Source organism: Pan troglodytes, chromosome 21 (assembly GCF_028858775.2).
Source record: "Pan troglodytes isolate AG18354 chromosome 21, NHGRI_mPanTro3-v2.0_pri, whole genome shotgun sequence".
NCBI classification, from domain to species: Eukaryota; Metazoa; Chordata; class Mammalia; order Primates; family Hominidae; genus Pan; species Pan troglodytes.
Window position 1 is genome coordinate 37,647,589 of NC_072419.2, and position 60,948 is coordinate 37,708,536.

At 45.0% G+C, this 60,948-nt stretch overlaps 3 protein-coding genes across 8 annotated transcripts; 2 read left to right on the top strand and 1 right to left on the bottom strand.

Annotated features, from left to right (window-relative positions):
* The first annotated feature begins 10,474 nt into the window (after positions 1–10,474).
* Positions 10,475–19,967, top strand: DEFB123 (defensin beta 123). The gene is made up of 2 exons (NM_001129768.1): positions 10,475–10,532; positions 19,822–19,967. The coding sequence occupies exons 1-2, from the start codon at positions 10,475–10,477 to the stop codon at positions 19,965–19,967; spliced, it is 204 nt and encodes a 67-aa protein (NP_001123240.1).
* A 15,230-nt stretch (positions 19,968–35,197) lies between these two features.
* DEFB124 (defensin beta 124) lies at positions 35,198–50,852 on the bottom strand. Of its 5 annotated transcripts, none has more exons than XM_016937629.2 (3): positions 50,794–50,852; positions 39,667–39,749; positions 35,198–35,401 (listed from the first exon to the last, which is right to left on the bottom strand). In XM_016937629.2, the coding sequence occupies exons 2-3, from the start codon at positions 39,722–39,724 to the stop codon at positions 35,244–35,246; spliced, it is 216 nt and encodes a 71-aa protein (XP_016793118.1). In that variant the 5' UTR covers positions 39,725–39,749; positions 50,794–50,852; the 3' UTR covers positions 35,198–35,243. The 5 variants fall into 5 exon arrangements, with proteins under 5 accessions (XP_016793118.1, XP_016793116.1, XP_016793115.2 ...); XM_016937627.2 differs by lacking the exon at positions 50,794–50,852 and adding an exon at positions 43,341–43,422; XM_016937626.2 differs by lacking the exon at positions 50,794–50,852 and adding an exon at positions 42,833–42,938.
* Positions 41,955–55,850, top strand: REM1 (RRAD and GEM like GTPase 1). Of its 2 annotated transcripts, XM_009437009.3 has the most exons (5): positions 41,955–42,077; positions 43,121–43,499; positions 44,542–44,624; positions 48,980–49,181; positions 50,852–51,587. In XM_009437009.3, exons 2-5 carry the CDS (start codon positions 43,160–43,162, stop codon positions 51,121–51,123), a joined length of 897 nt encoding a protein of 298 aa, XP_009435284.1. In that variant the 5' UTR covers positions 41,955–42,077; positions 43,121–43,159; the 3' UTR covers positions 51,124–51,587. The 2 variants fall into 2 exon arrangements, with proteins under 2 accessions (XP_009435284.1, XP_054530362.1); XM_054674387.1 differs by lacking the exons at positions 41,955–42,077; positions 50,852–51,587 and adding an exon at positions 53,727–55,850 and having other exon boundaries at positions 43,022–43,499.
* The last annotated feature ends 5,098 nt before the right edge of the window (positions 55,851–60,948 follow it).

The following is a 60,948-nucleotide window of genomic DNA, read 5'->3' on the forward strand; positions in this document are numbered from 1 at the left end:
AAGTGTGCCACTGCAAAGCTTATTAGAAACTCAATGAATGATTTTGTTCTGTTTGGTTTTGGTATCTAATTTTCATAATAGATACTTTAATGGCAACATTTGTGGTTCCTTTTTTTGTTTGTTTGTTTGTTTGTTTTGTTTTGTTTTGCTTTGCTTTTTGAGACAGTCTCGCTCTGTCACCCAGGCTGGAGTGCAGTGGTGCTCACTGCAACCTCCTTCTCCTGGGTTCAAGTGATTCTCCTGCCTCAGCCTCTTGAGTAGCTGAAATTATAGGTGTCTGCCATTATGCCCAGCTAATTTTTGTATATTTAGTAGAGACAGGGTTTTGCCATGGTGGCCAGACTGGTCTCAAACTCCTCACCTCAAGTAATCTGCTGGCCTCGGCCTCCCAAAATGCTGGAATTACAGGCATGAGCCACTGCACCTGGCTGATATTTGTTAATTTTTAAGAGTGAGAGACTAAAATGCTGATTAAGCACACGAACGGGGCTTACCAATTGTGACATTGACAGTAAGGTGATTTGACTGGGCCATTTAGTGGAGAAATGCCAATGTCAGTTTTTTTAGGATCTTTTCTGCTTCTCTGCTAATCTCCTGCTGGGAATTTTGAGAGCTAAGTGGAGAATGAAGCCTGGGGGCTAAATAGTTTCTCAGCAACCAATATACATGCTTCAGCTAATCCTCCCATTTTCTGCTTACTAAGTTTATCTTCAGTGATGCTTGGAATCCCCAGGTTCAGAGAGCCTCTGTTTCACCCTTGCTATAGAAAGCCGTTAAGTCTTTTTTTTTCAGGATTGGGGTAGTATAGTATGATAGGTATAGAGTGATGGCTGCCTGCAGGAAAAGGAGAAGGAATAGAGTATCTAAGGATTTGATTCTTAAACACTATTTCAACCAAACCTCCTTATTTTAACTCTTCCACATTTCTCCCTATTTCTAGATGTTTATGGTGCCACTAGATTCTGAGCTCTTATTTATTTTGGGGTTTAAATTGGGCCGGTCCTTTGTTTTCCCCACTTCCAGTTTTAATTCAGTTTTCTTTAGACTGCTTACTCATTTCCAGCTGATCCAGCTGCCTTCTATCTTCTAAATTGTTGTGTCCTCTATTTCATTCTCCTCATATTTATTGGTTTATGACTTTTTAAAAAATGTTGCTATAATTGCTGTCACTTAAGTGGGGTTTGGGAGCGAATAACTAAAAATATTTGTATTCAATCCACTATTTTTACCCAAAAGTCAATGGTGTGCTTTTATAAATTGTATTTTATTTTAATTTGTGATGTTTAAAAATGCTATTGGCCGGGCACGGTGGCTCACGCCTGTAATCCCAGCACTTTGGGAGGCCGAGGCGGGTGGATCACCTTAGGTCAGGAGTTCGAGACCATCCTGGCCAACATAGTGAAACCTCATCTCTACTAAAAATACAAAAATTAGCCAGGTGAGGTGGTGGTGGGCACCTGTAATCCCAGCTATTCAGGAGGCTGAGGCAGGAGAATCACTTGAACCTGGGAGGCAGAGGTTGCAGTGAGCCAAGATCACACCACTGCACTCAAGCCTAGGCGACAGAGCGGGACTCTGTCTCGAAATAAATTAAATTAAATTAAATTTAAATTTAAATTTAAAATGCTATTAATATTATTTTTTATTTTTAACCAGAAAGTGTTAATTTGGCAAATTATATTAACTGATTTTCTAATTTTAAATCCAACTTGCATTCCTAAGATAAACCCAACTTAGTCACAAAGTATTGACATTTTTACATATTTCTGGACTTGCTGTGCCAGTGTTCCATCTAAGATTTCCACATCTATGTTTCTAAGTGAGATTGGCTTTCCTAATTCTGTACTCTTCAGGTTTTACAGTCAAGTTATGCTGGTCTCATAAAATGAATGGGGAAATACTCCTTTTCTTTTCTTTTTTTTAAAGCATTATTTATACAAATGCATTTTATTGTTTTAAACAGAACAAAAGAAGAGGCAGAAAATATTTGCATACAACAAATCCTAGCTTATAAACGTAGTTTTTTAGTGGTGATGTCTCTAATCACCATTCAGGGATTTTTTTTTTTTTTTTTAATTTGCTTCACTGTGTCTTGAGCACTGATATTGGAGAAAAGCACATCCGGCAAAAAGTGTATGCCAGTGTCTCAAACCACTGGAAGAACTGGGAGAGCAAACATGATTTTTCTTAGGGGAAATACTCCTTTTCATCTTCTCTGGAAAAATTTGTGTGAAGTGAAATTTTTGTTATTATTATTTATTATTTGTCCCACAAATGTTTGGTAGAACTTGTGGGTAAACTATCTGGGACTGGGACTTTCACTCTTGACCAAGATGGAGTGACAGGGACTATATTGATCTTCCCACCTGAAACAACTAAACAATCAGGCAGAAAATATAAATCGATACTTTCTAAAACATTAGACATTGAGGAATGGAGGACAGTGTTTCTTGAGATATGATAAATAAACAATGTGGGCTCTGTGATTGCCCCACCTTATTGCCTTGAAAGAAATTTCAGACTATAAGACAGGAAGACAGGAGGCAGGAAAAGTCATGTTTTTGTGTTTCTTTTTTTCTCCTTTCTTGATCTCATATTTGAATTGTTTTTCTCATTCCACTTTTCCCTTCTGCTATTTTAAAAGTTACGCCTTCTATTTATATAGCTAATGGTATGTTTTTCAAAATCTTTTTGACCATGACACAATATCTTTTACATAGTGATCAAGATATATATATTATGGTATATGTAATGACATAGAAATCATAATATATGATATACATATATTGAATTATTATCATTGAATTCAATTATTGATTGATTGAACCAAAAGTTCTATGAGACATGAGTTGCTTTTACAGAAAGCAATGTCTTCTTGTCTATTTTATCCTACTCTAACCTGTTTATCACTTTCTAAAATGATTTCTTGACTGTGATGGAGAGACTCTAGGAGTCTTTCCCCTTATCCCTGCCTCCTGTTACTCATGCATTTGAGATCTCCTTCCCTTGAGTGTAGGTAGGATCTGTGACTTGCTGTTAACCAACAGAATACAGGTGGCAAAGGTGATGGAATGTAATGTCTGGATTACATTGCATAAGATTATAATCTATCTTGCTAGAAGTCCCTCTCCCTTGCTGACTTTGATGAAGCAAGTGACCACGTTAGGGAGGCACACATGACAAGAAACTAAGGACACTCCCACAAACATCTGGCAAAAAACTGAGACCCTGGGTCTTACAACCTATAATGACTTGCAGGCTGCCAACAACCACATGAGCATAGAAACATATCCTTCCCCGGCCGGGCGCAGTGGCTCATGCCTGTCATCCTAGCACTTTGGGAGGCCAAGGCGGGCGGATCATGAGGTCAGGAGATCGAGACCATCCTGGCTAACACAATGAAACCCAGTCTCTACTAAAAATACAAAAAATCAGCCAGGCATGGTGGCGGGGGCCTGTAGTCCAGCTACTCGGGAGGCTGAGGCAGGAGAATGGCGTGAACCTGGGAGGCGGAGCTTTCAGTGAGCGGAGATCTTGCCACTGCACTCCAGCCTGGGCGAAGAGTGAGACTCCATCTCAAAAAAAAGGAAAGAAAAAAAAAAAAAAAGAAACATATCCTTCCCCAGTTGAGCCTCAGATGAGAGGAAAATAAGAGCTGGTTCTAAAATCAAAAGCTGTTGTTCATCCTGAATTGAATTTTCTTAATTTGGGTGGAACAGAGTCGTTTTTAAGTCTTGTTCTGATCTAGTTCTATTGCATTGTTGATAACTGTTGACTTTGTGTAGTGTAGAAGCAACAAGCATGTCCTTTTAGTACAAGTACAGTGAAGGGTAGAACAAACTTTCATTGATGCAAAAATTTAAATAGTCACATTACTTCTGTATCCAGTGTCTTAAAGTTTTAGGATTAGTTTTAGTTTTGTGTTTGCTTACATGAGCTTAGCATAAAGAATATTTTAAACATCTCATTTTGTCTTCAACATTTTTTCTATTAAGAGGTAAAATGTAGGCCTTGTTTGACTCTTGACAATCCAGTGTATGTTTGATCTTAGATCTCATGACCTGAGTGCATCTCTTCTCCAGGAAGGAAACTGCACCAATGTCTGTCTGTTCCTGTTAAATAGCAATTTTTAGGGCTGGGAGTGGTGGCTCATGCCTGTAATCCCAGCACTTTGGGAGGCCGAGGCAGGAGGATCACCTGAGGTCGGGAGTTCGAGACCAGCCTGACCAATATGGAGAAACTCTGTCTCTACTAAAAATACAAAATTAGCTGGGTGTGGTGGCACATGCCTGTAATCCCAGCTACTCAGGAGACTGAGGCAGGAGAATCGCTTGAACCTGGGAGGTGGAGGTTGCAGTGAGCCGAGATGGCACCATTGCATTCCAGCCTGGGCAACAAGAACGAAACTCCTGTCTAAATAAATAAATAAATAAATAAATAAATAAATAGCAACTTTTAGTCTCAGCTTGTTTTGTTTTGATGTCAATAAATAGTAACAGCATTCAAAAAAAAAAAAAGAGAGAAGGCACGGTGACTCACGCCTGTAACCCTAGCACTTTGCAAGGCTGAGGCAGGCAGATCACCTGAGGAGGTCAGAAGTTCGACACCAGCCTGGCCAACATGGCGAAACCCCGTCTCTACTGAAAATACAAAAATTAGCTAGGCATCGTGGCGCATGCCTATAATCACAGCTACTCGGGCTGAGGCAGGAGAATCACTTGAACCCAGGAGGCAGAGGTTTCAGTGAGCCGAGATGGCACCACTGCACTCCAGACTGGGCAACAGAGTGACACTCCGTCTCAAAAAAAAAGGATTTGGGTATCATCTAGGTATGCGAATTTTGTCTGCAAGCCCATGTGAGGGTTTAATTATATTTACAAGTGCTTCCCCCATCTCTATTCAGTGTTAAGACTCAAGACAGGCCATTTTCTCTATGATTCTCTCAATGGGGCATGTATTCTTATTTCTAATTCACCTTCACACTGATGTCATAGCCCTTTGAAGTCCAAGATTTACACAGAGGGTTCTCCTCTAAAGGTTCCCCAATTTAGCTTTCTTTTCTGCTTGTTGCATCACTTAATGTTATAAAAACCAAGTAGTGTATGAGTTAAGTTGCTATAATTTTTAAAAAATCAAAATACAATGACTTAAATAAGAAGAAAGTATATTTTCTTCTTGCATGATGGTTCAGAGGTAAGTAGCCCAGGGATAATGAGGCAGCTTATCATTCTCCACAGATAACTTTCATCCCTTTTTTTAATAAGTGGCTACTCCAGTTTTCTTGATTCCCCAAAACAATGGGAAAGGAAAAAGAAATGTAGGGCAAGCAGGTACCTTTTGTAAGAATATGACCAGGAAGCCATACACATCACTCCAGTTCACATCCCGCTGTTAGAACTGACTTGCATGGCCACACCTACTGGATCTTACCCAGCCATATGGTTCTAAATACCTCTATACCCTGAAAACTCCAAAATTTATATTGATAGCCTGAAGCTCCTCTCCAAGTTGTTCTGACTCTTAACATATCTAACATGATACCTCCATTTGAATGTCTAACATGTCTGAGGTGGTTTTAAAACATAACTGAAAATGGCCGGATGTGGTGGCTCACGCCTGTAATACCAGCACTTTGGGAGGCCGAGGCAGAAGGATCACCTGAGGTCAGGAGTTCGAGACCAGCCCGGCAAACATGGTGAAACCCCGTCTCTACTAAAAATACAAAAATTGCTGGGCATAGTGATGCATGCCTGTAATCCCAGCTACTGGGGAAGCTGAGGCAGGAGAATTGCTTGAATCTGGGAGGCAGAGGTTGCAGTGAGCCGAGATTATGCCACTGTACTCCAGCCTGAGAGACAGAGGGAGAGTCTATTTTTAAAAAAAAAAAAGCCATAATTGACAATTATTTGATATGCCTCCATCAAGGGAAGAAATTTCCCTCTCCTTGAATCCAGGCATGCTTGTGACTACTTTGACCAATCGAGTTCAGCAGAAGTGATGCTTTCAAGGCTTGATCTAAAAGGGTCATACAATCTCCTGTTTGTTTGCTGTAACCCTCACTCTTGGACCCTGAGATCCCATGTAAGAAGTCCTGCTACTCTGCATGAAGCCCAAGCCACATGGAAGGATCATGTGGGTGCTTTGGTTGACAGCCCCAGATAAACCCAGCCTTCAGGTGCCACACATGAGTGAAAAAGCTTCCAGATCCCACCACCCTAAACATTCAAGTCTTCTCAGGTGAACTCTCAGGTATTGTCATAAGATAATGCTTTCTGTACTATTTCTACATGTCAGATTTATTAAATGATTATTATGATGTTATAGTTTATTAATCATAAACAATTCATGTATTGTCCTAAGCCTTTTACATACATTATTCCCTGTGATAATTCAGTGAAATAGGTAACTTTAAGATCTCTTTTTACTGATGAAAACTTTAAGTCCACAGAGGTTAAGCAATTTATACAATGTCAGAAAGTTCACAAATGGAAGAACAAGCACTTAACCCAAGTCTGTCTTGACTTCAAAGTTTATTCTTCAGAACCAGCATCTAATAGGGGCTCTGTAAAGTCAATATGGAGTGACAATTTGTGACATCAGAATTAGTGGTTAGGAAAAACTCTCCCAGGAGTTTCCTATTTGAGCTAAAACATGAGTGGGAGGAAGGAACCAGTCACAAGAAAATCAGGAAGAATATTGCACGTAAAGGAAATAGCAAGCACAAATGTCCTGAAGTAGGAACACGATTCGTGCATTTAAAGGAAAGAAGGAGAGCCAGTGTGGCTGAAGAGTAGTGGGAGAGGAGCAATTGCTATGAGATTAGGTCAGAGAAGTATGCAGCAACCAGATCGTGTAGACCAGCAGAAAGAGTAGGAATGTATCCTAGTGCAAAGATAGCCATCAGATAAATCAACATCTAATTCATATTTTTAAAAGGTAAGTCTTTAAAAATTCATATTTTTAAAAGGTAAGTCTTTAAAAATTCATATTTTTAAAAGGTAAGTCTTTAAAAATTCATATTTTTAAAAGGTGCGGTGGCTTATGCCTGTGGCTCACACGGGGGCTCCCAGCACTTCGGGAGGCCAAGGCAGGAGGATCACTTGAGGCCTAGGGTTTGAGACCAGCCTGGCCAACATGGCCAAACCCTGTCTCTACTAAAAATACAAAAAAAATTAGCTGGCATGGTGGTGTGTGCCTGTAGTCCCAGCTACTCAGGAGGCTGAGGCACGAGAATTGCTTGAACCTGGGAAGCAGAGGTTGCAGTGAGCCAAGATCGCACCACTGCACTCCAGCCTGGGCAACAGAGCGAGACTCTGTCTCAAAAAATAATAATAATAATTAAATAAATAATAAAAAATAAAAGGTAAGTCTAGCAGCTCAGTAGAGAATGCAAAATCTAAAAGCAAGATGGGAACCCTACCTGAATATCTTGAGCTAAGAGTGAAGGCGATTTGGCTCCCCAAAGGAAAATTAAGGGGCTGTCACTAGAAGAAAAGGAAATCACTGCTGAGCATGCAAAGGTCCATTACAAAGCCTTAGAAGTGAAGTTTCTGGATTGCAGGGCCTGCATGTTTTAAGGATTTGATATTGACAAACAACTTCCAAAAAGTCTGGATTTGGATTTGGATTTCCATGATCAAGCTATCGTTCTTTCCCTGCATCCTAGAAAAGTCTAGGATCATCAATAAAATAATACTCTTGGCTAGTGTGGTGGCTCACACCTGTAATCCCAACACTTTGAGAGGCTTAGGCAGGCGGATCACTTGACATCAGGAGTTCGAGACCAGCATGGCCAACGTGGTGAAACCCTGTCTCTACTAAAAACACGAAAATTACTTTTTTTCTTTTTTTTTTTTTTTGAGATGGAGTTTCGTTCTGTCTCCCAGGCTGGAGTGCAGTGGTGCGATCTTGGCTCACTGTAACCTCCACCTCCCGAGTTCAAGCAATTCTCCTGCCTCGGCCTCCTGAGTAGCTGGGATTACAGGCACATGCCACCAGGCCTGGCTAATTTTTTTTTTTTTTAGTAGAGATGGAGTTTCACCATATCTGCCAGGCTGGTCTCAAACTCCTGACCTCAAGTGATCTGACTGCCTCGGCCTCCCAAAGTGCTGGGATTAAAGGCATGAGCCACTACACCTGGCCTAAAAATACAAAAATTAGCCGGGCATGGTGGTGTGCGTGCCTGTAGTCCCAGCTACTCAGGAGGCTGAGGGACAAGAATTGCTTGAACCCGGGAGGCAAAGGTTGCAGTAAACCAGGATCGCACCACTGCACTCTAGCCTGGGCAACAGAGCAAGATTCCAACTCTCTCTATATATATATATATATATTTTTTTTTTCTTGGCAATTTGATTGGAGAAATGATACCTCACTGTCATCTGAATTTGTTTGTCCTTGATTCCTGGTGAGGTTGAGAAGTAGGCCCTTCTGACTCACCATGAACAGGCCATGATGTCTGAGGTGTGCCTGGTGTCTGATGTCTGAGGTGTGCCTGGAGGTGCACATATAAGTCTCCCTCTGCTCCCTTGACATCTCCCTTATCCCCTGCCCATTGTGGATACACAGCTACTCCAGAGTCCTCAGGAGGACTACAAAGGCTTCAAAACAAGAGCAAAATTGCTACACTGACTATGCAAGGAGCAGGCCCAGAGATGGACAATGATTTTGCAAGACCCACACAGTGTACTTGGGAGTTGGGGTCAAGAGAAAAGACCTGTGATATAAGTGGTTCAGAGACTTGGGGGCTGATAAGGGCAGCCTAGAGAATCCTTATCTGAAAACCCAATTACCTTGCCCTGTTTTGGTGTTGAAAACCTGGATTGCTGCATTCTTTTACTTTCTGTGTCTTTTATATAGAGAACCATATAATATGATGGATATATTGATCCCTACTGCACATCTGCCCCAAATCCTTAATTGAAGAGATTGAGACCCAGAAAGAAAAAAAAAGTAATTCTTCCAAGGTCACATAGAAAGCTAGTAGCAGTGTCAGGACTAGTTACCCAATATTTTCAACTCTGCTGTCACTCTCAATACAAAAATCTTCCATATATCCTGGCATTTCAGGCAGAGGGAAAATCTCTTCTTTTAGGGAGAAAAGAATCCAACAGATACATTATTTCTCCAGGCCTGGGCAACAGAGCAAGACCCTGTATCCAAAACAACAACAAAAACAAAAAGATAAAAAATAGTTTTTAAAATTAAGAAAAAAAAAGAAATGAAATGAGCCTCCTTACCAAAAATGAACAGCACAGGAAAGGTGGACTTCTAGGCTTTCCACTGAGTCCCTTCCTAGCCAGTGTCTCTTCTTCTCTTCATTGTAAGGGTTTTAGAAAGAATTATTTACACTTGCTGACCTCACTGTTTCACTTACCTTTCAGTTTTCAACCCCACTGACTGTTTTCTGCCCCTACAGAAATGGCTTTCACTGTTGTTGTTGTTGTTTTTCCCTTGTAATCCCTCTGTATGCTATTATACCCTTGACATCTGTTTCAAGCAGGGTCCAGTCAGAGAAACAGTAACTACAGGATGCAGCTACCACCCGAGGGCTGAGGGAACTAAAGGAAAGAGATGCCTTTTCTTTTCTTTTCTGAGACAGAGTCTTGCTCTGTCGCCCAGTCGGGAGTGCAGTGGCGCGATCTCGGCTCACCACAGCCTCCCCAGGTTCAAGCGATTATCTTGCCTCAGCCTCCCAAGTAGCTGGGATTATAGGCATGCACCACCACACCTGGCTAATTTTTGTATTTTTAGTAGAGATGGGGTTTCACCATGTTGGCCAGGCTGGTCTCGAACTCCTGACCTCAAGTGATCCACCCACCTTGGCCTCCCAAACTGCTGGGATTACAGGCGTGAGCCACCGTGCCCGGCCAAGAATGAGTTTTCAAAACCCGAGTTCAGAAGAAGGATTCTGAGTGGTTGGTTCTCAGATCTCTGAGGAAGGGGAAGGATGACCCTAGGGGGAGGGCCACCGCATGTTAGAACCCAGCAGGGGGCTGTGACAGACAGGCTGGTGCTCGGAGCTTCATCTCTTTCTGCCGTTTTCCTCTCAGTTTTTGCTCTGGTTATGTCATATTTCTCATTTTCAACACCAACATGAGCCTTTGTACAGATATTCCTCCAGCTGGAACCCCATTTCAGCTCATCTACCTGTTGCTTTGTATTTATTCTTCAAAACTCTGCCGTCTTCCCTGACCTTCTGGAGCCGGTGTTTGTGGCGCCTCCTGCTGGTCACTGGGTTCAGGCAGTTTGGAGCTGGGTGGAAGGACAGGTAGTATATTAAGTCTTGGGCCCTGGACCTTGTTGGCTGACCTGTCCCTGCTAACCTAAATGACAAAGGGAGGTGTGTCCAGTCAGAGTGTGAGGGCTGTACCCGTGGGCAGCTGAGGGAGTGCGAGCCACAGGCCAGGCACTCTCCTTCTCCCATTAGCTCAGCCGTGGCATCGGACTTGCAGCTTCACTTTGGGCTGCCTTAGCCATGAAGCTCCTTTTGCTGACTTTGACTGTGCTGCTGCTCTTATCCCAGCTGACTCCAGGTAACCTGAACCTCCTTAAGGAAGGGGCAGGGCTTAGAGACTAAGGCCTGGTCAGGGAATCCCAAGGGCTAGAAGGATGGGCTGCAGGTTGTCATCTAGCACCACGTATAGGAGGCAGGAGGCGCCTCACCAGCAGCAGGTGCCAGCTGATAGATGACAACTACAACATCCAGAGCTGCTCTCTCAGCGGCTCCATCCCTCCTCTTCCTGCCCAGCTCCAGGGAGCATGTGGGGGTGGCCTAGTGTGTGAGGAGGAGTGGGAGGGGTGAGCAAGAGAAGCAGGAAAGAGGAGAGGCAGGTATGGCCCTTTTGCAAAATAGTCCCCAGAATGAACGAAGCTTTGTGAAGATCACAGCTACCTTAATGGGAGAGAAAGCTCATTTGTACTTAGCTGTCTCTGTGCCAGACTCTGCGCTGGAAGCTAGGACCACGGAGATAAATGACATGGTGCCAGGGGAACTAACTGGAGGAGACAGTTAAATAGCATTTATAACCCAGGGTGACACGGCTGTGGCAGTGGGAAACCAGGGGGCTGGGTACACATGGTCCAGCCCAGGCTGAGGGAAAGGAGAGTCCTCCTGGAGGGATATCCTGAGTCCTAAAAAGTGAGTCGAAAATAGAAAAGGAAGGAGAGGGGAAAGCAGAAGGGTGTCCCAGGCAGAGAGGTCAGCCTATGCAAAGGTTGGATGCGGGAGAGAGCATGGGAGTGTCGGGGACCTGCATAACATGGAGGGGTGGGTTAGGAGAGAGGTGGGGGTAAAGCTGAGGAAGCATTCAAGCTCCAGGTCTCAGTGGGCCTCAAATGCCAGGTGAGGGACCCATGGGAAGGTTTAAACAGAGAAAGACCCTGGTCAGACCTACCACCCACCAATTCCAGCATGAGCCACCTATCCCTTCCTGCTCATCTGGCAGAAGTTTCCACCCACCCTAAGGCTGTCGGCTAACCTTTCTACAGAGTCAGAAACGTGTGAATTTCCTAAACAAGCTGACCTCCGTCCTTGTGTCTTCCTGAGGCCCTAAAACACCACTGACCTGGAGTAGGGAGGAAAGCCCAGACCCCAGGTTAAAACCTGCCCCATCATTTTCTGACTCTGTGAGCCCCAACAAGAAGCTCAGCTGCTCAGAGTATCAATTTCCTCATTTCTCAAACTGCAATAACATCAAGTGTGTAATAATATCAGGTTGAGGGAACAACATTGAACACACTGAAATTTTGGTCTGCAAAAGAAATATGGCTTCTCTATTTTCTCTAACTCACCAAACTTTCCCAGGAACTTCCATCCTGACTGTGGGAGTTAGTGGTGGGAGGAGCAGGACTACAGAGATAAATGACATGGCACCAGGGGAGCAAACTAGGGGAGACAGTTAAATAGCACTTACAACCCAGGGTGACAAGGCACATAGGGGCTGGGCCTGAACTCAGCAGTTAATTATTCGTCTTTTCTGTTTTAAAATGATTTCTAAGCTAATTCAATCTCTTTTGAATAAGTGTTGAGTCTTTCAGCATGTCTCTTTCTTCCATCACCCTTTCTCTTTCCTGGGATAGTATCTGGTTACAGGGAAAAGTAACTTGATATGTCATCAAATAATTAATTGCTTCATTCAGTAAATACAGTTGAATGGATTTCTTGTTGCAAGCACTGTGATGGGTGCTAGAGGTAGAACTGGGAACAAAACAAGATAAGCAAAACCTCTGTCCTCTTGGAGCTTACCTTCTACTGGAGGACCCAAAGAATTTGAAAAATAAATGAAACATATGGTATGTCAGATAATGAGTACAGTGAGCAGAATAGGCAGGAAAGGAAATAGTGAACACCAGGGGAAGGGGAAGGTCATTTGCTTTTTTTTTTTTTTTTGGAGACAGGGTCTTGCTCTGTCACCCAGGCTGGAGTGCTGGAGTGTAGAGGCATGATCTTAGCTCGCTGCAACCTCCACCTCCCGGATTCAAGCAGTTTTCATGCCTCAGCCTCCTAAGTAACTGGGATTACAGGCGCCTGCAACCACGCCTGGCAAATTTTTGTATTTTTAGTAGAGATACGGTTTGGCCATGTTGCCCAGGCTGGTCTTGAATCCCTGACCTCAAGCAATCTGCTTGCCTCAGCCTCCCAAAGTGCTGGGATTACAGGCTTGAGCCACCATGCCCGGTCTTTGCCATTTTTAAGGGGTTGTTCATGGAATGTCTCACTGCGACCTGAGGGAACAACCGGTGTGAGCATGTGGATATGGAGGGAAGGAAATTCAAGCTGGGGAAAACAGCAAGTGCAAGGGTCCTGGGATAGGAACATAAGGAGGTGGGGTCAGGTCCTGTGCTGGACCCTTACTGACTTCTGGGATCACGACCCTCATTGGATGTGGTCAGTAGCGTCCTGCTAGCACTTACTACTGGATTTCATGACTGATGAAATCTCTCAGCCCTTTTGGGGTCCCCGCTGACTCGACCCTTCATCTCAGCCAGATCTTCCATCTGGTCCCCAAGTTAAGGCTGTTCACACCCTCCCTTACTGCCTTCTGCACTAGGGGTGTACTCTTGGCAGGTCCCTCACTGGTTTTCCTATCTCAGCCAGAGACAAGGGAACCTGGGGACCTTCTGGGTCTATTTTATTCAACAGAGAGCTGACAGTGATGCTCAGCCACTTCCCTTAGCCATTTCTAATCCCCCTTCAGGTAGCACCATGCAGTGCTATATCCATGCTAAAGATAAGAATTTCTCTGAAGAGCTACCAGTTTCCCTGAGCTATGCTCTAAGAGGCAGAGAGTAAGTGTCTTCTGCGTTGGCAATTTCTTTCAACCAATCTGGGTATTCATAGCAAGAGACTCTCTTGCCCCTACCTTTCTCACATTAATTATCTCTACTTCCTGAGTGTTCAGGTCAACCAGTAGACTGCTAGCAGGAGACACACGAAAGGCCTTTGTCCCTAGCTTGTTGGTGGGTCCACCATCAGGCTGGCAGAATGAGGCATGGGTTCTAGCAGGGCTCTCAGGCCCACTGCTGCTGCTGCGGGAGCTGGATTTAAACTTCCAGCTTCCCCGGAAATTATGGGCAGAGTATTTCCCCTCTACTTCCTGTTGGGTATGGTAGTGGTGACAGAGGTTAAATGGAAGCTACTTTAGCCGGACCCTCAGCCTTAGCCTCCTATAGCTTATGATGAAGTGGTATTGTCTGAACCCCCCAGGTTCATCTAATAATGTATAAAGGAGCTCTTTGAAATTTGGAAATCCCTGAACTTCCTTAACAAATGTTGGTCCTTAAAATGGTCTTTCCATGCACAACCCTTATCTCATTTAAGCTGAGCAATGAGTTTGCTGTTCTGTTGTTCACCATTCCCCCAAAACCCAGAAACTCTGCCCAATTCTGCTTTTTGACAACCAATGGATTTTATGATTAAAGAGGATTGAAATATGCATCACTTTAATATTTTCAAAATATTGTCATACTCACCGTTAGGTTAATTGTGGGAATTCAGGAGACATATGTAAAGCCCAGAAACCCAGCAGAGATGAGATTTAGGTGGGACACCTGCCCTTCCATTATACATCCTCACAGCACCCTGAGTTCGTTCTTTATCATTTTCATCATACTCTAGTTAATCAAATATCTGGGTATCTATTTTTTAATGGCTCTTTCTCCCCTCATTAGACTGGAAGTTCTCTGAGGGTAGGTGTCTCACTCATTTATAGTTTTATCTCCAGTGTATAGGCCTCTCAGTCTATACATGTGAGTATTTCCCTGGTGTAGACATCTGGAAAGGAATTGCTAGTTAAAGACTGTGTATAGTTTTAAAATGTGTAAGTTATTGCTCAGTAGGCTCCACAGATGCTAAAAAAGTGTATGAGTGTCATTCCTTTCACTCACCAATAGTTCCTCTTGACACTCTTAAAAATTGAGATTTTGTTGTTAAATGGTGGCTTTTTCCTTATCTTTTTGTAAACTAAAACACAGAATCACAGATGCTGCACACCACATAATACAAGTGTGCAGCTTAATGGAAGTTATAAGTGCACATCTTTGTAACCACCACTCAGGTCAATGGACAGAGCATTGACAGTCACTCCGAAAACGTCTCCACCTATTCCATCCATCACAATTGTCTTCATCCCCCAAATTAAGCACTCTCCTGACTTTTATAGCAATCAGTTCTTTGCATTCCTTTACAGTCTCATTGCTAGGGGTGCATCCCTAGACACCCTATTTATACTGTTAAAATCTGATATCTCTTTAGATTCCTTGAATTTTTTAATTTACTGGTTCCATCTTCATCCCTTTCTTATCTTTACAAGTTATCTGTTGAAAAAACATAAGTCATTTGATCTATAACTTTCCACAATATAAATTTTGCTGATTGCATACTCAAGGTAAAATTCAATGTGTTCCTCTGACCTCTGCATTTCCTGCAAATCAGCACCTGTATCCAGAGGTTTGATCAGGCTCAAGTTCTCCCATTTTGGCAGAACTTTCAGTGGTGATATGTTCTTTCATTAGGAGGCACATAATATCTGGTTGTCTGTCTTTTAGGACAATAGGAATCAATGATGCTCAAAGCCTAGATCCATTAATTTTTTGGCCATTTCAAAATGATAATATTCTGTTAAGTGATATTCTTTATTTAGCTGGAACAGTCATATGAAAAAGATACTCCTCATTGTCTACTATTTGATTTCTTAGCAGTACAGTGCATATAGGAAAGACAGAATACAGGCTTGATGATTTTTCTTTATTTATGAATCTGCAAGATAATGATCTATTGTCCTATCTCCCCAAATTGTGATCAAATAATTTTTTTTGTTCTTTAGTTTGGATGGAGTCTAACTCTGTCGCCCAATCTGGAGTGCAGTGGCGTGATCTTGACTCACTGCAACCTCCGCCTCCCAGGTTCAAACAATTCTCCTGCCTCAGCCTCCCAAGTAGCTGGGATTACAGGTGCACGCCACCACGCCTGCCTAATTTTTGTAATTTTAGTAAAGACGGGGGTTTCACCATATTGGTCAGGCTGGTCTTAAACTCCTGACCTCAGGTGATCCACCCACCTCGGCCTCCCAAAGTGCTGGGATTACAGGCATGGGCCACCGCACCCGGCCGACGAAATAATTTTTATATCATTAAAAATGCATGGATTTAACTATATTTAATGAATTTGCATTCATTACGATCTTTATGCTTACGGAAACTGAAATTGTCCCATCCGTGGCTAGGTGGAGCTTCTTTAATATGACCCTTGAGCCTTATTTTACATATCCCTGGTAACCTTTGATAGCTTACTTGTGATCAAGTCCATCTTATAAAGACCACAAGGACACACTAGCAGTCTGACGGTCAGATCTATTAACTTACCACAGCAAAGGAAACTGCACACCAAAGGACCTGTGGGTGGTTGGGGGCGCAGGAGGAGTCACCAAACGAAGAAACAAATAGGGTACTGTAGGATGACAGAAAAGGGCAGATTCAAGTATAATGTAAATGAAGCAGGGTCTGATAGACTTCAAAGCAAGGCAGGGCCACAGGGCAAAGTGTAAAGGAATTAACATCAGGCCTAGGCTGAGAAACGGATTCAGGATCCTGTTTCCATGGAAAGTACAAAATGAGGAGAGTTGTGGAATTTTGTTTTCCAAAACCCCTTATCTGACACCAGCACCTGGCTTTGAAATGAAGGCTGCTTTTCTGTACTGAAAGGCTCAGTTCCTGGGGGAAGAATATAACCTTTCCTTCTTGCTGATATGATTTCAAATACAAAGTTTCCGATAGTTGTGATTAGAGAAAAGAGGGTTTCTCAGCACTTTGTTCTTTTGTTAATTAACAAACGCAGTTTCACAGGCTCACACTGGCTATCTGGAGTGACGAGATATTCTAGGCCGGTCTTGTGCAGTTCCTGCACCAGGTCTTGAATTAGTTCTAAGTTTTACAGCAGACAGCTTCACCCCAGTCTCACCTCAAATAAAAACATGCCAATTCGCACATTGTGTAAGAACCTTAAAACAGTATACCGTACTTCCATTTCACCTCTCCCAGCCTTTATGCTATTGTCATACATTTCTCTTCTGTGTATGCTATGAACTCCGCAGTACAATGCTGTTATTTTACTTTAAACAATTATCTTTTAAAGAAATGTCTCGGGAGGCAGAGTCTGCAGTGAGCCGAGATCACGCCACTGTGCTCCAGCCTGGGCGACAGAGTGAGACTCCATCTCAAAAAAAAAAACAAAACAAAACAAAAACAAAAATAGGCCCGGCGCGGTGGCTCACACCTGTAATCCCAGCACTTTGGGAGGCCGAGGCGGGTGGATCACCTGAGGTCAGGAGTTTGAGACCAGCCTGACCAACATGGAGAAACCCCGTCTCTACTAAAAATACAAAATTAGCCAGGCGTGGTGGCGCATGCCTGTAATTCCAGCTACTCGGGAGGCTGAGACAGGAGAATCGCTTGAACCCGGGTGGTGGAAGTTGCGGTGAGCTGAGATTGCGCCATTGCACTCCAGCCTGGGCAACAGAGCAAGACTCCATCTCAAAAAATAATAATAATAAAAATAAAAATAAATGTTTAATTGAGAACAAAAGTTGTTTACATTTACCCATAGTTATCAGTTCTGATTCTCTTTACTCCTTTATGTAGACATCCAGATTTCCCTCTGGTACCATTTTCTTCTGCCTGAATAACTTCCTTTAGCATTTCTTGTAGTGAAAGCTTTCAGTGATCAATGTTCTCCGTTTTCAAATACATGAAAAAGTCTTTATTTCTCCACTTTTAGAATATTTTTCCTCTGTAAAGAATTCTGGGCTTTTTTCCTTTTATTACTTTAAAGATCTCTCTCTACCATCTTCTAGTGCGCAGTTTCTGACAATAAGTCTTCTGGGTTGGTTTTTTTTTTTTTTTTTTCCTTTCTTTGAGACGGTTTCACTGTCACTTAGGGTAGAGTGCAGCGGCGTGACCACAGCTCACTGCAGCCTCGACCTCCCAGGCTCAAGCGATCCTCCCACCTCAGCCTCCCTAGTAGCTGGGACTACAGGTGCACACCAACACACCCGGCTAATTTTTTTTTTTTTTTTTTTTTTTTTTGAGACGGAGTCCCGCTCTGTCGCCCAGGCTGGAGTGCAGTGGCGCTATCTCGGCTCACTGCAAGCTCTGCCTCCCAGGTTCACGCCATTGTCCTGCCTCAGCCTACCAAGTAGCTGGGATTACAGGCACCTGCCACCATGCCCGGCTAATTTTTTGTGTTTTTAGTAGAGATGGGGTTTCACTGTGTTAGCCAGGATGGTCTCGATCTCCTGACCTCATGATCCGCCCGCCTTGGCCTCCCAAAGTGCTGGGATTACAGGCGTAAGCCACCACGTCCAGCCTAATTTTTTTATTTTTTTGGAGAGACAGGGTCTCACCTAGGCTGGTCTCAAACTCTTGGGCTCAAGCAATCCTCCCATCTCAGCCTCCCAAAGTGCTGGGATTTCAAGTGTGAGCCACCACACCCAGCCTCTTCCAGGATTTTTACCTTTTCTCCTATGTACATAACGTGTCTTTTCTTCTGGCTTTTTAAAGATTTTTTTCCTTTCACTTGATTTTGCAATTTGATTATTATGTGCCCTTGCATGCTTCTCTTTTGGTTTTATTCAGCTTGTAGTTCACCGAGGGTCATGGTTCTATGGGCTTAGAGTTTTCATCAAACTTGAAATTTTTCAGCCATTATTACTTCAAATACTTTTCCTGCCCCTCCCCTCTCCTCTCCTTTTAGTATTCCAATTATATGCATGTTAGACTACTTGTTATTGGTGACCATTGGTCACTGACACTCTGCTCTTTTTCCCCCCCATCTTTTTTCTCTCCATGTTTCATTTTGGATGATTTCTGTTGCTATGTCTTCAAGTTCATTTATCTTTTCTTCTTCAGTCTAACCTACTATTAATCTCACTTAGTATGTTTTTCATTTAATATTTAATGTTTCATCTCAACTATTCCATGTGAATATATACATATATATATATATATTTTTTTTTTTTTTTCTGTGAGACAGAGTTTCACTCTTGTTGCCTAGGCTGAAGTGCAATGGCACGATCTCAGCTCACTGCAACCTCCACCTCCCAGGTTCAAGCGATTCTCCTGCCTCAGTCTCCTGAGTAGCTGGGATTACAGGCATGTGCCACCACGCCCAGCTAATTTTTTTTTTTTTTTTTTTTTTTGTATTTTTAGTAGAGATGGGGTTTCTCCACGTTGGTCAGGCTGGTCTCGAACTCCTGACCTCAGGTGATCCACCCACCTTGGCCTCCCAAAGTGCTGGGATCATAGGCTTGACCCATCGTGCCCGGCCATGAATATTTTTTACATCTTTATTTCTTCTCATCATGCTCATGGCTTCCTCCACCTTTTTTACTACTTGGAGCATATTTATCATAGCTGTTTTATCATCCTTGTCTGCTAGTTTCATCATCATTGTCATTTCTGTGTTGGTTGATTTGTTTTTCTCCTGGTTATGGGTCATATTTTCTTGCTTTTTTTTTTGTATGCCTGAAAAATATTTTTACACTTTCAGTTTCTGTATTTTGTTACACTCCTTTAAAGAGTGTTAGATATTTTTCTGGCATGCAGCTAAGTTAGTGGGAATCAGATGAATATTTTCAAGACTGACGTTTAAGCTTTGTTAGGATGGGTACAGGGTATTCTTTAGTCTAGGGTTAATTTAGCCCCCACTACTAAGGCAATAGCCTTCTGAGTACTAAATGCTGCAGATTTTACAGAGTCTTTCCACTCAGGCAGGTGGAAACACAATCTATTCCCAGACCTGTGCAATCACTGGGAATTGTTCTGCTTACTTCTTTTTGGTGTTTGGTATTTTTCTCCCCCTCAGGCCTTTGGTAGTTTCCTCTTGCACATGCACAGAAAGGCACTTAAAGACTACAGGGTGGGCCAGGCATAGTGGCACATGTCTGTTGTCCTAGCTCCTCGGGGAAACTCAGGTGGGAGAGTCCCTTGAACTGGGAGGAGGAGGTTTGCAGTGAGCCAGAATCATTCCACTGTACTCCAGCCTAGGTGACAGAGCAAGACTCATCTCAAAAAAAATAAAAATAAAAAAAAAGACAATCCGCACACATAAAGGCTTTATTCAGCTGATGTACCAAGGTCACTCTCTCAGTCAAAGGTGGGGAGCAAAAAAACAGAGTAAAGGAAAAACAGTGATAGATGAAAAGAGTCGAAGGCAAGGGAAACAAGGGACCTTCTATCTCATCTGTTTCCATTCTTTTACAGACCTTTCAAATCCGGAGCCTACTTGTTAGGACTGACACTGTCTCCCTTCTTTCTGCTTTGTGTCAGGTGGCACCCAAAGATGCTGGAATCTTTATGGCAAATGCCGTTACAGATGCTCCAAGAAGGAAAGAGTCTATGTTTACTGCATAAATAATAAAATGTGCTGCGTGAAGCCCAAGTACCAGCCAAAAGAAAGGTGGTGGCCATTTTAAGTGCTTTGAAGCCTGAAGCCATGAAAATGCAGATGAAGCTCCCAGTGGATTCCCACACTCTATCAATAAACACCTCTGGCTGATCCCTGCGTTTGCCTGTTAGTGAACCCCAGCAGCTCCCAGGAGTGCCTTTTGGGTGGTTTGGGATGTCACAACTGTTTTCACAATAATAATAAGACATTTTTTAATTTTTTTTTTTTTGAGATGGAGTCTTGCTCTGTCGCCCAGGCTGGAGTGCAGTGGCGCAATCTCAGCTCACTGCAAGCTCCGCCTCCCGGGTTCATGCCATTCTCCTGCCTCAGCCTCCCAAGTAGCTGGGACTACAGGTGCCCGCCACCACGCCCAGCTAATTTTTTTTTTTTTTTTTTTTTTTTTTTAGTAGAGACGGGGTTTCACTGTGTTAGCCAGGATGGTCTTGATCTCTTGACCTTGTGATCTGCCTGCCTCGGCCTCCCAACATTTTTCACTTTTTTAAGCTCTCTCTTTCACAAGTGTATAGGGGAATTTTCTGGAATCTCCATGACATATAATGACATAATTGTTCTGGCAGCTGACGAAAGATGTGCTTATGTGCTCTTGTGTTGAATTTTTTAAGGTAGAAGGCTCAAGGTATAAGTATGCTCATTTTCAGAGATTCATGCAATTTGTTCTCAGTAATTCTACTGTCCTCTTACAAACTATCTTTGGTTATATTATTAACTGTAATAATCAATCTCTATACCTTCATTATCATCTAATAAGTCATTACTTTGAAATCCCACAACTTACTTTGTACCACAAGAAATAAGAACACTTTATCGTCTTGGTTTGCAGAGGTATTTTGTTCTAATTTTTTATTTTGCTCTAATTTATATAGAGATAGGGTCTCACTTTGTTACCCAGCCTGGTTTTGAACTCCTGGTCCGCCTCAGCTTTCCAAAGTGCTAGGAATACAGGAATGAGCCACCACTCCCACGGGGACTTGCAGAGGTATATTAACAACAGTCCTAGCTGTCTAACAGAATAAAGGACACGCTCTCCCTTAAGGAAAAAATAACACCTATTCTAGTCTCTATAGTTCTCTTAACTACAATTTCTGACATATATACAATTTTAAAATTATAAGACATGCACAGAAGCAGGAAAATATGACCCATAATCAAGAATAAAAATAATCAATTAGAATCAGACCCAAAGATGGTGATACAGTTTGGATCTGTGTCCCCACCCAAATCTCATGTTGAATTATAATCCCCAGTGTTGGAGGTGGGGCCTGGTGGGAGGTGATTGGATCATGGAGGTAGATCCTTCATGAATGGTTTAGCACCATCCCTTTGGTACTGTTCTTGTAATAGAGTTCTCACAAGATCTGGTTGTTTAAAAGTATGTGGCACCGTCTCGCTCTTCACTTCCCTCTGCTCTGACCATGTAAGACAGGCCTGCTTCTCCTTCACCTTCTGCCATGCTCAAAAGTTTCCTGAGGCCTCCTTAGAAGCCTTCATGCTCCTTGTACAGCCTGCAGAACCATGAGCCAATTAAACCTCTTTTTTTTTTTTTTGAGATGAAGTCTTGCTCCTGTTGCCCAGGCTGGAGTGCAGTGGCATGATCTCGGCTCACTGCAACCTCCACGTCCTGGGTTCAAGTGATTCTCCTTCCTCAGCCTCCTGTGTAGTTGGGATTACAGGCGTGCACCACCAAGCCTGGCTAATTTTCATATTTTTAGTACAGACAGGGTTTCATCATGTTGGCCAGGCTGGTCTTGAACTCCTGACCTCAGGTGATCCACCCTCCTCGACCTCCCAAAGTGCTAGGATTACAGGCGTGAGCCACTATGCCTGGCCTAAACCTCTTTCCTTTATAAATTACCTAGTCTCAGGGTTTTTTTTTTTTTTTTTTTTGATAGCAGTATGAGAACAAACTAATACAGATGGAGTAGTTGTTGGAATTAACAGATAACCTTAAAATAACTATTATAAATATGTTAAAGAAATTAGAAGATTGATAAAATGAATGAAAGGATGAAGAATTTAAATACACAGAAAAATAGTGTATAGTGTATTGTTTTCCACTGCTGCATTACAAAACCACTCCAGAACTTAGTAGACTAAAATAACAACTATTTGTTATTTTTCACAATTCTGCTCATTGATTAAGTGGTTCTTCTGATATTCTCACGAGGTCATTCATGTTACTACATCTCTCTTCACGTAGCCTCTCCACCGCAAAGAAGTTAACCTTGGCTTCCTCTATGATGGCTGGGGCCAAGAGCCTCCCAAAGTGCTAGGAATACAGGAATGAGCCGCCATTCCTGGTCTTGCAGAGGTATATTAACAACAGTCCTAACTGCCTAACAGAAGAAAGGACATGCTCTCCCTTAGGGAAAAAATAACACTTATTTTAGTCTTATAGTTCTCTTAAATACAATTTCTGACATATATGGGTAAACCTCAACATCCAGCATTTCTCAAATTTCTGTTTGTATTACATTTGCTGAAGTCCCACTGGTAAATCATATGCCAGTCACTGTGAAAGAGGACTACATAAGGGCATGAATACTAAGAGGATGATTCATTGCATGATGGAAACTTTAAGAATAAATTGGGCCTTCTAAACTGAGACATGCTAAAATTAAGAATTTATTGGATGGTAAGCCAGGCGTGGTGGCACATGCCTGTAGTCGCAACTACTTGGTAGGCTGAGGCAGGAGGATCACTTACACCCAGGAGTTTAAGTCTGTAGTATGCTATGATCATGCCTGTGAATAGCCACATGTGCACTCCAGCCTGAGCAACATAGCGAGACCCCACCTCTTAAAAAAAGGAATCTATTGGATGGGTTTAACAGCAGAAGATAGGGCATTGTGGAAGAATGAATCAGTCAACTCAGAGACAGATTAGAAGATATACAAACCAAAGCACAGAGAGAAAAAATGCAAAACAAGCATAACAGAGTATGAGAGACTTATGGGACAATATCAAATAATCTAACATATATATAATTAAGTCCCAGAAGAAGAGATGGGAGACCAGGCACAGTGGCTCACACATGTAATCTCAGCACTTTGGGAGGCTGAGGCAGGAGGATCACATGAATCCAAGAGTTCAAGACCAGCCTGGACATTATAATGAGACCCCCTCCCTATTTTTTTTTTTCTTTTCGAGATGGGGTCTCACCATGTTGGTTGTGAGCTCCTGGGCTCAAGCAATTTGGCCTGCCTCAGCCTCCTAAAATGCTGGGATTACAGGAATGAGCCACCATGCCCAAACCCCACCTATCTCTATTAAAAAAAAGAAATTAAAGAGGGCAATGAGGAAGAAGAAATATTTTTAAAAGATAATAGTTGAAAAATTTCCAAAATTGTTGAAAGACATCAATCCACAAGAAATTCAGTGAACTCCAAAGCAGCATAGACACAAAGAAAATCAAACCTGCCAGGCATGGTGGCTCAAGCCTGTAATTCCAGCACTTTGGGAGGCCGAGGCGGGCAGATCACCTGAGGTTAGGAGTTCGACACCAGCCTGGCCAACATGGTGAAACCTCATCTCTACTAATAATACAACAATTAGCTGGGCATGGTGGCACGCGCCTGTAAGCCCAGCTACTAAGGAGGCTGCGGCAGGAGAATCGCTTGAACCTGGGAGGCTGGAGGTTGCTGAGGTGAGATCCTGCCACTGCACTCCAGCCTGGGCGACAGAATGAAACTCTGTCTCAAAAAAAAAAAAAAAGGAAAGGAAAGAAATCAAACCCTAAACATATCACAGTCAAACTGCTAACAATTAAAAGAAAAAGTGCCTCTGGAGGCTGAGGCAGGAAAAAGGCGTGAACCCGAGAGGCGGAGCTTGCAGTGAGCAGAGATCGCTCCGCTGCACTCCAGCCTGGGCGACAGAGCGAGACTCCGTCTCAAAAAAAAAAAGAAAAAGTGCTTCTCAGTACCTATGAATATTTCATACAAAACATGTTCAAGAATTTATGGAAAAAGTTAGAAAACCTTATTGAAATACAATATAGAAAGCCTAAATTAATAGAGAAACATATCATGCTTATGAATTAGAAGTCTCAATATCTTAAAGACGTCAATTCTATACTAATTATTTCCTAGATTCTATAAAATTCCAGTAAGATTTGTTCATAACTTGTTCAAAATTGTGTATATGTAAACAAATATTTTGTTAGGGACATAAACATGTATAATAAAACTTTCAATAAAAGCTAAGGAGATAATAAATACAAATTTAGGATAACAGTTACCTCTAAGAATATAGCAATAGGAAGGGGTAATGGTGATTTTTTTATCGCACAGTAGACAGTGAGGTGTTCTGGATGTGAGGTCCAAATTTGTCTTTGTGATAGCTGGTGTTATTGAGCCACCTGGAGGCAATATTGCTGCAGTTTAAATATTTAGATCCGGGATGGGGATGTGAGAGGGAAGGGCTGGATGAACCTTCCAGAATGTCAGCAGTGATTCCTGGAGTCTTCCAGTTAATGGCACCCAATAACTAAATGGGCAAAAGATGCATGGGAGATTGGCCTGTGAGAACACTGAGGACTTGGGGATGGATCTGCTTTCTCCACGTGCAAAAGGATTTGTTAATCTGGGAGTTCCTCTGAGATCTAGCCCTTGTCAATCTCTTTGGTTGCCTTTTTTTTTTTTTTTTTTTTGAGACAGAGTCTCGCTCTGTCGCCCACGCTGGAATGCAGTGGCGCGATCTCGGCTGACTGCAAGCTCTGCCTCCCGGGTTCATGTCATTCTCCTGCCTCAGCCTCCTGAGTAGCTGGGACTACAGGCCCACACCGCCACCATGCCCGGCTAATTTTTTTTTTTTTTTTTTTTTTTTTTTTTTTTGGTATATTTAGTGCAGACGGGGTTTCACTGTGTTAGCCAGGATGGTCTCGATCTCCTGACCTCGTGATCCACCCGCCTCAGCCTCCCAAAGTGCTGGGATTACAGGCATGAGTCACCACACCCGGCCTCTTTGGTTTCATCACATACCACTCAGTTACTACATCTCTTTCCTTTAATTTCTGTTTTCCTTTAGCTTTTTTCCCCCTAAAAAAAAAAATCATAGTTTATTTTTCACATCCTGGGTTTTTTATTTATTTAATAGCTTTATTGAGGTAGAATTTTTTTTGAGATGGGATTTGCTCTGTTGCCCAGACTAGGGTGCAGTGTTGCAATCATAACTCACTGCAGCCTCAGCCTCCTGGGCTCGAGCGATCCTCCCACCTCAGCTTCCCAAGTACCTGGGACTACAGGCGTGCACCACCACACCCAGCTAACTTTTTTGTATTTTTCGTCGAGACAAGGTTCCTCCATGTTTGCATAGGCTAATCTTGAATTCCTGGCTTCAAATGATCCTCCTGCCTCAATCTCCCAAAGTGTTGGGATCACAGGCATGAGCCACCCCATGCAGTCTTTCAAGGTATAATTAACATTCAGTAAACTGCACATATTTAAAGTGTAAAAGTTTCTAAGTTTTGTCATGTGTGCACCCATGAAATTATCACCAAAATCAAGATAATAAACATATCTGTCCCCCTCAAAAGTTTTCTTCTGCTTCTTTGTAATCCTTTCTTTTTTTTTTTTTTTTTTTTTGAGATCTTGTTGCCCAGGCTGGAGTGCAATGGCACGATCTCATCTCACCACAACCTCCACCTTCCGGGTTCAAGCGACTCTCCTGCCTCAGCCTCCGAATAGGTGGGATTACAGGCATGCGCCATCATGCCTGGCTAATTTTTTTTGTATTGTTAGTGGAGATGGGGTTTCACCATGTTGGCCAGGCTGGTCTTTAACTCCTGACCTCAGGTGATCCACCCGTCTCAGCCTCCCAAAGTGCTGGGATTACAGACATGAGCAACCTGCCTGGCCTGGATCCCATTAATTCTTGAACCTCATCTCCAACTATTCTTGCCCTGGCTCACTCCACTTAAACTATGCTGGCCTCCTAGCCATTTCTCAAACACACCAAGCATGGTTCCACCTCAGGGCGTTTGCACTTGCTATTCATTCTGCCTGGAACTCTCATCCTCCAATATGCAAGACTCACTCTCTAACATTCTTTGGGTTTGTTCAAATATCTCCATGTCACTGAAAACTTCTCTGAATATGCTATTTTTAATCTTTAAAAAAAAAAAAAAGCTACTCTTGGCCAGGCACGGTGGCTTACGCCTGTAATCCCAGCACTTTGGGAGGCCGAAAGCGGGCGGATCACAAGGTCAGGAGCTCGAGACCATCCTGGCGAACATGGTGAAACCCCGTCTCTACTAAAAATACAAAAAATTAGCCGGGCATGGTGGCGGGTGCCTGTGGTCCCAGCTACTCGGGAGGCTGAGGCAGGAGAATGGCGTGAACCGGGGAGGCGGAGCTTGCAGTGAGCCGAGATCGCGCCACTGCAGTCCAGCCTGGGCGACAGAGCTACACTCCATCTCAAAAAAAAAAAAAAAAAAAAAAGCTACTCTCCCTTACTTCCTTTTTTGCTTGCATTTCTCCATAGTATTTATCAGCATCTAATATAATATTTTTTTCTTGATTGTATTTCTTGTCTCCCTGTCCGCTGTGGATTTATTTAATGTTGGATGTATTGATATATATATGAATAAACATTATTCAATGTATATGAATAAGTATATATTATATTGCCTCCCCAGATAAATATATATGTATATGTGTGAATATATATTTTTATATATATCTGAGGAGGCAATATATATTTCAACGTATATTTATCCAATATACATAAATGAATTTGGGATCCAGTTTCCCAAATAAACTTGGGGTTCCTCATGTAAAATTCCCTCCATTGAAATATCTAGTATGGCTTTTGTTTTCTAGCTAGATCATGACTGATACAGTACATGGAACATGATTTATTCATATATATTGAGTAAATATATATTGCCTTCCCAGATGAATGTATATATATGAATATGTATGTATTCATTTATTCAACTACAAATTTACTGAGCACCTATGTACCAGTTTAGTGCTTGGAGAGGGGGGTACCTTATGATTGGAGCTGGTGCCTCTGAAGGACATCGCAGTTCTGGCAATGAACCCATAGCTACCTAAGCTGCTGGGAGGATACAGATGGAATCCAAAGCAGAGAGTGAATGCCTTCTCCCTCCCCTCCCCTCCCCTCCCACTTTCTAGCCTCCCACCATTGTCTGCAATTAGCAAACTCTTAGTAGGAAGCCACCTGGTGAAGGAGTCTGGGAAATGGTAATATCGGACTCCCAGCCCCAGCAGCACAGAGCAGAATATAGAAGGCTGGGCTTGAGGCCGCACTGGCACACCATTTAACTTCTGAGATGTAAGTATAAATCTGAAGTAACATCCCAAAAAAGTAATCATCAGTATTATTACAAATTCTAGAAGTCACATTTTAAAGGTTTAATATTAGAATGCAGGAACAATTACCCCTGCAGTCACTGTCCTGCTCATCTCAGTTCACTGTGGCCTCAACCTCCTGGGCTCAAGCAATCCTCCTACTTCAGCCTCCAAAGTAGCTGGGACCACAGGCATGTGCCACCATGCCTGGCTAATTTTTTTTTTTTTAGTAGAGATGAGATCTCTTTATGTTGCCCAGGCTGGTCTTGAAGCGAAGGAGTTGCTATGCTAAATAGATGCTGTACTAAATAGATGCTATTTGCTGTACTAAATAGATGCTCAGTTTCAACATCCACTAACTTTTTCAGTCATGGAATAAAGTAACTCAAGAAAATGAATTTGGCCACATGTGGTGGCTCATGCCTATAACTGCAGCACTTTGGGAAGCTGAGGCAGGAGAGTCTCCTGAGCCCAGGAGTTCAAAACCAGCCTGGGCAACATAGGCAGACCTCATCTCTACCAAAAAATAATAATAATTAAAAAATTACCTGGGCATGGTGGCACGTGCCTGTGGTCCCAGCTACTTGGGAGGCTGAAGTAGGAGGACTGCTTGAGCCCAGGAGGTTGAGGCTGCAGTGAACAGAGATCACATCACTGCACTCCAGCTGCCTGGACAACAGAATGAGGCCCTGTCTCAGAAAAAGAAAAAAAAAGGAAACAAAAAACGAATTTCATATTCCCAATACAAAGAAATAATAAAGGTGATGAATATGCTAAATACCCTTATTTGACCATTACACATTGTATGTATGTATCAAGATATCATATGTACCCCATAAATATGTATAAATATTATATTTTTTTCATTTTTAATAAAAATTTTAAAATTGCCAGGCATGGTAGTGTGCACCTATAATTCAAGCTACTTGGGAGGCTGAGGCAAGAAGACCACTTGAGCTCAGGAATTCAAGTCCAGCCTGGGCAACATCTCAAGATCCCATCTCTAAAAATGAATAAATTAATTAAATTCAAAATTAAAAGACAAAAATAAATAACGAAAAATTTAAAAATAAAAATAATTTAAAAGAAAATTAATTTCAGAAACATACTTCCTAAAAAGAACTTTTGAATTTAGAAAGAAATTCAGAATTTGCAGCTTGAAAAAATGTCAAAAATATTCTATCTTCAACTACTGAAACCGGGTAGTAGTTTATAGCAAAAAATTTGGCAAACTTTATTGTTTAATTTTTTAGCCTTCATAAAATTTGTGATTTTGAAAATCAGTGAGAATAAAATATGCCTAAGGTACCTCACTTTTCCCTAACGCTTTCCTCTGTTCTTCATTGTCTTTATACCCAACAGTATGTATAAATTGAAGATGACTTATCATCGATGTCATGGTACATGATTTTGGAGTCTTTCCTACCTGTGAAATTTTGAGGTGACAAAATCGCATTTAGCTTTTTATTCATCCTTACAAGGTGTGAGAAATTCTCAACCACAATTTTTTCCTAAAAGGCTTATGTCCTAAATGGAATTAAATAACTAAAGAACAACTAAAGGCAAGTACTTTTTTTTTTTTTTTTTTTTTAGACAGGGTCTCACTTTTTCACGCAGGCTGGAGTGCAGTGGCACCATCTCAGTTCACAGCAGCGTCAGCCTCCCAAGCTCAAACGATCTTCCCACCTCAGCCTCCCAAGTAGCTGGCACTACAGGTGCACACCACCTCGTCTGACTAAGTTTCGTATTTTTTGTAGAGACAGGGTTTCACCATGTTGCCTAGGCTGGGCAATCCACCCACCTTGGCCTCCCAAAGTGCTGGGATTACAGGTGTGAGCCACCACATCTGGCCTCTAATAGTTTTTTTTTTAATGTGATGAATGGTATTTTAACAAAGTTTTGAACTATAATATAATCTCCATTATTTTGCCTAGTGCTAATATTCAAAATATTAAAAATATTGATTGGATATAACATTCTGAAGGTTATCAAGCTAACAAATTTTAGCTCTCAATATTTAAATTAACTCATATTTTCTCCTAAGTTGAATTGTCGAAAGTTCTTAATTATTTTTCTAACATTGATAGCTTTCACAATCATCTTTAACTGTTGCAACGTTTTATTCCTACAGTAATAAATATATACTTCTATCTCAAATGACTAATGAATTTAAACATGTAAAGTGCATGAGATTTCATTCCAAGTTACATCTAAAGTGTTTACTATGTGAAAATGAATATTCATATGTAAACAATAAATCCAAATGCTATGTTCCAAAGGTATTATGCTTATTGGACATGCTGGTTTACCGTGCAATTATGAAATCATTGAACACACACAAGTTCACGGTGCCACAAGTGACTCTGAAGTAGGTATCTGGCAATTCATCCTTCCAAAGGGTGAAGCTAAGGCTGGATACTGAGAACAAAGTCAAAATTGGGTTTATTCCTAGAACGTAAGCTCCATACAGGTAGGGATTTGTCTGCTTTGCCCACTGCTGAGTCCTCCATACTTAGAATAATGCCCGGCACATAAAAGGTATTCAATAAATATAAATTGAATTAATGAAAAACAGAAAAATAGACTGCTGATGCTAGTGGCGCGTAGGTGAAAATCATCAAGTTGATTTTCAGTTGAGACAACGATGGAAATCATTAGGCATGCCCAAATCAGGGAGACCTTAGTTTCAGCCAAGGGCTCACTGGACTTAAGCCAGTCTACTGGGTTCAAATTAGGAGGAAAGGAGCAAAATTAACGAACATGTACAAAATGTTGGAGATATATCATTAAAAATTGTGTCTTGGCCGGGCGCGGTGGCTCAGGCCTGTAATCCCAGCACTTTGGGAGGCCGAGGGGGGCGGATCACTTGACCCCAGGAGTTTGAGACCAGCATGACCAACACGGTGAAACCCCGTCTCTACTAAAAAAAAAAAAAAAAAAAAAAACCCCGGCGTGGTGGCTCACGCCTTTAATCCCAGCTACTCGGGAGGCTGAGGCAGGAGAATGCCTTGAACCCAGGAGGAGGAGCTTGCACTCAGCCGAGATTGTGCCACTGCACTCCAGCCCGGGCGGCAGAGCGAGACTCCGTCTCAAAAAAAAAAAAAAAAAAAAAACCAGCAAATTCCAAAAATAACCGCTAGAGGGGAGTATCTCCTCTTGTGAGTCATTGATCTAGCCATTAAGAGAGTCCTGAAAACATCATGCTTGTCTCCTGGATCACCCAGCTCTTTATGACACAAATGGAGCTGCATCGTAAGCACAGATAGTTTACCCAGACTCAACTACATGTGCTCAGAAAAAAAGGAATTTAAAGGAAATAAGACTTGGGATGGGTTTTTTTCTTTTTTTCTTACTTTTTAAATCAACTTTGTTTTGCCTTTCTGAAAAATCATATAAATGAAATTACTCAGCATGTATTTCTTTGTGTCTGGCTTCTTTCACTTAACATAGTGTTTTTGAAATTAATTTATGGTTGTGTGTATTGGTAAATTATTGCTATTTATTGAGTAGCATATTGCATGGATATAACTCAACTTGTCCATTTGCCTGCTGAACATTTGGGCTGTTTTCATTTATGGGTTACTACAAATAAAGTTGCTACAAACATGGATAGAGAAATCTTTGTATAGACATATGTCTATTTAATTTTGTTCGTTTGTTTGTTTGTTTGAGACGGAGTCTCACTCTGTCACCCAGGCTGGAGTGCAGTGGTGCCATCTTGACTCACTGCAACTTCCACCTCCTGGGTTCAAGCAAATTCTCCAGCCTCGGCCTCCCAAGTAGCTGGAATTAGAGGCACACGCCACCACACCCAGCTAATTTTTGTATTGTTTTAGTACAGACGGGGTTTCGCCATGTTGGCCAGACTGGTCTCAAACACCTGACCTCAAGTGATCTGCCCGTGTCTGCCCCCAGAGTGCTGGGATTACAGGCATGAGCCACAGTGCCCAGCCAACATGTCTATTTAATTTTGTAAGTAACTCTGCACCTGTTTTTCCAGTTGCAGAGTAGTTGTCCATGTTACAGTCCCACCAGCAATGTATCAGCATTCCAGTGCTCCATATCCTCACCAGCCTTGCTATAGTCAGTCTTTTTTACTTTAATTATTCTGGTGAGTGTGTATGGTATCTCATTGTGATCTTAATTTGAATTCTCCTGATTACTAATGATATTGAACATCTTTTCACGAACTTATTGGCCGCTTATGTATTTTCATTTGTAAAATATCATTTAAATATTTGCCCATTCTGTTATTGAGTTTTCTCTTTTCTTATTAATTTGTAACAGTTATTTGTATATTGTGGATATGAGTCTTTTGTCAGATATATGTTTTGCAAATATGTGCAATAAGAATCCGAATAAGCCAGAAAAATCCCTCCTTGAGCCAGTGCCTGAATGAGTGGGAGATGGGAATTGGATTATTTCCTGGGCAGGGAAAGCTTCTGGCAGTGAAGACATCACATTGCATTGTGTGATTCCACTGTGGAAAGATACTTATTTTTCACCAAAAAAAAATGGTGCCTAAACATAACCAACCACTTCCTTTAATGCACGGCCAGAGAAATGTGATATGTTCCATCAGTGGAGGAAAACTTGCTGTGTATGTCAGTCTCCAAAAAGGTGCCTTCCTGAGCAGTTTTCAAGGATAATTTAACTCATGTGCAATTGTCACCTGGCTCTCAGACTTAAACCTAGCCCTAGCATAATAATAAGCAATTCCACTGAACACTCTGCCATTGAAAGAAGGGAGTGGGGATAGAAGTCAGACACCCAGTTCTACCCTGAACTACCTACAGTATCCATCCATTGTTGTAACTTCCTTGTTCTTTTCCTTCCCTGTGACCCCAAAGGTGTCCACCTGATCAGCAGGAGAAGCCCTTCTCATAGAAGAGTCTCTGATGCGTGTGAAAATGCCTTAAATATATATATATATAAGAATATATATATACCAAAATACCAACAGGAATTATGAAAGACAGGTGAATATTTTGAGGCTTATCTATACTATACTTTCTTAGTTTTTGACACTGTATTTTATTTATTTATTTGGGTTTTTTTATTATTTTTTTTTTTTTTGAGATGGAGTCTCACTCTGTCACCCAGGCTGGAGTGCAGTGGCACAATCTCGGCTCACTGCAACCTCCACCTCCCAGGTTCAAGCGATTCTCCTGCCTCAGCCTCCTGAGTAGCTGAGATTACAAGCGTGCACCACCATGCCCGGCTATTTTCGTATTTTCAGTAGAGACATGGTTTCACCATGTTGGCCAGGCTGGTCTTGAACTCCTGACCTCAGGCGATCCACCCACCTCAGCCTCCTAAAGTGCTGGGATTACAGACATGAGCCACCACGCCTGGCCTCCATACGTATTTTAAACATACTACTCAAGTTATAAAAACTAGAAGTGACTTAAAATTTTTCAGGAGGAATTTTAGTGCTAAAAATATTGTTTTGGAAGGCTAAGCACATACATAAATTTTTATGATATATTGATCAGTTAAAAAACCAGGACACAAAATATCTACAGCTTGATTCCATTTTATTTTTGTCACATTTTACATTTTTCTTTATTTCTGGGTATTTCTTTTTTTTTTTTTTTTTTTTTTTTTTTGAGACAGAATCTTGCTCTGTTGCCCAGGCTGGAGTGCAGTGGTGTGATCTCGGCTCACTGCAACCTCCACCTCCCGGGTTCAAGTGATTCTCCTGCCTCAGCCTCCCGAGTAGCTGGGATTACAGGCGTGCACCACCATGCTGGCTAATTTTTGTATTTTTAGTAGAGGTGGGGTTTCGCCATGTTGGCCAGGCTGGTCTTGACCTCAAGTGAGCCTCTTGCCTCGGCCTCCCAAAGTGCGAGGATTATAGAAGTGAGCCACCACAGCCGGCCTATTTCTGGGTATTTCTGTACAGTGAAAATACTAATGATTTTAGTTTTCTTATTTGTGCTTCTCTGCTTACATGTTTTCCAATGAACATGTATTACTTTTACAATTAGAAAAAAAATGTTATTTTTAAAGTACAAATAAGAATGACTCTGGAGTCTGGCACAGTGGCTCATGCCTGTAATCCCAACACTTTGGGAGGCCGAGGCAGGAGGATTGCTTGAGGCCAGGAGTTCAAGACCAGCCTGGGCAACATAGCAAGACTTTGTGTCTACAAAAAATATAAAAATTAGCCAGGCATGGTGGTGCACGCCTACAGTCCCAGCTACTGGGAAGGCTGAGGTGGGAGGACTGCTTGAGCCCGGGAGTTCAGAGCTGCAGTGAGCCATGATTGCACCACTGCATTCCAGCCTGGGCAACAGAGCAAGACTGTCTCCAAAAAGACTGACTCTGGGAGACAAAATCAGGTGGCAGAGGATCAGGATAGAGTTCCAGCTCCACCACTTCCTAGGTTTATGACCTGGGCAACTTTCTTAGTTGCCTTATAGAGTCTTAGTTACCTTATAGAAAAGGCAAAGATAGGCCAGCTGTGGCAGCTCACACCTGTGATCCCAGCAACTTGGGAGGCCAAGGCAGGAGGATCACTTGAGCCCAGAAGTTCAGCCTGGGAAACATAGCAAGACCCCGTGTTTTTTGTTTGTTTGTTTTTTGTTTTTTGTTTTTGTTTTTAGCAAGACCCCATCTCTACAAAACAAACAAACAAATCAAAAACATATTAGCCAGGTATGGCAGCATACACTTATAGTCCTAGTTCCTCGGAGGCTGAGGCAGATTGCTTGAGCCCAGAAGTGTGAGGCTGCAGTGAGCTATACGATCTCCACTGTGTTCCAGCCTGGGCAACAGAGTGAGGACCTGTGTTAAAAAAGAAATGAGGAGAGAGAGAGAGAGGGAGGGAGGGAGGGAGGGAGGGAGGAAGGAAGGAAGGAAGGAAGGAAGGAAGGAAGGAAGGAAGGAAGGAAGGAAGGAAGGAAAGAAGGAAGGAGATAATAATATGTAACTGTGGGAATTCAATGAGGTGGTATGAATAAAGCAATTGGTACTTTCTAAAGGATACTTATATATCATCATCTCAACCATTCAATGATTGGTTTGGCTTGAGTAGAACCTGTCCTCCGAAAAAGCACTTCTGAGCACCTATCCAGGTAACTTCCTTCTCTAGCATCCCAGAGCCACCAGGCTCACCTTGCACATCTCCAGTGTCAGGGGACTCCCTTCCTCCCAAAATTTCCCCATCACACTGTCCTGTCCTACCAGCGTGTGGCTCCATTCCTTGACCTGTCACTCGGGAACTGTATGGCCTTCAACAAGTCACTTTCCCTCTCTGGGCTTGCGGGCCTCATCTGTGAGGTATTTTGGGGACTCTTCCACCCTAGAATCAGCTGGTCTCTTCGGCTTGTTGGGTGTATCCTAATGACTTAGGAAGTTGGATGTATGCTTAGATGAGGGTCTGTTTGAACACTGGGAGGAAAATGGCAGTTCATGTGTGAAAATGGCGGTTTAATTTTCAGAAAAGTATCTAGTCTGTTGGTCTTGGCTTCAGCCCTAAGTCGTTAGGATACCCTATAAAGGAACATAGGAAAACCCTTTCACGCTCAGTGGGGCCTGCCTCTCAAGCCAAACGTGCCGTCTCATTCTGAATTCCAGAAGCTTATTATTGACTCTACTATAATTATTCACTGTTATTATCAACTATATGATTAACTCTTGTTATTATTAACTCTACCTTTCTTCTTGTATTTCTTCTATAAAGTGCTAATCTCCTGATATTATAATTATTCCCATTTTGTGGTTGAGGAGACTTTCAGAGGTTCAGTAATTTTTCCGGAGTTGGACAGAGAAAGTGACATGGCCAGGACTGGAACCATTTACAATGGTCAGTAGCGCCCACTCTCCTCAGGTCCCTCACCTCCCTCCACAGACCATTTCTCCCACATCCTAGACCTATCCCCCACCCGTGGTGGGGAGAGGAGCACAGGCGAGCAAGCAGAAAGAAGAGACAACTGGCAACCTGTGTTTTATTGGACAGCAGGAACCAGCTACTCATATTCATGCTTGGGGACCGGTGGAGGTTTCAATGCATAGGAGAGACAGCACAGGGACGCATCCGGGCACAGGTGCATGTAAGTTTCTTGCCTTGTGCAGTAAGTTCGGCAGGCCCCTTGACCCTTCCAGCACCGTTTGAATTCACTTCTCCCTAAACAGAGGAAAACCACAGGTCACAGAGCAGCCCACAGGTCACAGGTTAGACCACTGGTCACAAGTTAGGCCACAGATTCACTAACACTGGTCACAAGTTAGCTCTCTGGTCATCTGTTAGATCACTAGTCACAGATAAGAGTACTGATTACAAGTTAGGTTAGACCACATGTCATAGGTTAGACCATTAGTTACAAATTAGAGACTAAGGCCAGGCGCGGTGGCTCACGCCTGTAATCCCAGCACTTTGGGAGGCTGAGGCAGGCAGATCACCTGAGGTCAGGAGTTTGAGACCAGCCTGGCCAACATGACAAAACCCTTTCTCTACCAAAAATACAAAAATTAGCCGGGTGTGGTGGCAGGTGCCTTTAATCCCAGCTACACGGGAGACTGAGGCAGGAGAATCACTTGAACCCAGAGGGAGGAGATTGCAGTGAGCTGAGATTGTGCCACTGCACTCCAGACTGGGCAACAGAGGGAGACTCCATCTCAAATAAATAAACAGAAACTGATTTCTTGTCCAGGTAAAGCCACACACCAGGTACACATAAGCACTTTTCATAACAGTGCTATACGATTATAGTTAGTCTTATTACAATCCCTGCTATACAGGTAAGGAAACTGAGGCTCAGTGAGGTTAATAACCTTATCCAGATGGGCACAGTGGCTCACGCCTGTAATCTCAGCACTTTGGGAGGCTGAGGCGGGTGGACCACCTGGGGTCAGGAGTTCGAGACCAGCCTGGCCAACATGGCAAAACCCCATCTCTACTAGAAATATAAAAATTAGCCGGGCCTGGTGGCGGGCACCTGTAATCCCAGCCACTCGGGGGGCTGAGACAGAAGAATCGCTTGAACCCGGAAGGCGGAGGCTGCAGTGAGCCAAGTTCGTGCCACTGCACTGCAGCCTTGGCGACAAACTAAGACTCCATCTCAAAAAGAATATATATATATATATATATATATATATATATATATATATATATATGACCTTATCCGAGGTCATACCACCATTGAGGAGCAGAATTTGGACTCAAACCCAAGCAATCTGGCTTCAGAGTCCACACCCATTACATAAACTGCCCCTGACACATAGGGACTTGTTTAATGTTAGGTTTTAGTGAAGGAATTTCCAAACATGGGCAATGGAAAAGGCAAGGCTTTGGGGGAACACGTCCTTTGCTCCCTCCAAGGGTCTTTGGTCACAACATGGGATGGAGCCTGTCCTTCATTTATTCACTCAATAAACACGGAGCACTAGAAGTAGTACAATGAACAATACAGCCATGGTCCCTGCCCTCAAGGAGCTTCCAGCGTCAAGGAAGACAGTTTAAAAACAAGCATATAAATACAAGAAATAGATTCTGTGGTAACTGCCACACTGGAAATGATGAGGGTACTGTGATGGCCAGTTAGAATGCATGTGGGAAGTGAGGGGAGACTAGGACCACATAGACAAGCTTGACTGTTAAATGACATTTCTGGACATACAACCTCAGACTAGCAGAGAACAAGCAGGCCAGAAGAAATAGCACTGAGTGGGAGGTGGAGGGGAAAGGCTTCCCTGCATCTCTCTGGATTAAAACACATCCCATGTAATCCTCAAATGATGCCTTAGGCATAATCACAGGTTTTATTCAACCCTGCCGAGCAGTCCACACTTCCCTCTTACTAAGGTAGAGAATCTTAGAATGATACAGTGCTGGCCTCAAAATCTCCATGAGGCAAAGAATCCACCCTCTGAAGACGGTGTGTAGTATAATCGTTAACAGTGTGGTGTGAACCCAGCTCAGACCTCCTGGGTCCAAATCCCAGCTCAGTCATTTCCCATTGAGTGACCTTGGCCTCAGTTCCTCATCTGTACAACTCTCCTTCAGAGCACAGTTAAAGGATCACTTTAGCACAGTGCCTGGCACGTAGTAAATGTTCAATAAATAGGAGGCAAGATTATCAGCATGACAGCTTAGATTGCTGGGACAACCAGGACCCATTCTAGGTAAATCCTCTCATTCACCAGTAAAGAGAGGAATGAACTTGCCCAAGCTCCCATAGCCACTAAGTGGTGGGTCTGGAACCGGAACCCGAGACCCTAGCTCCCAGGTGAGGACACTTTCTATAATAATTTTTTTTTTTTGAGACAGGATCTCACTTTGTTGCCCAGGCTGGAGTGCAGTAGTGCAATCTCGGCTCAATGTAGCCTCTAATTCCTAGGCTCAAGCAATCCTTCCACCTCAGCCTCCTAAATAGCTAGGACTACAGGTGCACACCACTATACCCAACTAATCTTTTTGTTTTTTGTAGAGATGGGGTCTCCCTATGTTGCCCATGCTGGTCTCGAAGTCCTGGGCTCAAGTGATCCTCTTGCCTTGGCCTCCCAAAGTGCTAGGATTTACAGGTATGAACCACCACACCCAGCCAAGAAATACTCTTAGCACATGACCGCATTTGAACTTCCCAATCACTCCAATATCCAGCAGCAGTTCCTTTCTCCTGCATGATCTGCACTCTCTTCCTCATATCTTTGACTCTGTCTCCCACCAATTTCCTTTGTGCTCCCTCCCCCAGCCACACCAACCTCCTTGCTGCTGTTCAAACCCATCCATCACCCTGCCTCAGGGCCTTGGCCCTTGATGCTCCCTCTACCTGGAACGATCTTTCCTCGTATTTTCACCTTATTCAGACCTCTATTCAAACCCACTTTATATAAAATAAGATCGCTGGAATTTACTTCAAAATAATTCACGGGAATGGAGAGGGAAGTGAATAACAAAACAGGATTGGTTCAAATTGGTAATTGTTGAGGTTGAGTGATGGGTAATAGGGGCTCTTTTTTTTTTCTTTTTCTATTTTTTTTTTTTAAGACAGAGTCTCACTCTGTTGCCAGGCTGGAGAGCAGTGGCGCAATCACGGCTCACTGCAACCTCCGCCTCCCGGGTTCAACTGATTCTCCTGCCTCAGCCTCCTGAGTAGCTGGGACTACAGGCGCCCACCACCACGCCCAACTAATTTTTTGTATTTTTAGTAGAGATGGGGTTTCACCATGTTGGCCAGGATGGTCTCCATCTCTTGACCTCATGATCCACCCGCCTCGGCCTCCCAAAGTGCTGGGATTACAGGCGTGAGCCACCGCGCCCGGCCAGGGTTCTTTATACTATTTATTTCTTATTTCTGGTTGAAATTTTCCTAAATACCAAAGTTTCTGGCTGGGCTCATGCCTGTAATCCCAGCATTTTGGGAGGCCAAAGCTGGAGGATTGCTTGAGGCCAAGAGTTTGAGACCAGCCTGAGCAACATAGTGAGGCCCCATCTCTACAAAAATTTAAAAATCAAAGAAGTATCTTTTAAAAACTCATGCTGTTACAGTATTCTGTATTTCTGCATAAGTTTAAATTTTCCCATAATAAAAATGTTTAAAACTCACCTTGTTTATTTATGTTATTCTCTCTACTTTCATGTATATGTGAAATTTTCCAAAATAAAAAGTTTTTAAAAAGAAAAAACTCTAGGCCGGGCATGGTGGCTCATGTCTGTAATCCTAGCAATTTGGGAGGCTGGGGTGGGTCAATCACCTGAGGTCAGGAGATCTAGACCAGCCTGACCAACATGGTGAAACCCCGTCTCTACTAAAAATACAAAAATTAGCCAGGCATGGTGGCACATGCCTGTAATCCCAGCTACTCGGGAGGCTGAGGCAGGAGAATCGCTTGAACCCGGGAGGCAGAGGTTGCAGTGAGCTGAGATCATGCCATTGCATGAGCAACAAGAATGAAACTCCATCTCAAAAAGTAGAAAAAGAAACAAATCTTATCAGAGACCTTCTCTGTCCATCCTCATCAGCCTTCCCATCCCCACCCCCTCCATGCACACACCACTCTAACCCCTTCCCTTGCCTTTCCTCTTCTCAGCACTTATCACCACCCAACATATGTTTATCCACTTATTTTCTATCTCCACCAACTAAAGTGTCAGCTGCATGAAAGCAAGGACCTTCTTTTCTTTCACTGCTACATGTCTTTCACTGTTATGATTTCACAACCATCATAACATAAATGAATATTTATTGAGAGAATCCCATTTTATAGATTAGGAAACTGAGGTGCAGGCTGATTTAGCAACTTGCTCTAAGTTGCCCACCAAGTCAGTGGTGGGGCCAGAACTTAAATGCTGATAGAGGCCCCTCTGTCCTCCAGGACCTGAGAGTCTAGTCTTCATTTTTACAAGCACACATGTGCACACACACACACACATGCACACGATGTTGTTACCTGATGGCACATGACCCAGAACCAGGAGAGCCACAAGGAACAGAAGCAGCTGTGTCATGGCCACGGGGCTCCTGGGGAGGCTGCTGGAGAGAGCACAAGAGGAAAGACCCGAGCAGGCTGAGCCTCGCTGCTTCCAGCCCAGGCTTTATTGAGCTGCAGATGAAGGCAGTGCTGTGGGCAGCAGGCCTAAGTGGGAGTATGAGGCCATGTGGTCCCCAGGCTGCTTGGGATTTCAGCCAGCTATGTGGGAACTGGTCAGCCACACCCTCCGGAGCCTGTTGAGCTCGGAAGCTGGGGGTAGAATTTTCTGAGGCAATGTCTAGGGTCAGAAACTAGACATCTTCCCCACCTAAGAGAGTGGAAAAAATCTTGGCTTAAGAGAGACCTAGTTCAATCCCCCGCATCTCCCGCTAACTGCTGTGAGACATCAGACAAGTCATTTAACCTCTCTGAGCCTCAGGCTGTTGTCTATGAAATGATGACAAGCATCCCTTACAAGGCCAAGTGAACAGCATGTATGCAGGCCTACTCTAAAATGGGAAGAGTAATAGTACCCATGTCATAGAGAGTAATAGCTACCCATCTCATTTAGGGGACTAAATGAAGTAATACAGTGGCTCCTATAGTATGGTTCCCCCAGCAAGCAGCAGCAACACCTGGGACTTGTTAGAAATGCCAGTTCTTTAGCCCTACCCCAAACCTACTGAATTCACCTCTTCCTAAGCAGAGGAAGGCCACAGGTCACAGAGCAGCCCATGGGTCACAGGTTAGACCACTGGTTACAAGTTAGACCACAGATTCACTAACACTGGTCACAAGTTAGCTCTCTGGTCATTTGTTAGATCACTAGTCATAGATGAGAGTATGGGTGGGTCCCGGCAAAATGTGGCTTAACAAGCCCTCCAAGTGATTCTAACACACTGCCAAAGTTTGAGAACCCCTGAGATAATATCCGTGCAGAGCTTAGAACAGTGTCTGGTACACAGGAATCTAAGTTGCATCATGAAAGATGAGTAGGGGAAAAGGTATCCCGGGCAGAAAGAACAGAATGTGCCTAGAAGAGTAGGGCATGAGCCAAGCAAGGGTTTTCCTGGGAGGAGAGGTTGAAATGATTCTGCAGAGAATATGATGGGGCTTGAATGCCAAGTTCAGACTTTTGTATTATAGACAACCAAAAGTTTTTTAGCAAGAGTGTAAGCTGTTCAGATTATAGTTTTAAATAAAGAAACTGAAACCCAAAGAGGGAAGTTGACTTGCCTAAGGTCACACAGCAATTGTGCTGCAGAGATGGAAAAGCCAAGTCACCTCACTCCCAGACAATGAAGGGTGCTGCACCACTCATGGCCCATCTTGCAAGTTAGAAAGGTAAGCTTAGAGGGCCAAGCCATGGAAGGAAGCCAGGCATGAGGGGGTTCTGTATCAGCTCCAAGACCTGTGGGGGCTGAGCCAGTCTGTTCAGCTGCTGTGGGAGTTATTCCAAGCTGAACACCTGAATCCCCTCAGCCATGACAATGAGCCCCACCCACAGGTGCAGCCTGGTCTCCATGGGCTCCACACACAGACACACCCCAATTTCTCAAGACCTAAAGGGAGGCACCCCAGTCAAAGAGTCTGGATCCTGGCCCCTTGGATGGCCGATGTCACCAGCAATCTCTTTCCTCCTCCTCCATACCTGGGAGCATTTTTTTTTCAGCCATGAGTAATAGAAACAGTAGACAGAGTGGCAGAGACCTCAGGCCCAGGCCCAGCTAAGCCTCAGTTGGTGAATGAATGAATGATGCCAAAATAAGATTTTCATAATTCTTCAGTGCAGACTTCCTGAGCTCTCTCTTCCTCCAAGCCACCTCCCAAAATTAATTCTTCATCCAGAGCAGAGTTTCTTAAAGTGAGGTCAGTGAACCGCCTGCATCAGGATCACTTGGGGCACTTGTTTAAAACGCAGATTCCCGAACCCCTCTCCCAGCACCGTGGAATCCGCCTTTCTTGGAAGGTGGGACCTGAAAATTTAGCAAGTTCCCCAAGTGGTTTTTCTGGGGGCTAATATGTTAGTGCATCCCCTTGATGGAGTGGACAGATGTGGACGCAGATGGAGCTCCAGACCCAGGAATCCAGAGCCCCCATCCTTCCTTTCTCGTCTGCCACCCTCACCCGGTGCGTAGGGCTGGCAGAAGCGGGTCAGCTGAGCTCTGCACTTTCAGAAAAGTCACTGAGCGGCCAGGGCCTTGGGGCGGGGACCCCGGGGCTGCCCTAATGGGGCGGGGCTGGATGGGGCGGGGTCGCGGCTCCTCCCCCGGCCGAGGCGGCGAGGGGAGGGGAACTGGCCTGAGGGGCTGCTCACGGAGGCGGGTGGTACAGCCTGGAGCATCCAGCCGCTGGAGCTGCGAGGGACCCTGGACCCCTCCCACGCCGAGGTAAAGCCCTGCGCTACGCGCCGCCAACTTGCTCAAGTTGGAGCAGAGTTCGCCAGGCGATTGAGGGGGGATTCGGCAGCGTTGGCAGGAATAGGGGGGCTTCGAAACCGCGTCCCTAGGGTGAGGGTCTTCAGACCTGGGACCCGGAGGGCTGGATAGCCCTGGACAAAGACCCCTCCAACCCCAGGATGGGGGATTCACACCCGGGATGCCGGCTGAGAAAGCTCGGACCCAGACTCCAGGAATGGCACAGCGTTCCCGGGCCCTGTGGTCTGCCCTCCCCGTCCCCCTGCCAGGACCCTGTCCTGTCACCTAACCTGGGGCCTGACCGGCGGCAGCTCCCGTCCCCAAAAGCAGTTGGAGGCCGTAGCGCCAGCCGCTCCTGAATTTTTCACACAGGGGGCGGGTCAGACACGCGGTTCCCATGGCACTAGGGCACTCGGGTTACAGTCGGGTTACCCCCATACCCCCCTCGCGCTTCTGGAGTGCCAACCCGCCCTCCTGCCTCTTCCTCCTCAGACCCCGTGAAATTGGGCATCGAAAGTTAAGTAGCCCCTACCCTTAGGGGAGACCTGAAACTGCACTCCCAACCCAGAAGCTGTAGAAAGAGAGCGGTGGGGAAGGGGAGGAGGGGGACAATTCAGATGTCTTTCAGAGCCAGGGCCTCATGTTCTGTGGGAAGGGCAGGTCCGTGTACACGGAATGGGGAGTGTGCACGTGAGGACATCCCACCTTAGTACTGCCCCTCCACCTGCCTGTCTGTCATCAGGAGTAGATCATCCTTAAGACAAGGGAATGGCCTCTGGGTGTGCATGTCTGTGTGTTCACAGCCTGCACACTCACTCCTTCCATCCAGATCCAGGTTTACGCAGAGCCTGAGGCCAGAAAACCTAGGGACTTTCTGCCCCAAGAAGCTGAGGCACCTCCTACTCCCATCTGAACAAGAGGGTGATCTGGAAGAAGCCATACAGCAGCTCATCAGGACACTATAGAAAGAAGCAGCTCAAAGCAATTGGCTGACAGCCAATTCCCCCTTCTTTCAGAAGGAAAGAAGGAAGAAGCAAACCCCTCCCCCACCAAAGATGACACTCAACACCGAGCAGGAAGCAAAGACCCCTCTGCACCGGCGAGCCAGCACCCCACTGCCCCTGTCCCCACGGGGCCGCCAGCCTGGCCGCCTGAGCACAGTGCCTTCCACTCAATCCCAGCATCCCCGGCTGGGCCAATCAGCCTCCCTCAACCCTCCCACCCAGAAACCTTCACCTGCCCCAGATGATTGGTCTTCTGAATCCAGCGACTCTGAAGGCTCCTGGGAGGCTCTCTACCGTGTGGTGCTACTTGGAGATCCTGGAGTGGGGAAGACCAGCTTGGCCAGCCTCTTTGCAGGGAAGCAAGAGAGGGACCTCCATGAACAGCTGGGAGGTAGGGGCCATATGGGCTGGGCTGGGTTGTGGCCAAAGGAGCGAAAGCCCTGTCACCAGGGACACAGGGCTGCCAAGAACAGTTGTACAAGTCATGCACTGTTCAACTCTAAGGGGCATCATTCACTTAGACTATGACATGCACGATGCCCCCCCGCCCTCCAAAGTTGTACAGGGCACAGCCTGCACAATGGTCAAGGGGAGGGAAATTCTTGAATAGAACAAGAATTTTGCCAACTTCCCATGAATGAGAAGTATATGATTCATTTCCATGTCATGCGGGTGGCAATTCTGAATTCCATGTCAAGAAATGGTGTACTTCCACCAAGGTCAGAAACTCCCCTCCCTGACTCCTCTGACTCTTAGATTCTCCCAGTCCCATAGACACCCATCCATGGGCACCATGATCTACAGCAAAACTAAGATCCTTTGCAGAAGGGAGACTCCGAGACCCCAAGTTCTGGGCCCTGGGTCGCTTTATTCCCAAGAACTGCTGTGAGCTGAGAGTGTCGGGGGCCCCAGGATGATGGGGTACAGGGAAGATAGAAGAGATGAAGGTAGGCCCCTGAAGGACTGGCCAAAAGGACATAGGGTGAGTGGGGGAAGGGGGTTGATTAAATGCAGAGAAAAGGTAGGGACATCTAGCCAGACTCCTCTCTAGTCTTGACTTCTCTCTCCGAGTGAGAACACATATGTGTTACAGATAGGGAGACTGAGGTCAAGAGAGGATAACATGACCTGCCTGAAGCACGCACTAAGTCAGAGACAGAGCAGGCCTGGGAGAATTCCTAGCCCAACTTTAACCCCACCACCCCACCTTCATTCAATCAATCAAATCTTTCTGGCACCTACTATGTGCCAGGTACTATGGCAGCTGGGGAGACATGGGTTCCTACCAGAGGAGACAGGCATCAAACAAGTGTGATAAGCGTTTCCGAGGACAAGTGGAGGGGGCGATATGACCAGAAATGGGGGGTAGGGAACACCACACTCTCTCAGGCTTGCCCGTCCTCCCTGAGATCCAGCTCTTCCCTCGGTTGCAGAAGATGTATATGAGAGGACCCTCACGGTGGATGGAGAAGACACCACACTGGTGGTCGTGGACACCTGGGAGGCCGAGAAACTGGTATGGCACTGCAAGCAGAATTTGGGGAGAGGGGTGCTGAGCCTAATACTAGACTCCTTCCTGTCCCCTCCTGGGACACTACAGATCAGGTGTGAGCAACGGCCATCCTCAGCACCCTCCCCCAAAACCCACAGCTCCTAAGCAGTCTTTCCAATCCCAAACAGAAGACCCTTATGACCCTGACCCCTTCTCTCACTCCACAATCCCCTCCTAGCAGCCATCTCAGAATGTACTTCTCCCCCTGCAGATCTCCCCATCATTATTTCCACCCTCGTCCCACCCCTCCCACCCACATTGTACAGAAGGAACGCTGGATTTGGCCCCAAAATACCTAAGGCTGAACCCCCTTTCTTTTTCTTACTAGTTGTGTAGTTTTGTGCAATTGACTTAGCCACTCCGAGCTTCAGTTTTCTCATCTGATAAATGGGTTAACCATTCCTGCCTTCCTCATCAGCTAGTTTTTTAAAGTTCTTATGCAATTTCAGAGGTAAGCCCAGTTTAAAGCATGAAAAACTGCTGAATAGGGGTGAAGAATTGTAAATGATAACTCTTAGTAATTATGACTTGGTAGCTAGAGAAAAAGGAAATCAGGGCAGGAAGACAGCAGTAGGCAGGAATATGTCCCTATTATGATTTTATCTTGTTTGTGTTTTCTTTTCTTTTGCTACATGGGTAATACATGCTCATTGTAGAACTCTGAGGAAAAACACCTAAGCAAAGAGAAGGATCTAAAATCACCTGGGATCCCATCTCTCTAGGGGATAGGCTGCTCAAAAACTAAATGGTGAGTCTTCTGATTCCCATTCTACTGATGAGGAAACCAAAGACCAGAGCGGTTAAATAATAATAATAATGTGTCCAAAGCTCTCAAATAGCAAGTAAGATCCAAACCCAGATCTACAAAATCTTTGTAGATCTTTTTTTTTTTTTTTTTTTTTTTTTTAGACAGAGTTTCACTCTTGTTGCCCAGGCTGGAGTGCAGTGGCGCCATCTTGGCTTACTGCAACCTCCGCCTCCCAGGTTCAAGCAATTCTCCTGCCTCAGCCTCCCAAGTAGCTAGGATTACAGGCACCTGTCACCACGCCCAGCTAATTTTTGTATTTTTAGTAGAGACCGGGTTTCATCATGTTGGTCAGGATAGTCTTGAACTCCTGACCTCAGGTGATCCACCTGCCTCGGCCTCCCAAAGTGCTGGGATTACAGGCATGAGCCACCATGCCCGGCCGAGGCTGTATTCTTATGCATTAGGACTGCATAAGAGTCCTCGTCTTATGACTGTCCTCCCCCTCAAGAGCATCACCTTCTGAATCTTCAGCTGAGGTTTCAGTCATTTGCTCATTCATTCATTCAGAAATACTTGCTGGGTGTCTATCATGGACCAGGACCTTGGAGACACAGAGATGAATAAGGCCTGCCTGTCTGCAGGCCCTCTGGCTTCGTGGACCTCACAGGCTGGTTAGAGGGTCTACTTTTCATATGCAGCTGAGAATGCTATGGGGCAGTGTCCAGCAAGTTAAGATGGGTGATCAGACTGGGAGTCCCACTCAGGAGACAGGGGAGAAAGGATACTAGACTAGAAGGCGGGAGCTGGAACTCCACACCCAGCTTGCTTTCGCCTTGAGAACATTTTCTCCTCTTTTCTGGCCTTTTATTTTCGCAACCAGCAAAATTAGGAAACTGAACCAGTTTCCCTGATCGGTGACTGTGAAGAGAGGTCTCAAAGAGGGTCCAAGCAGTAGCAGCATCATTGAAATAAGTATCCATCCGTTCCATCTGTGCGCTACATGGTACTCTGATATCAGAGAGGCTGAATCTGACAGAATTGGATGGGCCTTAGGACCTTAGTGTACCAGGTTGGCTGACCATCAGGACCACTTGGAGTGTATTAAAAATCAAATTATTGGCTGGGCGCGTTGGCTCATGTCTGTAATCCCAGCACTTTGGGAGGCCGAGGTGGGCAGATCACCTGAGGTCAGGAGTTTGAGACCAGCCTGACCAACATGGAGAAACCCCATCTCTACTAAAAATACAAAATTAGCCAGGTGTGGTGGTACATGCCTGTAATCCCAGCTACTCAGGAGGCTAAGGCAGGAGAATCACTTGAACCTGGGAGGCGGAGGTTGCAGTGAGCAGAGATCATGCCATTGCACTCCAGCCTAGGCAACAAGAGCAAAACTCTGTCTCAAAAAAAATAAATAAATAAATAATAAAAATCAAATTATCAGGCCTCACCCTGGCCCTCACCCTCAGCCTGGGCAACAGAGCGAGACTCCATCTCAATAAAGATAGATAGATAGATAGATAGATAGATAGATAGATAGACAGACAGATACATACATACATACATACATACATACATACTACAGCCCCACTTTTAGAGCTTCTTATTCTTTTATTTCTTTTCTTTTTTTGAGATGGAGTCTCGCCCTGTCACCTAGGCTGGAGTGCAGTGTCGTGATCTCAGCTCACTGCAACCTCCGCCTCCCAGGTTCAAGCTATTCTTCTGCCTCAGCCTCCCGAGTAGCTGGGACTACAGGCACCCACCACCACGCCCAGCTATTTTTGTATTTTTAGTAGAGACAGGGTTTCACCACGTTAGCCAGGCTGGTCTCGAACTCCTGACCTCAGGTGATCTGCCCACCTCAGCCTCCCAAAGTGCTGGGATTACAAGCATAAGCCACCATGCCCAGCTGAGAATCTATATTTTTAATCACACTCCCAATGAGTTCATACCAACAAATCCATACACCAACTGGCTTTTGTGATCTTGACATACAGCAAATCCTCCAAAAATATTTGTGCAATGAATGAATGAATGGTCAAGACTCACTTTCTCATTCTAGAGATGGGGAAAACTAAGACCCAAAGGAAGAAACCTGTCCATACTCAAGGTTGAGAACCCACATCTGTCTGACTCACCCTAAGGTTATTTGGCCTGGGAAATGATCAATATGGCTGTTGAGAACTTACCCCACTTTGACAATGACATTGACCGTGAATCTGATGCTTTCCTATTCATCGCCAAATTCCCATTTGGTTATCAGAAAATTTCTGGCTTCTGGCCGAGCACGGTGGCTCATGCCTGTAATCCCAGCACTTTGGGAGGCCGAGGTGGGTGGATCACCTGAGGTCAGGGTTTGAGACCAGCCTGGCCAATATCCTGAAACCCCGTCTCTACCAAAAACACAAAAATTAGCTGGGCGTTGTGGCAGGTGCCTGTCATCCCAGCTACTCAGGAAGCCGAGGCAGGAGAATCACTTGAACCTGGGAGGTGGAGGTTGCAGTAAGCCAAGATCATGCCACTGCACTCCAGCCTGGGAGACAGAGTAGGACTCCATCTCAAAAAAAAGAAAAATGCAAGAAAATTTCTGGCTTCTTCACTACCTCACAACCACACACAGTCTTTCTCACTTCAGGCCTTAGCTCTGACTGTTCCCTTTGTCTGGAATCTCTTCTCTCCTGCTTGGCCTCCCCCTCCTTCCTAACCCCATTCGCCAGTCCCCTGTGAAGCCCTCGCACACTCTGCCAGGTGGGGTTGTTCTGGCCTCCCCACCCCACTCCTCCAGCCACTTACACATGTCTCTTACTGGTACTTTCACACTACACTATAACTCCCATTTCCATAAGCTCTCTTCCAGACCATGAGCTTTTGGAGGGCAGAAACCATGTCTTATTCAACACTTATAAGGTTACTACCCAGGTAGTCCAGTCTTGGAGGGCTGTCCCTAACAAAAGTTCACCATCCGAAATATCAAAAGCATTGCAGTTCTTTCTTTTTCTTGGTCAAACAACTTGAAAGGACTCCACTTCTTAAAGTGCCCCTTGACTGTCTCATCCCCTTGTGAACTTACACTTTACAGTTGTTCCTTCACCTCCATCTTCAAAACTGTCCTGAAAAATGCCTTCCCTCTAAAGTCAGCCTCCTGTCCTCACTTTTCTCTCTTTTTTCTCTTCATTCTGGATTTCACCAGGCATAAAGAACCATATGGCAAGACTAAACCCTCCTCAGAAACAAGACAAAAGAGCTAAACAGGTCAAGAGAGAACCCTCTTTAGCAGGAACAGGAACCAAGTAAATTTTGCCTGCACTACCCAGCCTGCAAAAGTATCAGTGAGTGAGAGAATTCTGTGAGGCAGTGTTATTAGCCTAAATTTTTAAGCAGAGAAACTGAGGCTCAGAAAGAATCACCAATTTTCCCAAGGTGACACAGGGAATTATAGCAGAAGTTGTCCCCCACACCTGTCCAAACTATAAACCTCAAGCTGCATCCCACCCATTAGACCATCCCAGCTCCACCTTCCTCAGCCAGGGCCTAGATACCCTCTGAGGATGGGCCTTGGGTCCCTCTCCTGCAGGATAAAAGCTGGAGCCAGGAGTCATGCCTGCAGGGGGGCAGTGCCTATGTCATCGTATACTCCATCGCAGACCGAGGCAGCTTTGAGAGTGCCTCTGAGCTCCGCATCCAGCTGCGGCGCACACATCAGGCAGACCATGTGCCCATCATCCTCGTGGGCAACAAGGCGGACTTGGCCCGCTGCCGAGAAGTCTCTGTGGAAGGTGAGCCCTCCATCCCACCCCCTCCTCTTCACCTGGGCCCCACTGTCATGGCTGCTCCTCCAGCGCTCTTCATCTCAGTGACTGTCCCTGCCAAGCTGCCCCTACCCTGCAGCCGCTTGCCTAAGCCTGCAAGCTAGGAACCATTCTTGCCTCCCACTCATCACCCCCAAACCAGTCCCCAAATACTGTCAGGCCACCTCCATTAATCCCACATTCCCTTCCCTCTCTGCCCACAGTCTCTGTGCTATCCTGGCATCTCCACCTTCGCCAGTCCTCCTGCTTCTCAATTATTCCTCCTTGCCACCTGCCAGAATTTTCCAAGACCAGAGTTGAATTTGCACTTCTTAAAAATTCCTGTATGTGGTGGGGCATGGTGGCTCACAACTATAATCCTAGCACTTTGGGAGGCCAAGGTGGGAGGACTTGCTTGAGCCCAGGAGTTTGAGACCAGCTTTGGCAACACAGCAAGACCTTCTCTCTACAAAAAAAATAAAAAATAATTTTAACTCTTTTTTAAAAAAAAATTCTGGCCAGGCCCAGTGGCTCACGCCTGTAATCCCAGCACTTTGGAAGACTGAGGCAAGTGGATCACTTGAGGTCAGGAGTTCAAGACCAACCTGGCCAACATGGTGAAACCCCATCTCTACTAAAAATATAAAAATTAGCCGGGCATGGTGGTGCACACCAGTAATCCCAGCTACTTGGGCAGCTGATGCATGAGAATCACTTAAACCCAGGAGGCAGAGGTTTCAGTGAGCCAAGACCACGCCACTGCACTCCAGCCTGGGTGACAGAATGAGACTCTGTCTCAAAAAAATAATAATAATAATTTCCTCTATGGCTCCCCTAGCCCCTTAATCAGAGACACTTTATCCACCAGGATGATAGGCCCAGTGCCTACAGGCTTTTCAAGGGCTTACATTTGAGAACTGAAAAGAACCATTATTGGCTCCAAAATACAGTGAAAAAAATTAGAAATTCAAATTTCGCAAAGCTTTAATTGTCTGCAAAACATATTTTGTCAACCAGCAACTACAAACCAAAACTTTAAACGTCATATATGGCTTGTATTTACAATGGGATGGGGACTATTTTAATAAGTTTGACGTATCAGATAGGGCCCATAACAATTTTTCAATGGTCTTACTCACAGAGTAAAATCTAAAAAATGTGTAAACTGAGACCCAGAAAGGAAAAAGCTAGTTTCACAGTCACCAGCCCCTGAGGACTAGAACTCGGGCTCAGTGGCTCCTGGAGGTGGAAGACCCTATGCTTTGTGAACAGACATCCAAAAAAAAAAAAAAAACTGCAACATAAGCCCCAGGAGATTTTGTTAAAGCACAGATTTCCAGACCTCAACCCAAACCTACAGAATCAGAAACTCTGAGGGGGGGTCCAGGAATCTGCATTTAAACAAGCTCCTCCAGGTAATTCCGATCCACAGCAAATTAGACCCTTTACCTGGCATTCAATAATCTGACCCCTCCGTGACCCCAGCCTCTCTGTCTTCCCTCAAAGACCAGTCTGATTTATCTGAGTCCCCAGACAGCAGCACCAGGCATGAGCACAGGAAAAATTGCTTCCAATCGAGACTAAACACATCTCTTCCTACCTTTTTCTCCGCCTTCCGTTATGGCTCCACCCCTCCTCGCCGGGCCCCGCCCCCTCAGAGGGCCGCGCCTGCGCTGTGGTGTTCGACTGTAAATTCATCGAGACATCCGCCACGCTGCAGCACAATGTGGCCGAGCTCTTCGAGGGCGTGGTGCGCCAGCTGCGCTTGCGCCGCCGGGACAGTGCGGCCAAGGAACCCCCAGCACCCAGACGGCCGGCCAGCCTAGCCCAGCGCGCTCGTCGCTTCCTGGCACGCCTGACAGCCCGCAGCGCACGCCGCCGGGCACTCAAGGCCCGCTCCAAGTCCTGCCACAATCTGGCCGTGCTCTGAAGCCCCCCGCCCTTCTGAGAGTTGGCGGGTCACTGAGGTGCATTCTGGGCTCCAGGGACGCCACTGCGGGGCAAAGGCGCCTTTACCTGGAGTCTGCATCATGGGTCTTGCTTGCCTGCTGCCCTGATGGCCTGAGCATCCTCCAGATCCCAGCCTGGGGGATCCCGGGAAAGCGATGGACAGACAGACGATGGGGCCGAAGCCCCAAGCTGGGCACAAAGTAGTTTTTTACGTGGTGGGTGTCTTTTTGTAAAAAAATCTTCCTTGTCCCTGGGCTCTGGCCAACCCTCAGAAACCCTCACAATAAACCAGACCAGAAGGATGTCGCATCTGAATGCCCAGACCTCTCCATCTCGGCTCTTCCAGGCGTCTCCACCTACTGCCCTCCCATCTGCACTTGACTGTAGACTGGTCTGGCCTGCTGGCCTGGGCGTCAGGGCGCATCAATAAAGTACTTGGACCAATTTTGTGCTCAGGCCCTTCTCTCAACAGTGGATCACAACCACAGTTCCGTGACCAGCTACTTTCTCATTAACCCATGTTTTACGTTCTAGATTCACATGTCTGGAAGGACCTCAGTACTCATCCTGGCAATAGAATTGCTGGCGTTTGTTGGGAGCTGTGTACTAAGCTGTCACAACAATTAATCCTCCCAACACCTGGGAGAAGGGTTTCCGATTAACCCCATTTTGCTCATTAGTAAACTGAGGCAGAGGACACCGAAGGCTCACCCAAGATCATACAGCTGCTATACGCGAAGTTGCCGGGATTCCAGCCCAGGCTTGTCAGACTCTAGTGACCAACATATCCATTGTCCACTTTAAAGATGATACAAAACCCTATAGAATCTTGGCAAAACGAATTTAAAAACATAATTTCGCATCCAATTTAAAGGAGGTTGGGGCAGGAGCTCTATGAAACTCAATGCATTAATCCCCGGGATGGACCCCAGTTTAATCCAACTCACTCATTTCCCGAAGGCAGAAACAAGCCTAGAGAGGGGAGGTGAGCATGCCAGAGTCACCCAGCCAGGGAGGATTACCCCCCTGGGCCCAGCCTCCTCCTGGGTCTCCCTTTGGCTGTGCGGGAGGAAGGAGGTGGTGAGGCGTCCAGCCTGGCTGGGGTCAGGGCTGGGTGTTGGGGATCAGGTCAGGAGTTTCCAGCCCGAAGGGAAGGGGTGTCACTGCTTTGAGAAGAAAACAAGACGCAAACCGTTTGGACCATCGTGTCCCTGACGCCGGACATCCCTTCCCCCAACTATCCCAGACGCCCCAGCCCCCGGGGACGCGGTGCAGAGAAAGACCGCAGCACCCGCCAGCCAGCCAGCAGCGTCCTCCAGCCGCGAATCCCCGCACCCCAGCCTTCCAACGGGGATGGATGGCACTCACTCCCACACCCCAACCCCAGCCTGGGGAAGGGAAAAGAAGGACGTCTTCCCCCACCCCAAGCTGTCTCCCGCCTGCGGTCAGGGGGAGGGGCTCTAGCTGTGGAAAGTTGGCAGAGGCGGCCGGCAGCAGCCGGGAGAGTGGAAAAAATGATATCAAACCCGGAAAAATGCAGGCCGGATGGAGGGCCGGAGTGGGCCCTGGGAGGTGAGAGGGCGGGAGGGAAGTGGGGAGGGGGAAGAGCTGAGAAAAGAAGAGGGGCCAGGGAGACAGTGCAGGAGCTGGCTTTAGAAAACTGAGTACAATCGCCCTCATCCCCTCCTTTCTTCATCTACAAGTATTTATTGAGGGCCTACTAAGTGCCGGGCACAGTGCCAGGCTCTGGGGAGATGTGGTGAACAGAAAGAGGGAGCTCACTGCTCGGTAGCTCACAGTAGGGTGGGCTGGCAGACTAGAAAACAAATCAGCAAATAAAAGAATCACAAACTGATAAGGGCTGAAAATTAGAGTGGTCAGGGAAGGACCTGAAGATAATCCAGTCCAATCCCCCATCCTCAGATAGGAAAACTGAGGGCGAGAGAGAGAGAGACAGACAGAGAGAGAGAGGGAGAGAGAGAGAGAGACAGAGAGAGAGAGAGAGAGCTTACCCCAGGCTACTCAGAATGTGGAAGAAATACTTGAGAATGGGATAAGGGAGGAAAGGGGGAGGGAAGAAAGAACTGGTGCAGACCAAGATGGGAAGGTGGGAGGTGTTGAGGGAAGGAGAGTTATGCAGCCAGCACGGCAAGATGGCAGGGTGATTGAGGGCACTGCCCTGAACCAGGGGGTGTGTGTTCAAACCCCGCTCCCCTCCATCTCTCCATGCCTTAGTTTCTCCATCTATAAAACAGGATTCATGACAATTCTTTCCTTTAGGGTCGATGTGAGGATTAAATGATTCAAGTTGTGTAAAATGCTTAAGACACTTTCCGTGTCTAAGAAGATTCAATAAATGTGGGCTCCCGCTAGCATATCTTCTTTAAAAAAAAAAAAAAAAAAAAAAAAAAAAAAACAGGGTCTCACTCTGTTGCCCAGGCTGGAATGCAGTGGCGTGATCACAGCTCGCTGCAGCCTCCACCTCCCAGGCTCAAGCCATCCTCCCACCTCAGCACCCCAAGTAGCTGGGACTACAGGCACATGCCATTATGCCCAGCTAATTTTTTTTTATTTTATTTTTAGAGGAGACAAAGTTTTGCTGTGTTGCCCATGATGGTCTCAAACTCCTGAGCTCAAGAGATGCTCCCACCTCAACATCCCAAGGTGCTGAGATTTCAGGCATAAGCCACTGGGTCCCACCCTGCTATCATATCTTAAGGCCTTGCAGAAACCAGGATTTGTTAAAGGTAAGATATTCTGAGACTGTGAAGACCTGCTTATGAGTCTCTGCCTGGCATATGTATTCACATGTTTTTGTCTGTCTGCCCCACAGGAATGAAAGCTCCTTGAGGGAAGGGCCCTCAGTGCTGCTCTGATCCCAGCACCTACAACAGTGCCTGGCTCATAATAGGTGCTCAGTAAATATTTGTTGAATGAATTAATTCATTATCCATTAATAGATATCCATTAATTCATTATCCATTACCTGTAAAGTGGCCCTTCCAATCCTGTCCTCTCTGATTCTAGGTGTCTGTGAACAAGGAATGGAAAGCATGTAAGAAAACCACACTCTTCCTCAGCCTATTATAGTTTAAAAAGTACTTTCTCATCCATAAAAACAAAACCAAAAAAAAAATAGCTAACTTTGTTTTAACTGTTTCTCTGTGTTAGTGTTGGGCCCCATGCTACATGCTGGGTACACATTTTCTCATGTCCTCACCACCACAACCCTCTACTTAATAGGTACTGTTTAATAGATGAGAACACAGAGGCTAAGAGAACCCAAGAATCTCTCCAAGGCTACACAGCAAGAAAGGGCCAGATCAATGGTCGAGAGGCAGGCAGGAACTGCCATCTTAGTTGTACAATTAGGGAAACTGAGACTCAGAGAGAGGAGACGAGTTGTCCAACCCCAAAGTTATGTAATAAACAGCAAGCAGTTAGATCACTCTTACTATGTACCAGGTGCTTCAGGTGCTGTCCTAAGTGTTTTTCATACATTAATCATTAAATCCTGAAACACCGATCCTATTATCACCACCCCAGTTTTCAGATGGAGAAACTTGTAGCACAGAGAAGTGCAGTACCCCACCAAGATTGCACAGTTAGCAAGTAGCAGAACCAGAATTCAAACCAGGGAGATCTAGCTCACAGCATTAAGAGGTGGTGTGTGTTACACCATTTGTCTGTACAGCAAGCCTGGAACAGGCTGGTATAAAAAGGAAGGTGTCTTTGTCTCCAGCCCTGCTGCCTGAGCTAGGGGCAAGATAGAGAACAAAAGCGCATTGACAGCATCCTCAGCTGCCAGCTGGGACTTTCCACCTTGAAGGGAGGATACTGTTATGGAAAAAATGATAAAGCTCTGGGAAGATGGATTTCTCCCCAGGGGCCCCCAAGCCTCCTCAGAGTCCCTCCTCTTGCTGTGGGGGAGGGCCACAAACTGTGCTGGCCTGGTCCAGATGAGACAAAGGCCACCTGGATCCCAAGACACCCAGCCAGGCTGCTCGAATACTGAGGATCACTGGCCTTGGTGGAAAGTTCCAATTTCTCACCCCAGGCATGAAGCTTCTGCTCAGGGACCCCCGAGAAATCAGGTTCAGGCTGGAGCTCCCTGTCCTTGGAGATGGGAAATACACATCTCATAGGGCCCGCTCTCTCCTTTCTTCATTCAACAAACATGGACAAGGATGTGGGCTCTGAAGGAAGGTAGAGAATGTAGAGAGGATCACAGCTGGTGGGTACAGGAACTTCCAAGTCCCTGCCCTGGCCACAAAGGGAAGGGGAGGGTAAAAGAGGGTTAGAAGTAGTGAAAAATTCACCTACAACTGCTTTGTAATGATTAAGAATCCCTCCGGTCTGTCATGACCATATGACCTTAGGCAAATCAAAATATACAGAGTGAAGGGGTTAGCATAGAATTCTCTATGTAATTGTCTGTGTCTCCAGAATATTTAAATATTGTAGTTCAACAGCTTGAAAAAATATACAAGTTCAGTTTCAATTTGAGCACTGTTCCCTTCTGTTCAGTTCAGGGTTCAGTTAAAAATAATACGAATGATGGGATGGGAGCTCTGGGTGCAGCAATGTGTGTGGTTTTACCCAGTTCCATATGGTTCAAGTTCAAGGCTAAGGTGTGTGTGTATGTGTGTGTGTGTGTTGTGGCTTATATTCCCATCCATTGTGGATGTGACAATTTATTGGTGGAAAAGCACAGGCTTTGGAACTAGAAGAAACCTGTGTTTAATCCCACCTCAAGCACTTGATCTCTGTGTGAGCTGGGTTCTCCTTTCCTTCATTTTGAAATGAGAGGTGATAATTCTTATCCCATAGGATTAAATGAAGTTTTTAGTACTTAAGAAAGAACCACTATATGCCATTGGTAATTTACTTCCCCTCTCTAGGCCTCAGTTTTCTCATCTGGAAAGTGGGGATATTAATAGTATTTCTTGGCCAGGCACAGTGGCTCATGACTCTAATCCCAGCACTTTGGGAGGCCGAGGTGGGCGGATCACCTGAGGTCAGGAGTTCAAGACAAGCTGGCCAACATGTTGAAACTCCATCTCCATTAAAAATACAAAAAAAGTTAGCTGGGCATGGTGGCACGTGCCTGTGTTCCCAGCTGCTCAGGAGGCTGAGGCAGGAGAATCACTTGAATCCTGGAGGCAGAGGTTGCAGTGAGCCGAGATCATGCCCCTGCACTCCAGCCTGGGCAACAGACCAAGACTCTGTCTCAAAAAAAAAAAAAAAAAGGTATTTCTCACTAAGGGTCGATGTGAGAATTCAATCAGGTTGGCTATTTGTTAGCATGATGCTTTGCACTCAGTAAGCACTCAATAAATTGTAATGCATTTCCATGCATTACTTTATACTTTTTCCCACAGATATATTTTGCTAAGGCAAAGTATTGGATGCTTTTAAACATCATACTATATGTATCCTTCAGCTTTATTATTTTTCACATTCAACATTATATTTATGAGATTCCTTGTGTTGAAATCTGTAACTATTCTTTTTCATCACTGCACAATATTCCACTGTATGAACATATAAGATTTATTTATCTTTTCTTCCTCTTGATGGGCTTTTTTTCTGCTATAAATAATGCACTATGAACATTGCATGTGCCTCTTTGAGCACATATATGAGAGTTCCTCTTTCCATCTTTCCACTCTGCCATCTTCTGTGTCTCAGCTTGCCCTGGGATAGCTACCCTTAGGGTCCCAATATGGCCACCCCAGTTTCAGGCATCAAACGTGGACATGACAAGGTCCAGGCAAAGCAAAAAGGTTGTCTCTTCCTCAGCATGTCCCTTTCATCAGCAAGGAAACTCTTCCAGAGCCCTCTAGCAAATGTCCTTCATTTCTCACTGGCCAGAATCTGGTTACATGGCCACCTTCAAACTAATCAGTGGCTTAGGTTAATCAGGGTTTGCATAAAGTACAACATGACCACACCAAGAAGAAAAGCTAGAGCTGGGTTAACACCCCAAGTGCTCTAGTCAGGCAGTCAAGGGTGCATGCTCTTAGCTTTTCCAGTCTTACAAAACAGTCCAGAGTGAGTGTGACCATTCCAAATCCAGTCCACTTCAGGGTCTACCCAACTCTGTGAATGAGGATAGATGCCTTTTCACAGAATTGTCTGGAATGAAACTTTGGGAGGCCAAAGTGGGCAGATCACCTCAGGTCAGGAGTTCAAGACCTGCCTGGCCAACATGGTGAAATCCTGTCTCTACTAAAAATACAAAAAAAAAAAAAAAATAGCGAGACACGGTGGTGCGGGCCTGTAATCCTAGCTACTTGGGAGGCTGAGGCAGGAGAATCCCTTGAACCAAGGAAGCGGAGGTTGCAATGAGCCAAGATTGCACCACTGCACTCCAGCCTGAGCAACAGAGCAAGACAATGTTTCCAAAAAAAAAAAGATTGTCTGGAAAGCAATTTTTGAGTCTTACATACACACATACACATGCACACACATTAATTCCAAAACTGAAACCAGGATTCACTAACTCAAATGCTCACAGAGTCAGACCAATAATATAAGTCAGTGAAGTCAACTGGGTAGAGGACATTAGGGAGCATCAAGTCTGTGGCAAACTGGAATCAGCTGCCTTGCCTAAAAGGAGGATGCGAACTAAGCTGCCTGTGACTACTGTTGGAATATGAACCCAGTGTTGCCAGATACCGCATGTCAGTTTTTCTAAGAAAGGCAGAAAGCCAGATCTTTATGTGAAGTATCCCAATCCTTTTGTTTTGAGACAGGGTCTCACTCTATTGCCCCAGGCTAGAGTGCAGTGATGCGATCACAGCTCACTGCAGCCTCAACCTCCCAGGCTCAGGGGATCCTCCTGCCTCAGCCTCCAAGTAGCTGGGCCACAGGCATGCACCACCAGGCACAGCTAATTTTTTTTTTCTTTTTTTGTACAGTCAGGGTCTCTCTATGTTGCTCGGGCTGGCTTCAAACTCCTGGACACAAATGATCCTCCCGTCTTGGCTTCCCAAAGTGCTGGGATTACAAGTGTGAGCCACTTCACCCAGCCCTAATTCTTTTTTTTTTTTTTTTTTTTTTGAGACGGAGATTCGTTCTTGTTGCCCAGGCTGGAGTGCAATGGCGCGATCTCAGCTTACAGCAACCTCCACCTCCCAGGTTCAAGCGATTTTCCTACCTCAGCCTCCCGAGTAGCTGGAACTACAAGCATGCACCACCACACCCAGCTAATTTTTTGTATTTTTATTAGAGATGGGGTTTCTCCATGTTGATCAGGCTGGTCTCGAACTCCCGACCTCAGGTGATCTGCTCACCTCGGCCTCCCAAAGTGCTGGGATTACAGGCATGAGCCACCGCGCCTGGCCACCCAGCCCTAATTCTTAAATAATTATTGCTGATTGTCATTTTGTGTTTTTTTGTTTGTTTGTTTTTTGAGATGGAGTCTCACTCTGTCACCCAGGCTGGAGTACAGTGGCGCGATCTTGGCTCACTGCAACCTCTGCCCCCCGGATTCAAGAGATTCTCCTGCCTCAGCCTCCCGAGTAGCTGAGATTACAGACACCTGTCACCGTGCCCGGCTATTTTTTTTTTTTTGAGACGGTGTCTCACTCTGTTGCCCAGGCTGTAGTGCAGTGGCGTGATCTCGACTCACTGCAAGCTCTGCCTCCCGGGTTCACACTATTCTCCTGTCTCAGCCTCCCAAGCAGCTGGGACTACAGGCACCCGCCACCACGCCCGGCTATTTTTTTTTTTTTTTTTTTTTGTATTTTTAGTAGAGACGGGGTTTCACCGTGTTAGCCAGGATGGTCTCAATCTCCTGACCTCGTGATCCACCCGCCTCAGCCTCCCAAAGTGCTGGGATTACAGGCATGAGCCACCGCACCTGGCCTAATTGTGATTTTTTTTTTAAACCCTGGTGCCTGGGCACGGTGGTTGACACCTGTAATCCCAGCACTTTGGGAGGCCGACATGGGTGGACCACTTCAGGTCAGGAGTTCGAGACCAGCCTGGCCAGCATGGTGAAACTCAGTCTCTACTAAAAATACAAAAAATTAGCCAGGCATGGTGGCAGGCGCCTGTAATCCCAGCTACTCAGGAAGCTGAGGCAGGAGAATTGCTTGAACTCGGGAGGCAGAGGTTGCAGTAAGTTGAGATTGTGCCACTGCACTCCAGCCTGGGCAACAGAGCGAGACTCCATCAAACAAAAAAAACAAACAAACAAAAAAAACAGCTTGGGCCAGGTACAGTGGCTCTTGTCTGTGATCCGTTCACTTTGAGAGGCCAACACCAGTGGATCTCTTGACCCCAGGAATTCAAGACCAGCCTGGGCAGCACAGTGAAACCCCATCTCTACAAAAATTACAAGAATTAGCCAGATGTAGTGGCCACACCTGTAGTCCCAGCTACTTGGGAGGCTGAGGTGGGAGGATCCCCTGAGCCCTCGAGGTCAAGGTTACAGTGAGCCGTGATCGCACCACTGCACTCCAGCCTGGGCGACAGAGGAAGACCCTGTCTCTAAAAAAAATAAAATAAAATAAAAGGGAAAAGTTCAGAATAGGTTTTATTTTTATCAAGCAGGAAATTGTTCTACCAGAAATTTCCCTTTGCCTCTTGCTACCCCAAACAAGACGGCTTCTATGAACGAGGGAGAAGTGGGTGAAGGATGTCAGATAGGCAACTTCAGTATTTGCCAGAGAACTCCTTCCATCCTCTTCCCAGTCCCACTGCGCTCCCTGGAGGTACTCACCATTAACAGTTTGGGATATATCCTGGATATTTTTCATTCCACTTACATATACATTGTAGAAAATAATTGGTCACTTTTCTTTCTTCCACCCTATCAGAATTGCAATTTTGCTCTGTTGTTCTCCTCTTATCTATGGAATCAAGAATAAATCCTGATTGCTTTACGCCAGAGATTAAAGGGGGACCTACAGTCCAGCTATGGCCAATGAAGTGTGATGAAAAGTTAACTGGAGGTTTCTAGGAAAAGCTTCTTTGCTCTTAGAAAAGAACTTAATAAATAAATAAATAAATAAATAAATAAATAAATAAATAAAAGAGCTGCAGCAGGAAGAGACCAGTCCCTTTTCTTTGACAGGTCCCTGGAGTGTATGAATGTAATACCTGGAACTGTAGACACCATCTTGCAATTATGATGGGATCTAGTCAGAGGATGACAAGGCAGAAAGATGGGGAGTACCTGAACCCTTGCTGATGAAGTCAAGCCTCTGAACACCAACCTTGGTGCTTCCCCATTTCTAGACTTACTGTTATGCAAATTTTCTTGAAGGATTTCTGGGCCGGGCACAGTGGCTCACGCCTGTAATCCCAGCATTTTGGGAGGCTGAGGTGGGTGGATCACCTGAGGTCAGGAGTTTGAGACCAGCCTGACCAACATGGCGAAACCCCGTCTCAACTAAAAATACAAAAATCAGCCAGGCGTGGTGGTGCACACCTGTAGTCCCAGCTACTTGGGAGGCTGAGATGGGAGAATTGCTTGAACCCAGGAAGCAGAGGTTGCAGTGAGCCAAGATCACACCACTGCACTCCAACCTGGGCAATAGAGTGAGACTCTGGCTCAAAAAAAAAAAAACATTACGGGGATTTCTGTGCCAAAGTCTAAATCATCCATCTGATATGCATGTATGGGTTTGTTTCCTTTTTTCACGTAAGTGGGATTATAGCCATATGCATTAAGACCGAATTCCACTGCAAATCCAAAATAGCCGTGATAGAAACAGATAGAAGGGCACTTCTCTCTTATATAAATGAAGTCCGCAAGCAGGCTGTCCAAGGGTGGCATGGCATTCCACAAGGC

Excerpts from the sequence above, each read along its gene's own strand:
- DEFB123 (NM_001129768.1), top strand. The coding sequence starts at position 10,475 with ATGAAGCTCCTTTTGCTGACTTTGACTGTGCTGCTGCTCTTATCCCAG. Across the intron at positions 10,533-19,821 it reads CTTATCCCAGCTGACTCCAG|GTGGCACCCAAAGATGCTGG; the intron begins GTAACCTGAACC and ends GCTTTGTGTCAG.
- REM1 (XM_009437009.3), top strand. The coding sequence starts at position 43,160 with ATGACACTCAACACCGAGCAGGAAGCAAAGACCCCTCTGCACCGGCGA. Across the intron at positions 43,500-44,541 it reads CCTCCATGAACAGCTGGGAG|AAGATGTATATGAGAGGACC; the intron begins GTAGGGGCCATA and ends CCTCGGTTGCAG. Across the intron at positions 44,625-48,979 it reads CCTGGGAGGCCGAGAAACTG|GATAAAAGCTGGAGCCAGGA; the intron begins GTATGGCACTGC and ends CCTCTCCTGCAG.
- DEFB124 (XM_016937626.2), bottom strand. The coding sequence starts at position 42,891 with ATGCACACCCAGAGGCCATTCCCTTGTCTTAAGGATGATCTACTCCTG. Across the intron at positions 39,750-42,832 it reads CTACTCCTGATGACAGACAG|CAGCCTCCCCAGGAGCCCCG; the intron begins GCAGGTGGAGGG and ends TGCTCTCTCCAG. Across the intron at positions 35,402-39,666 it reads TCTGGGTCATGTGCCATCAG|GGAGAAGTGAATTCAAACGG; the intron begins GTAACAACATCG and ends TCCTCTGTTTAG.